The 52,603-nt window shown below is 50.1% G+C and overlaps 2 protein-coding genes and 1 pseudogene across 3 annotated transcripts; 2 read left to right on the forward strand and 1 right to left on the reverse strand.

Moving 5' to 3' along the window:
* Positions 1 to 206: 206 nt before the first annotated feature.
* On the reverse strand, positions 207 to 23,255 carry Gltp (glycolipid transfer protein). The gene is made up of 5 exons (XM_047562486.1): positions 22,995 to 23,255; positions 8,055 to 8,113; positions 6,750 to 6,883; positions 3,443 to 3,593; positions 207 to 1,368 (listed from the first exon to the last, which is right to left on the reverse strand). Exons 1-5 carry the CDS (start codon positions 23,095 to 23,097, stop codon positions 1,186 to 1,188), a joined length of 630 nt encoding a protein of 209 aa, XP_047418442.1. The 5' UTR covers positions 23,098 to 23,255; the 3' UTR covers positions 207 to 1,185.
* Positions 23,256 to 23,418: 163 nt separating this feature from the next.
* LOC124991520 (von Hippel-Lindau disease tumor suppressor-like) lies at positions 23,419 to 30,995 on the forward strand (annotated as a pseudogene).
* Positions 30,996 to 36,709: 5,714 nt separating this feature from the next.
* Positions 36,710 to 52,151, forward strand: Tchp (trichoplein keratin filament binding). Of its 2 annotated transcripts, XM_047562542.1 has the most exons (14): positions 36,710 to 36,865; positions 37,055 to 37,188; positions 37,609 to 37,802; positions 38,748 to 38,958; positions 39,488 to 39,544; positions 41,265 to 41,333; positions 41,917 to 42,090; positions 43,034 to 43,146; positions 43,314 to 43,380; positions 45,172 to 45,344; positions 46,907 to 46,988; positions 47,889 to 48,074; positions 48,607 to 48,750; positions 49,610 to 52,151. In XM_047562542.1, the coding sequence occupies exons 3-14, from the start codon at positions 37,609 to 37,611 to the stop codon at positions 49,640 to 49,642; spliced, it is 1,503 nt and encodes a 500-aa protein (XP_047418498.1). In that variant the 5' UTR covers positions 36,710 to 36,865; positions 37,055 to 37,188; the 3' UTR covers positions 49,643 to 52,151. The 2 variants fall into 2 exon arrangements, with proteins under 2 accessions (XP_047418498.1, XP_047418497.1); XM_047562541.1 differs by lacking the exon at positions 37,055 to 37,188.
* The last annotated feature ends 452 nt before the right edge of the window (positions 52,152 to 52,603 follow it).

Consider the following 52,603-nt stretch of genomic DNA (forward strand, 5'->3'; position numbering starts at 1 on the left):
TCAAAGCCAGCCTCAGAACTTAGCGAAGCCCCCTAAGCAACCTAGTGAGACCCTGTCTCTAAATAAAAATTAAAAGGCTGGGAATATGACTCAGTGGCTCAGTGGTTAAGTGCCCCTCGTTTCAATTCCTAGTACCAAAAAAAAAAAAAAAAAAAAAAAAAAAACCAAAAAACCCCCAAATAAACAACTGAAACAGCACACAGATGTGATTCCAAAATAGAGATTTATTTATTAAGGTTACTTAGTTTCTGCATACAAATCACCAATCGATCCTCATTGGGTTTTATCACTTGTTCTGGGGTTGCTTTGTTTGCCCCCACTTTAAAAAATAGAGCTCTTTTTAGCGCCAAGAAGGACAGTTAAGGCAGTGAGGCGTTTCCTTGTGTCTCAGCGGCTGGAGGCTCACGTCTCCCCCTCCAGAGATTCATGTGGTAGGTAGTTTCTTAGGTTGGAAAACCTGTCCCTGAAGAAATTATTATGCACAATAATGCAAATTCAGTCATCTGTGGTCAACTGTTTGTGCCCAATAGCTTGAAAAGAAACACCCCCTTGGTCATCAAAGTCTTGCTGGTTGGTTTCGGCTAATTTAAAAACAAAACAAAAAAACTGGCAGAGAGAAGAGAGTAGAGCAGGCTTCTGAGGACAGGGCTGTGCAAACCACACAACAACACGCACCCACTGGCTTTGTCAAAAAATGCAATAGGGCCCCTGCGTCTTTCCCTGTCACACTCTTCATGGTCCTTAAAACACCAAAGCTTGGTTCAGCGAAATCCTCCCAGGGCCACGTGCTTCTCCATAAAGGAGGCATCTACCTGCCCCGAGAGCTGTGCTCCTTGTGGGAGGAAAACCCAAACCCAAAACCCTAGGACTTGATTTATTAGCATCGTTAATTGACTTTTATCACGCTGAAATGAAGGTATCCAGTCTATGCTGCTGTGAAATTCAAAGGAGATTTGGAAGGAGGTTCATAACTTATTGCTCCATTAGAATAGACCCCCCTCAAAAAAAAAAAAAAAAAAAAAAAAAAAAAAAAGACTTTTAAAAGCAGGGCCGACCCCTGCAAACCCCTGCAAACCCCGGCTGGTCTGTGGGCAGCTCTGGGGACGCAGGCCTGGGCGGCCTGTGGCTCCATTCACAGTGATCCGGCTTGCTTGCTCATCCGCGGCTGCGGCTGGCGCGCCTCCCCTACACCTTGTAGTTGAGCTCCGCGTTCATCTTGGTGTACATCTCGTAGATGACGTCGATGGTGGCCGTGTAGTTGACCAGGAAGAGGCGGATCTTCTCCAGGCACTCCTCTTCCGTCACGTTCTGCCCCTTGGAGAGAGCTTTCAGGAAGTCGGACTTGTAGGGTGCTGCGTACAGGGCTGCCTTTAAACGAGCGACAGGGGAGCGTTAGTGCGGCCCAGACCCCAGGCCCGCGTGCTGGGGATCGGGCGGGGCTTCCCGAGGTCCATGCTGGGCAGGGTCTGTGCTGTCTGTGGTGTTGGGAGGGAAAGGAAGAGGGAGGTGTGTTTTCCCTTCTACCCCCATGAGGGACAGCAGAAGGGACACCAACTTGGGGGACAGACAGACAGACCTGGACGCAAACTCCAGCGTGTGCCGCCGACTAGCTGTGAGCCTTGAGCAAGTTACTTAGCCTCTCTGAGCCTCAGTTTCCTTGTCTGTAAAGTGGGGATAATAATGACAGCCACCTGAGTCACTTTTGTAAGGATCAGGGAGATCACGGGAAGTGCTCTGAGAGCGCCAGACGCGCAGCAGCGCTTGGCATGGGTGAGCTCGTGGGTTGCATGCTCTGGCAATGGTGAGCTGCTTCTTTGGGAAGCCCTCTTTTGAGTGAGCCCAGGCTGCTAATCCATGCTGTGGTCCCTCTTTTGCCCCAGGGGGTGACACTTGCCCAAATTTTAGGACTTAGAAAGTGAACTTGAAAAGTGCCGAGAAGCCAGGCGCAGAGGCACACGCCTGTGATCCCAGCAGCTGGGGAGGTTGAGGCAGGCGGATCCTGAGTTCAAGACCAGCCTCAGCGACTTAGCAAGACCCTGTCTCTAAAGAAAATATAAAAAAGGGCTGGGGACACAGCTGAGTGTAGAGCAGCCCTGGGTTCAAACCCCAGTACCAAAAAAAAAAAAAAAAAGTTTTTAAAAAATAACAAAAAAGTAAGAAGAGGATAGTAGGCTTAGGGCTTAGGGACGCAGAACCCAACCGCATCTTATTTAAGAGGCGGGGCCTGGCTGTGTTGCCCAGGCAGGCCTCCGACTCCTGGGCTCAAGTGACAGTCTCACTTCAGCCTCCTGATGGCTGGGATTTCATGTGTGAGCCACCACACCCAGCCCCTGTTTTTGTACCATGGGATGTGACTTGACTGGTCCGAGCACCACGGGCCTTATCTGTGACATGGGAAAAGAACAGTGCCCGCCTCCTGGGGCACCGGGACTGCAGCCCGCAGGGCTCCCTGGGCCACCTGCTCCCGAGGGGCGGTTGTAAGGCCTCTGTGGGGACAAGGGTCTGAAGGGAGGGTGAGGCTCTCAGCTGCCCCTGGAATCAGCCCCGTCCCAAGCCATGCTGGGTGGCCTGGCCAGAGGTGGCCACGTTTCCTGCCCTGTGACTGGCTCTTCCTGCACTGGCTCCTGACCTGAGCTCTCGACATGTGCCTCCTGGGGACAGGGCTGGCCACACCCTGTCTTCGTGGCAGTGAGGAAGAGCAGGCAGGCGAACCTCAGCAGGAACGCTAGCCATGGGGGGCACAAGTCCTCGCCAAGGGAGACACAGGGCCAGCAAGAGGCAGGTGGCCACAGCAGCCTGTAGGGACCCTGAGGCGTCTTGGCCTTGTGGGCCTAGGGACCTGCTGCCAACCAGGCTGGTGCTGTTTCCAGGAGGTCCTCAGTGTCAAGTGGGATGAAAGTCCACCACAGGACCTCAATCTTTCCTTGTCCTTAGGACTTCTCAGTCAGGTCACCTGTGACCAGGCTGACCTGCCCCTCCATCACAGACCTGCCCAGAGTCCCCAGTGCTACAGAGTGTGGCATGTAATTATTATCACCCTGCCTCCCCCACAGATTTCCCCAGGGGCAACGTCACCCCAACGCGGGCCACGAAGAGCCCCGTGGGCCAGCGTCCTTCCAGCAGATGCCTCCATGGGGACAGGCCCTTGCTCCCCCGTTTCCGGGGTGGGAATCCGGGCTGAGTCTGAGGGTTTGATGAGGCCGCCCTCCAGCAGGCCTCAGGGGGCTTTGCTCCCCAGGCAGGGCCCCTGGAAATGCCACCCACCATCTGCAGTAACACCCACCAAGGCCACGAGCAGGCTGACCAAGTGCACGGAAGGGCCCCAGGTGTAGCAGCCTCGCCCCACACAGGAGCCCTGCCTGCGTCCAAGGGGCGAGCGCAGCTCGGAGGACCGTGGCTAAGAAGGGGAAGGCGACCTGACGGGCCTGCAGGCAAGGCTCACCTGGAAGATCTTCTGCACAATCCAGCCATGGTACTTCTTGAGGGCCATCTCGTAGGCCTTGGTGGCGTTGACGCGGATGAGGTTGGGGTGGTTCTCGTCCCGCTCCCCGTCGCAGATGCTCTGGAGGAAGACCTGGATGAAGCGAAGGCCTCTGCGGCCCAGAGAGGGTGGCGCTTAGGACTCGTGTCCGCGGCCAGCACTCCCTGCCTGGTGGGGCTCCTGAACGGAGGCGCCTCCCCAGCGCCTCCTCTCCACCAGCCTGACCCTGCCTGGCCGGCTGACAGAGCCCTGGGCAGGGTCTGGGCCAGCCCCTCACTCCCATGTCCCGTGACCTCTCACAGCTGGCACAGGATGGGCAGCCGTCAGGGCCTGAGGGTGAAGCCACAGCGCTGGCCCTCAAGTGCTCACCGCCTGGGGACACGTCAGGCTCGCCAAGTCCAGCCCAAGCCTCTAGGTCCCTTCCGCCTTGACGCCCGGGTCCTTCTAAGCCTGCTACGCTGCAGGACGACCTGACAGGGAAGGCCGCGTGCTGCAGGACCACAACGGACCCTCCCCAAGGGTCGGACAGTGCTTCCAGCCAGGAGAAGGGAGGGACCCAGTCCTCTAGTGTCTGGCCTCCTGCCCCCCTGCACCCCCCTCCCCCCCCCCCCGTGAAGCAAGCAGGGCACCGTCAGCCCCGTCACAGACACTTGGGTTCCTCCAACAGGCTCCGAGCCAGGGCCCCCAGCCTGCCTCGCCTCCAGCTGGGCTCCTGCCTCCACTGCCCTTCACGGTGCCACTAAGGCCCCCAGATGGGCGGCTCTGCTGCCTCCCTACAGGTGGTGGGGTCAGCTCGAGGGGGGTTTTAATGGGGCAGGAGTGCTGGGTTTGGTACTGAAGAGACCCTAACCTCCTCACCCCTGAGGTAAGACAATCCTCAGACCAGAGCCCACCAGGGACCAGCCTGGAGGGCGGAGCTGAGGACGGGTCAGCTGTGGCCTGCACTGGACAGCAGCTGCTCTGAGCCCCAGACCCTCCCCTCTCAGCTCTCACGATCCCCCTCTCCTGGCAACCAGGATGATATCCGCGGCTCAGCTGGGAGACTCCGCGTGGCCCCTCCCCCGGGAAGCCTGCCCTGCCTCCGCTCTGACTTTCTGCTGCTCGGATCTGCCCACGGGCTGACCCCCAGACGGCGATGCTGCTTCCACCTGGCGGCTGCTCCTCACACCTTGACCTGCTGGCCACCACCAGGGCCCAGCATCTGCTCCCCAACCCCCGTCACCTGGTCTCACTCACGTCTGTGATCAGGACCTCTCCACCAGCCCGATGGACCCAGGGGCGTTCCTCTCCCCAGACCTGAGTCCCTAGCTGGCCGGGGCAGGCAGCTTGGCAGGGACGGTTCCTGACATGTGCTACAGGGTGTTGATTGCTGATCCCTGTCCCTGCCCAGCTTCACCCTCCCTGCTGCTCTGCTGAGGATGGCGTGGGGCTACAGGAGGCCAGCAGAGAGAATAGGGGCAGGCTCCCTCCCTCTCAGTCCAGGCCTCCAAAGAGGGCAGCCCAGGGACACCTGTGGGGCTGGGGACTGGCCTCTGACCTCATGCAGCTGCTGGTATTGCACAGGTACAGGAGAATTCTAGAGGTGATAGAGACCCAAGTGGGTTCAAAGCACAGTGTCCGCTGGCCCCGTCCAGAGGATGCACGCGCACAAATTAGATAGAAATCCTTCTCAAGATGTTGTTATTTCAACAGGTGTTGGCGAGGATGTGGGGAGAAAGGTACCCTCATACATTGCTGGTGGGGCTGCAAATTAGTGCAGCCACTCTGGAAAGCAGTGTGGAGACTCCTTAGAAAACTTGGAATGGAACCACCATTTGACCCAGCTATCCCACTCCTCGGCCTATACCCAAAGGACTTAAAATCAGCATATTACAGAGATGCAGCCACATCAATGTTCATAGCTGCTCAATTCACCATAGCCAGATTGTGGAACCAACCTAGATGTCCTTCAACTGATGAATGGATAAAGAAACTGTGGTATATACATACAATGGAATATTACTCAGCTATAAAGAATAATAAAATTATGGCATTTGCAGGCAAATGGATGAAATTGGAGAATATCATGTTAAGTGAGATAAGCCAATCTCAAAAATCCAAAAGGCGAATGATCTCACTGATAAGCGGATGATGACACATAATGGTGGGGTGGGAGGGGGGCAAGAATGGAGGAAGGAGGGACTGTATAGAGGGAAAAGAGGGGTGGGAGGGGTGGGGGGAGGAAAAAATAACAGAATGAATCAAACATCATTACCCTATATAAATGTATGACTACGCAAATGGTATGCTGTTACTCCATGTACAAACAGAAACAACATGTATCCCATTTGTTTACAATAAAAATAAATTAAAATAAAAAATGAATAAAATAAAGCTCTATCAACATCTAAAAAAAAAAAAGATGCTGTTATTTTGAGCTGAGTGCCACGGTGAACATCTGTAATCCCAGCAACTCGGGAGAATGAAGCAGGAGGATCTCAAGTTCCAGACCAGCCTGGACCACTTCTTTTTTTCAGTACTGGGACTGGAACCCAGGGACATTTATCCACTGAGTCACATCCCTGGTCCTTTTTTTATTTTTTATTTTGAGACAGGGTTTCATTAAGTTGCTTAGGACTTTGCTAAGTTGCTGAGGCTGGCTTTGAACTTGCGATTCTCTTGCCTCGGCCTCCTGAGTTGCTGGAATTACAGGTGCATACAATGGCGCCCAGCTAGCCTGGGCAACTTAACAAGCCCTGTCTTAAAATGAAAGGGCTGGGGGTATAGCTCAATGGTAGAGCACCCTGGGTTCAATCCCCAGGACATCCCCTGACACACATACACAGCTGTTATTTCTGTCAAGAAACTAATACATAAACCTACCTTGTGTATTATGTGACTGACCCTGAACAAGACAACTCTATGTGGTGCACAACCTGTACAACTGTGCTCAGAGGACCTGGGCATGTGATGTGGCCTCCAGAAGTCCCTGAAGCCTCCTCTACGACATGGGAAGAGAGAGCACACCTACCTCACAGCACATGAAACTCCACTGGGGTAGGAAGAGCTCGGCCCAGTGCCCAGGATGCAGCAGGCATTAGCTGTGCTGTTCTAGGGACTAGAGCAAGGAAGTGCCGCCACTGGACAAGCTCTGGCCCTTGAGAGGCTTTTTCTCAGTCATTAATAAGCATCGCACCAGAAAGGGGTCTAGCCTCCACGTGGGTGGTGGCAGGGCCTGCTTCCTCCTCCACAGTAGAGGCCAAGGCCCACCCCTGCCCCCGCCCATCACCTTTTCAGCCACATCAGTGCCAGCGTGGCCCCCACTTTGGGCCATTCTGCTCCATACATTTCCTTCTCCACCTCCAGGATGTTCTGCAGGGTCCGGAACTTGGCTGGGTTGGTGTCATACACGGCTTTGATTTTCTGAAATGGAACGCACGGGTTTTCCCCTTGGAAAGGCTGCCCCATGGACAGCGGCGCTGCATGCTGGGAGCACCTGCTGGGACCGGCATGACTCCAGCATCAACTCCCGAGCGCTCATGTTTCTTGAGTGCACCCTCGAGTTGGGGTGTGCAGCCTGCTTTCCAGGCTGAGTCTCATGTGGTCCAGTGGCAACCCTGAAGTGGCCACCAGTATCCCAATCTGCAGATGAGGACGTTGAGGCTCAGAGAGGGGCAGTGACATGCACGGCCACACAGCTATGCAGGTGGAGCAGGCCCCAGCCTGCCTGGCTCGAGTCCACACCCTCCAACCACCACTGACCCTGCAGACACCAGGGGCTTGAAGTTTCGCTCTGTGGATGAGCAGACACAGGCTCTTAGGATTCAAAGATGTCCAGGTACAAAAGCCTCTGGACTAGAGCCAGGTTAGCCTGGACGGTTAGCCAGGTTAGCCAGGTTAGCCTCCCGGCTCTGCCCCTCCCACTATTCTTTGCACCAGAGATTGCACGGAGGGGGCTTCACACGGAGCCACATCTCCAGGACTTTTAATGTTTTATTAGAGACAGGACCTCGCTAAGTTGCTGAGGCTGGCTTTGAACGATCCTCCTGCCTCAACCTCCCAAGCTGCTGGGATTACAGGCAAGTACCACTGCGCCCAGCTGTCACTTTCTTAAGTGACCTTGGGTGAGTCCTTCGGCTCCTCCGATCCTCAGCGTCCTCATATGTCAGAAGTCCTCAAAGGGCCGCTGGGATGAAGAAATGAGATCTTGTCGTGAGCCCCAAGCCTCTGCTGGGCCCTGAGTGGATCCTCGTGGGAGGGGGTCTATGGCTAGGGGATGGCATCAGATGACCAGGACCAGGGATGGAGAGAGCCAGGTCAATGCCACCTGTGGACTTTGGAATTTACTTCTTTGGTGGAGGTGGACATACCCTTAAGACCAAAGTCCTGGCCCAGCTGCAGCTAGGTGGCACTAGTGCAAAGGAGGACCAGGAGTTTGGGGCTCAGGTGGATGAGCTTGGGGCCGAGCCTGTTTTCCATGACGCCTCCCTGGCCCCGGGCTCCCTGGGGAGCTTGCAGCTGGGAGGGGGTGGTGACGGAGGCAGGTGTAGATCACTGTGTGTGCTAGAGCTGCAGCTCCAGGCCAAGTACGTACCGTGATGTTGCCACTTATGTCTGCCTTGATGGGTGTAAACACGGGGGACCCGAGGCAATCTGGGGGGAAATGAGAAGAGAGATTTAGTTCCCCAAAAGGGTGAAGTTCAGGACCACTATAGGCCGCAGAGGAGTGGAGATCCGAGGAGAGGTCACCTATGTTTAGGGGCAGGCAGAGTGGTTTACAGGACTTAGAGATGTTCTGTGGGAAAGGCAGTCTGGGGAGTACTGGGACCCGGGTAAACCAGGTTCTTACAGCAGGACTTGTCAGAGCCTTTAAACGCAGTGGAATAGTAAGAGACATGTCCTTCAGCCACACCACTCTCTGCCTCACTGTCCACTGGGACTTTCTGCAGTGATGACCCCATTCTCTACACTGTGCAATATGGTACCCCATGAACTTGGGCTTGACTCACAGCTCTGCACATATTAGGGGGCTGGGCACATCCCTCCAGCTTTCTGAGCCTCACATTTCCTGTCTAGCAAATGAGACAACAGAACCAAGGGACCAGGCTGACTTGAAACACGTGGCACAGGTTTTGTCCACCTCTGGAAGCGCATTTTTCCTTTCTTGGCAGAGCGTGGTCCAGCAGTGACCCCGTCAAGCTCGTGGAATGCAGACCTACAAACTGCCCAGCACGTGTGGCGTCGGGCTCCTTGTGAAGTGTGAGAAGGCTGCTGCCTCCTGTCCCCTTCCCCTCCGTTGCCCCGGCAGGCTGGTGCAGGGCCAGGGCCAGGCCACAGGCCACAGAACCTTAGAGTAGGGAGGCGACATGCAGGCTCGAGGTTCCTCACCACAAAGGTTCAACACGGACCTCACCCTCAGGCCTGAGGCGGGCAGCTGTGTGTCCCCTTCACCTGTCACCAGCCTGACACACAGCCCAGGGACAAAGACCCCGGAGCAGGTCAAGGTGGGTGCCAAACCCACAGGAGAGACGCCATGGGTAGGGCCCTCAATGCATGCACCAACTGATCACACGGGTGGGGCCTGGGGGGACTTCTGCAGGCCAATTCCAGCCAAGGTGACCCGGCACACCTGGCTGGCCATCTGGAACATTCTAATTGCAGCCGTGAAAGGAGGTGCATTGAGACGGCAGCATTAAATGCTTTAAATGAAACACTCTGTCCGAGGATGAGGGAGGGCCAGGGAGGGTCAGGGGTGCAGACGATGGCACCAGAACTGTCAGCCGGCCACACCTCAGCTAAGCAGGTCTCCTCACCTGTGTTTCTCAGTTTCCTAGTGTGTCAAATGGGGCAATTACAGTGCTTATTTCATAGGGTTATCTCAGGAAATTCAAACAGTGCATCAGAGCTGGGATGGCTGAAGCTCGGTGGTGGAGCTCAGGCCTAGATGTGCGAGGCCTGGGTTCCATCCTTAGTGCGTGTGTGCGTGAGAGCGCATCACAGACGCGGATATATAAACAACACATCAAACGCCCTCAGCAGAGTGCTCCCTGCATGGTGAATGCTGGATAAATGGGCTTTAACCATTTTCATGACTTCGTCTCATTATCAGAGTCAGGATCCTTAGTCCAGGGGCAAAGCGGCCCTCCAGGGACCATACTAGAGCCTTCAGTGGGGTGGCCTGGTCAGAAGCAGCGCACGGGCTGGGGGCGTGGCTTGTGGTTGAATGCTTGCCCAGCACGTGGGAAGCCCTAGTTCATCCCTAGCACTGCAAACAAAACCAAAGGACGGGGGCTGCTCCGGCGCTGGGCTGGGGTTCAGGCCAGCTGCCTGACCCAGGATACGCCTCCGGAATGGGCCTGTCCAGAGCATTCATGAAGTAACTGCTCCGTCCTACCTCCAACCCTGCCTGATGCACCCTGGGCACCCACCCTGGGCAGTCAAGCAATTCATTAGACCTAGAAGGGGTTCCCTCCCGGGATGGCTGAGAGAGCCAAGATCTTCATTCCTCTGCTGGGGACTCTTCTTGATAGTGTGGCTGGGCATCACCAATTCCAACTCTTATGCCTGTCATCCCAGCAGCTCGGGAGGCTGAGGCAGGATTGTGGGTTCAAAGTCAGCCTCAGTAACTTAGCAAGGCCTAAGCAACTCAGTGAGGTTCTAAACAACTCAGAGAGACCCTGTCTCAAAATAAAAAAATCACTTGTCCAAAGATTTACAGGGGACTGAAGAATGGCTGGGGGACTGCACAGATAGGTACAGTAGATTTATGGTGGAGCCTAAGGCTGGGGATGTAGCTCAGTGGCAGAGAACTTGTCTAGCATGCTCAAGGCCCTGGGTTCAATCTCCAGTACCACAAAAAAAAATAAGTAAAATTTAAAATTATGGTAGACTGTAGGTGGTAAATGTATGAATATTCACTATGAAATTCTTTCAACTATGCCAGATGCTTGAAATTTTTCATAGGAAATACTGGAAATGAATATCAGGTTTATGATTTTCTGCTCAAAGTCCCACTTCTTCCATTTTTCTTTGCAGGTCCTTTTGCCCTCCAGCGATCATAGTTATGTGTGCAATACTTTGTTGCCGGCTGCCTTGCCCGCCACACTGGAGCTCCTAGAGGGTGGGCACCAGGTTGCCTTGGTTGCCTGCTGTGCTTCACACCCAGCTCAGTAGGTGCCCCCACCAGGTGCGTGGATGACATCTGTGCAGTGAGTGGGTGAACAGACTGGGGCACGTGCAACCTATCAGGAGATTTCCTTGGGAGGGTCCGTAGACACCCACCCAACAGAGATGGTGAAGGACAGTGAAGGCTTGGGCCTCAGTTTCCTGCCTGTAACACGAGAACCTTGCAGGACGTCCCCTGCAGGGAAGCTCTGAGGGCGAGGCATCAGCACTGGCTGTAATGCTTACACTGCTAAGGCTGATCTACCGCCCTCTTCAAAGCGAGAAGACAGGAAAGCAGGGCTGGGGTCAGGTCACCGGCAATCAAGGGGGTGGTTTCTTGGCTAGTCTCAACGACTCAAGTCACTCCGTGTTCATTTCAGAGATGCAGAAAAAATGTTCTCGGCTTCCTGGTCTTTGAAAGTGGCTCTGGTGCTGTTCTGGTGGCCCTGCCCTGAAGGCATGGAGAAAGGCCTTTTGTTTGGGGTTCTCCTGACAGTGAGCTAGGAGAGTCACGCGGCCACTGTGGTCAGCAGGCGCCAGGACCCGACAGTAGCTGTTATTGTGCGGTGGCCGCGGTGCAGGACTGGAGCTGCTGCTGGACTGTGGGGGAAGGACGGGCTCACTGAAGGGCACTTCTGAGGCTGGGGACCTGCGGAGGCACGCACACAGAGGGGCCGGAGCTCCCTGCCCGTCTCCAACTCCGTGGTCTCCGCGCTGCGCATGTGTGTGCAGTCGCAGGCCGGGAGCATCTGTAGGTGGCCGTGGGTGATCAGAGAAGGGCCTGCTGCTCTAGAGCCAGCCAGTCATGGGCTGGAAACCTGCCTCTGGTGTGGCTTTGGCCAAGTGACTTGACCCTCTGGGCTCGGACCCTTCCCTTCCTATGGTCCAGAGGCGGCTGCCCACATGGCACCACGCCTACAGAAGCCAACGGACTTGCTCAGGGCCACACAAGGAGCGCCAGGAACTCCCACCCAATTATTGAGCCAAGGCTGCTTCTATTACACTAACCTTGCCTTTCCTTCTAGAATATTCCCATCTGCTTGTGTAAAACTCATGAAAAACAAGAGGACTTGTTTTTGATGACAGAACATCAGAGGATGGTTTTAACTCCCAAGCAGTGGTGGCCTTGCTGACAGCTTACACTTAGGCTTGCCTGCTCCGACAGGGCCCAGCACATTTCTAGCAGGCTCTCCAGCCTGACCTTTCCTACAGAATGCAGCCTGCTACAAAATGACCTTTCTTGTTTTACCAGTTTTGAAGTTACCCCAAACTTGTTTTAATCGTTGTTAGCAAACAGGCTCTTTGAAATGTCATCCAGAACCTGTCTGCCTGGAGGGAGGGAGGGGGCTTGGATGGTTTTCTAGTTCATCATCTTACCTGGGGGAGGGGGGAGCTAGCTTTGAAAAAGTCAGGTATGCCCCCACCGTCTTATCATGGAACCAGCTCAAATGGGCACGGATCCTAAATACAGTACGGCTGTGGCTATCTGCAACACCTGGCCAATGGCCCCTGCTTTTCGGGAGCGGTTCCCCCCTCCCAAGCATGCTACTTAACCCTGAAGGCATAAGGAAAAGACCAATAAACCTCATTATAAACTAAGAAACTTCCTCTATGAGGCAGGGGAAAAATCCTACCACTAATCAAAGCCAGACAATCAACTGGGGTGGGAGGTAGTTAGTGTCTGTGTAACAAACAGAACAGATAAGAGGCCATTATTCCTAGTAGGTAAGGAAAAAATATCAGCCCTATAGAACAATGAGCAATTCACAGAAGAAATGAAAAGATGCTTAATTTCAATAATAAAGAGAAAAAGAAAATGAAAATGGTAATATTTTTCATCTACCAAATAATTTTTTTTTTTTTTTTTTTTTTTTTTTTGAGACAGGGTCTTGCTTGTTGCTTAGAGCTTCACTACGTAACTGAGGCTGGCCTCAAACTTTCAATTTTTCTGCATCAACCTCCCAAGTTGCTGGAAAGACGGGCATGTGCCCCAGTGCCCAGCTCATCTACCAAATAACTTCATGAATGTACCAATCTTCTCTAGTTCAACCATGCTGGATGGAATTTGTCACAATATAACACAAATGTCCCTGCTTTCATACAACAAGATGTTTGCAATTTTCTCTTTTCTTTCTCTTTTTCAGTACTGGGAATTGTACCGAGGGGCACTTTACCACTGAGCTACATCCCCAGTTCTTTTAATTTTTTATTTTGAGACAGGCTCTCACTGAGTTGCTTAGGGCCGCCCAAGTTGCTGGGTTAGCCTTGAACTCGGGATCCTCCTGCCTCAGTTTCTGGAGTATCTGGGATTATAGGCCTGCACCATTGCGCTCAGCCCCTCTGGGATATTTTTAAAACTTCTCTTGATGGTTGGCGGCTACGTCTTCCTGCTTTGTCTGCAGTACTTCAATTCTGCTAAATACTTGAAAGACAAATAGCCAACTGTGTCGGAGTCACCTGCAAGATAGGAGACAGGCATGCAGGAATCCCAGGGAAGGGTTCGTGCATGATCTCCAGGACTACTGTGGCTGCACAGGGGCCATTTGGGACCCACCCTGTGCCTGGGTCTCTGCCACAGTTCAGATGGGTGACATTGCCAGAGAGCAGAAGTCCCCATAAGCTAGCAGTCACCATATGCCACCCAGAATCAGACTCATTTCCTCTTTTTCTAGCCTGCACACAGTTGGAAAGCACTGTCCCTGAGCTGACGAGACCGCAGTGCAGCGGGGGTGTAGCTCTCTGGTACAGCGTGCCTAGCACGCTGGAGGCCCTGGGTCCCTGCTCCAGCACTGCAAAAACAAACAAACAAAACAACACAACCACAGCACATATATAGAAATTTCCATCCAAGCTGCCCACCCTGTCTTCCTGTCTTATAACAGGTGATACCCTGCTGGGTAGGGCCCTGCCCTGGCCCACCCTCTTATTTGATCTCAGGAATAATCTTCATTCAAGAAACAGAGCACTGTTTTTCAGATGTACCGTGTGACTCAGGTGGGAACACGCCTAACTCCAACCCATAAATGCTTACTTCAAAAAAGGAGGAACAAGAGGCCTGTGTTGCAATCTAGCAGCCTGGTGTGGGGAGGTTCCATTTCATCCTCAATTTTTTTTTTTTTTTTTTCACAGCTGGATAATAAAGTTCAGTTGTTAAAGACACAGGGTAGATTAACTTTACAGGCTCTGGGTTACAACGATCATAATGGGAGGCTCTCAAATTACAGCTGATGGAGATGAATCATTTATTAATTTCAGGGTAGGGGTTGTCACAGCTCAGGTCACACTAAGGCCTATTTTGAAGGATAAGAACCCTGAAAATGTCCATGTTCCTAAAACTGGTTTGTGCTTGAACTTTACTGTTAAAAGGAAAAACCGTTAACAAAACACTTCACAATATTGCTTTAAAAAGTCACCCCGTGACATGCTAAACCTTTGTCCACATGGCCCTCTTTGGCAAAAAACAGCCAGGAACTGGGAATGCAACTGGGAAAATCAGTTTTTATTTGCTGTGTGGCTTGGGAGAAATTAGTTCACCTCTCTGAGCTACAGTTCCTTCATTTGTAAAATGAGGCTGACAATGACTTTACCTCACAGGGTTGTTGTGAGGTTTAAATGAGTTAGTGTAAATAAAGGGCTTAGCACAGTTTCTGGCACCTAGTAAGTACTCAATAAAAGGAAGGTATTATTATTTATGTTTATTATACATTATGTCATCAGCTTCTTCTTTCTCAATAGGTAAAGCTTTTCTTTAGGGAGGGAATCCAGAAAACAATGATTCCAATGATTAAGAAATCAAAGGAGATGTGGCCCAGTGTGAGAGAGCCGGCCTAGCATGTTTGAGGCCCTGGGTTCAGTCCCTAGGACTGCATTAGAAAGAAGGAAAGAAAGAAAGAAATCAAAGGAGAAAGGAAGGGAAGAAGGTGGGAGAGAGACAGATTGACTGATAAGGGTAAAATTCGCAGAGATCGCCCAGCCATACAATAATGACTTCAAGTGTATTCCAGACCATTAAAAAGGGATTTCAGACAAGAGCGAACGAAGTAAGGAACTTGGAGCAAGAGTAATGCCGAAAATGAATCACTTTGGAGTAGGGGAAGTCTGAGTCGCTGCCTAACTGCCTGGGCGGAAAGCAGAGGTTTTATAGGACCCTGGAGAGGGCCGATCCACAGTAATGACTTTGAAATGCTCAGATACAGTGAACACAGTAACACACACACACACACACACACACACACACACACACACACAAGAGCCTTGATACAAGTAACACTGTAAGAATGTAACAAAAGGACTTACCATTCACCCAGGCCATTTCTAAGCTGAAACAATGAAACCCAAGACTAGAAGCCATCATTTCCATTCTAATTAGCCCAGTGAAATAAGCACATTGTCATGCCCAGCGAAACTTCCTATCTTTTCCCTCCCCCACAAATGTGGTAGACAGGGGACAGGCCCTGCTCCTCCAAGAAGAAGACTTCCCCTAGCCTCCTGTGTCCTGATCCAGGGCTGGTCCCCCTGTCACAGGCTGGACCTGCTTCAAAGCCCCCAGGGCCACCTTCTAGCTTCAGAACCTCATCATATCCCTCTCTGAACTTGTTTGCTCTCATATTTCTTTTTTTTTTTTTTTTTTCTTTCTTCTTTCTTTCAAGTTGTAGATGGACACAATATATTTATTTTATTTATTTCTTTTTATGCAGTGCTGAGGATGGAACCCAGTGCCTCACACATGCTAGGCAAGCGCTCTACCACAGAGCCACAAGCATGCCTCATATTTCTAAAGGTCCTTAATCTTGGAAGCCACTTGAAATAGAGGTCACACTGTGATCAGGGGTCCCGCAGGAGATTTTACCAAGCGCTTTGTCAAGCATGCTTCCCATTCCTTTGACAACAGTTGGTCAACTATGCTCTGTCGGGCTCTGCCAGAACTGCTGCTAGGTCCTGGTAGGCCCTGACTTCTGTCCCGAAGGGAGTCACAGTGGAACACAGACCCTCTAAGCAGCCCTGCACGGCAAATGCCCTACAGGCAGAATGAAAGACAGATTTCCCTCCTGCTTCTCACTCTAGCAGCAGAGGCCAGACCTCAGGCCTTGACCTCAAGGCCAGACTTCCCGGAACACAGAAAGACCTCACCCCATCATCAAGGGGCAGGAGAAGTGTGCACCACTGGTCTGCGCTCAGCACAGGCCTTCCCGTGCTACAAAGGAGGATGCTGCAGCAATTCGCAGAAGGAAGCAGCCAGCAGCTGGCCCTGAGCCCTGGCAGGCAGTCACCAAGACTCAGAGGTGGCATCTTTTTGGCAGGTCCCTGTTGCTCAAGGGCTGTGTGGCAAAAGGTGCAGTTTCTAGGATGATCTGGCCTACCTGTGCAAAGACGGTGAGTCCAGGCCTTCGGCACCGACACCATCGGTGAGCCACCTCCACTGACCCTCCTGGGAGTCCCTGCATCCCTGTCTCACAGCTGGGGCTGTAGGCTCAGTCGGGGAAGGGCTTGGCCTGAATGCACAGTTTTAGTCCCACAGAAACCAAGGTCAGGCTGGCTCAGCTTGATGTGAACATCCATCAACTGTCCAGGGTTCTCAGGGCATGGATATCAAAGGAAAGTAGACTCAAAGTGACATTTCCCCTGAGCCTCAGAAACAGCCAATGCATAGGCTGTTAGGTGGACTGACAGGAAAACACCATGGGGTCAGCAGCAGCTCCCTCCCAGCTTGCTCAGAGTGGACTCAGGCCAGGTAAGACCATGAGTGGGCACCAGCAGCACCCAGTAGGTGTTCCTAAAGGTCCTGAAGCTTCACCAACTGCACACTTGAAAATGCACCTGCAGTCGAGGACAGGAAGCTGGAGGCAGTTCCTGAACTGTACAAACCATCACAGAAAGTGCCTACTTGGCTTGGTCTCGCCACAGGGGTCCCTCCCAGGTACAGAGTCCACATCCCTTTCCTCTCTAGAGCCCAGCTCTCAAAAGACACTCAACCACAATGAAAACTAACCTGCTGTACTGGGAAGGTGAATGCAGTTTCACCTGTCTTTCTTGGGACATTCTTTACAAAGACAAAACTCAATGTACATTTGCATTAGCATAAAAAATAACAAAACAAAGCATCTCAGGGATGTGGCAGTGAACCCAAGTTTCAGAAGTGCTTGTTGCAATAGAGGCAGCTTCTTACAGGTAAAGGAGTAATGGGGGGCTGCTTCCCAGCAGCTAGTCCATGCTCCAGTTATAGGAAAGCTGACCTGTTTGGGACTCCCTCCACAAAAGACTTCCACACCTCAGCCACTCTAGTTTGCATTCAAATAACGAGGAGTTGCACACTCAGTCAGGCAGGCTGTAGCTGAAGTTGCACTTCAGAGGAAACACACATATCTGCTCTGTGGCTCCCAGGCCACTTGCCATGTGGCAAGGTTACCAATGGTGTCAGCAGAGTCCCTGGATAGCAGGCTGGCTCTACTGGGTTCTTCTCCACTACTGGAGAGAAGCCAGGCCAGCAGGCAGGCCCTTGGCAAGGGCACTACATGAGGAGTTCAAAGGCCTGAGTTCAAGACTGGTTAGGCAGAAGCTCACTGGCTGTGTGGCGGTGGGCAAGTCGCCTTGACTCTCTGGCTTAAGAATTGGGTAGGGGGCTGGGGAGATAGCTCAGTCGGTAGAATGCTTGCCTTGCAAGCACAAGGCCCTGGGTTCGATCCCCAGCACCCAAAAAAAAGAGTTTGGGCAATAAAATAAGAAGATAATTTTATGCTTCTAGGTTGTTCCCTCCACCCCAATGGAGTGAGCACTGAATTAAAAATTATGGAATATCAATCTCTTTGGGTTCACTCTAGGACTATTTAATAAGTGCCAGATACCTGTACGACTGGATTCTATGGCCATCCATTTAAATATGCCAGGAGGCACGGATGAAGAAAAATCACCCCTAGAATTTGAACCTCAAGACTGAAAGGAATAAAACCAATAATCCAATTAATAAATAGGCAGATGAATTACACAGACATTTCTTAAAAGAAAAAGTACAAATGGCCAACAAATACATGAAAAAATGTTCAACATCCTTAGCAATCAGGGAAATGCAAACTACACTGAGATTTCATCTCACTCTGGTCAGAATGGCAGCCTTCAAGAAAACAAGCAATCATAAATGGTGGAGAGGGCTGGGGAGATAGCTCAGTCAGTAGAGTGCTTGCCTTGCATGCACAAGGCCCTGGGTTCGATCCCCAGCACCGCCAAAAAAAAAAAAAAAAAAAAAAAAAAAAATGGTGGAGAGTCTATGGGGGAAAGGAAGACTCATACATTATTGGTGGGACTGCAAATCAGCCCAATTGCTTTGGAAAGCACTACAGAGGTTCCTGAAAGGCTAGGAAAGGACCCCCATATGACCCAGCTATACCACTCTTTGGTATTTATCCAAAAGAACTAGAGTCAGCACACTATAGCAATATGTGCATTCCACCACTTATAGAGGTGAATATAACAGCCAAGTTATGGAACCAACCTAGTGTCTGTCAGCAAACAAATGGATGAAGAAAATGTGGTATATATACGCAATTGAGTTTATTCAGCCCTAAAGAATGAAATTCTGTCATTTGAGGTAAATGAATGGAACTAGAGACTATCTTGCTAAGTGAAATAAGCCAGACTCAGAAAGTCAAGGGACTTTCTAGAAGCTAGAGAGAAAGAAAGGAATAAAAAAAGGATCTCATGAAAATATAAGGGAAACCAAGAGAAAAGAGAAAGGAGATCAAGAGGGAAGGAGGATGTTCTGAAGAACAACATCTGCCGAATTATGCCATGTCCATTTATGAACACGCCATTAATGAATCCTGCTTATGAGTATAATTATAAACACTGACTTAAAATAATAATGATAGAAGGGAGACAGTAGAGCAAGGGGATCAGGAAGAGGGAGGAGGGGAGGAAAAGGGAAAGTATAGGGAGCGAGAGGGATCAGATTGCTGTGTGCATGTACAGACGTGGTTTCATGAGTCCCACCATCATGTATAATTATAATGCACCAATAAAAATAATATAAAAAATAAATGGCATTATACATTTGTAATGATACTTGGATATAAAAGAATTAAAAGAGGGGAGAACTGAGAGGGGTGGAAATCTTTGGCTCTTCCACCTCTGGTTTTTCCCCAGTGAGAGCAAATATGTGTCTTCTCACGCACCAACTCTAACTGATCTGGAGTGGTTGCTAAGGAAGATGCTGAGGCTGGGGGTGTAGCTTGGTGGTAGAGCACTTGTCCAGAATGAACACGGCTCTAGAGTTGATACCAACACTGCAAAAAAGAAAAAAGAAAAAAGAAAGAAGCCCAGGCTTCGTCTAGGCTCAAAGGGAAAAACAATATCATGATTGATTAATGTCTGCCATGAATACAGGTTATAAAAGGGGTTATATATTTCAATTCAGTCACATGTTTTAATTTAATCACGTATTTTAATTTGGAAAGAGAATGGAAAAGCAGATTCAGCAAAACTCTAGAAGAATGGGAATGGAACCAAAGGTATTCATTCAGCAATTGTGTTAGCTCGCCAAGTGCTAGGCATGGAAATAACTCAAAGTCACAGAATGTGATGGGTTCTGTGAGTCTGAGAGTGTCAGGAAAGGCTTTCCAGGTGAAATGACCACTAAGCTAATTCCTTAAGCATATGTGGAACCCAGTCAGGTAAAAGGCAAGTGGTGACTACGTGCGCCAGACAGAAGGACTGACATGGTGAGAGCTCTGGCGACAACAGCACAGTGCCATTGTGGGGCATTAGGCAGCCACTGAGGCTTCTGGGCAGGGAGTGACAAGACCAAATGGCATCTACGTCTCCCCGCCTCTGTCCTCCAAGTGTTAACGCTCTACAACGGCTGCATAATTGACCTAAAATATGAGAAAGCTTGCCTCACGGAAGTCAGTCTTGCAAACTGATCAGTTAGGTGAGATCCGATTACTGGGTCAAGATAGAAGATGGACAAATGGTTGGCCTCTATGAATGTAGTAAAACTTGTACAACTCAAGAGATTCAGGCCAGAGATACGGAGGAAGGACAAGCCCAAGATAACAATGCTCTAAACGAGAGAAGCAGAAGGTTGATCTGCAGCCCACACCCACTGAAGCAGAAAGAATTAGTACTCATCAAGTCCAGGCAATTGTGTCGTAAACTGTACCTGGCAAAGACTGAAGTAATGTGGCTGCTCTAACAGGTTAAAAGCCTTCACATTCTTGGACCCAGAAATTTCACTTCTACAAGTGAGAAACAGGGCTGGGGCTGCGGCTCAGTGGCAGAGCACTTGCCTAGTACATGTGAGGCACTGGGTTTGATCCTCAGCACCACATATAAATAAATAAATATGCATAAAGGGATTGTGTCCACTACATATATAAACGATGAGAAACACCCAAAAAATGTGGAAAAAGGAAAAAAAAAAACCCTTATTTCAGAAGGTTATGAGCGGATTAACAAATCAATAAATGACATCATTTGTTTGTGCTCAGTTTTCCTTCAATTAACAGATATTCCTAGCAGAATTTAATACTTTTCAAAATGGTTTTGGGCCCTCTGCCATTTACTTCTGTATCTAGAGCAATAGTTCTCAATCCAGGGGGGATTCTGGCTCCATCAAGATAGTTTTTGGTAGTCACAACTTCAGGCAGAGGTCTGGAAGGCTGCTCAACATCTCACAAGGAACTTGACACTCCCTCCACCACAAAGAATAATCTGGCCCCAAAGTCGGCAGTGACATCACGGAGACACCCCGACTGGGAGGAGACCAAATTGCAGTGTTTTTTCAGACTCCTGGCATCCACCGTTCCAGACCCGCTCCACTCAAGAGAGATATGGGCCACTCAAATCATTCACGTGGCCAGATGCTCCCTGGATCTAGACAAAGCCCTGCATTAGGGTTGACAGCAGATCTTTAAAAAAACAAAAAACAACAACAACAACAAAAAAAAACACTGAGCCCTGGATAAAAGCCACTAGGGAAGAACCCTCCTAAAACCTGTGTCTTAAACCCACAGGAGGAAGTTGCTTCCCAGAAGCAGCAACATGGTTCAAAGTGGATTAGCACTGTTTCTTCTTCAAGAGCACCAAAAATTATCCTGGGTGACAGTGAACAGCTCTGGGGGGCACAGTGCCTTGTGGTGGTTAACGCTTTGTGGGCAAACCCCACTGACGCTTTTGTCTAAATGATGCTTCTGTCCATAGCTGTGACACCCTGCAGCCAGAATCAGAGCAAAGACAACAGTCCTTTGAGACCAGGAAAAGGGAGGCAGAGATGCTCTTCTGTCCTGGCTCCAGCTGCCACCTGCACCATTCCTTCCAAACTAACCAGGTAATTGTATCCAAAAAAGGTGCCCAAAAAGCAGAACCCGCCCTGTGCAACCTTGTTGAAGAAAAGGGAGGAACAGGATGCTGAGCGACCTGGGTCTCTCACCTCACCATTGCTGACATTTAGGGCTGGATCATTCCTTGTGGTGGGAACTGTTCTGTGCACTGTAGGAGGTTTAACAGTGCCCCTCGAGCACCCCATAGCATCCAGTAACATCCCTGAGTTATGACAAACAAAAATGTTTCCAGACCTTGCCAGATGTTCCCTAAGGGGCAAAATCACCCTCCAAATCTGGCTTAAACAGATTCTGAATCCTCCAGGGTAAGCTAGCTCTGACCTGCAAATATTCAGAGAACCAAAGAGGAAACAAAAAAACACAACTGTCACAAAAATAAACAACTTCTCAATGCTAAAACCAGGTAGCTCCCAGGCCCCTGCCTGGAGATGCAGTGTTACCTCAAGCAGAGATACAGATAATAAGAACGTTTCGACCATTCAACAGTATTGACTGAGCACCTATTATGTACCAGGCAATGTCCTGGGCACCAGGGACACAGCAGTAGATGTAAAAGACCCTGCACTCAAGTTGCTTACCCAGGTCGGAGATGCAAATAAACCAGGCAAGTGCACTGGCTCCAGCACTGATTAATTACCTGCTATGGGAAGGAACCAAAATTACTTCCAGGAACTTAGCGATACGCGATCACTCCTCACACAGCGAACATGTATCTGGCAGTTATGGCCTCTGTGCTTTACACACACCCTTACTTACTCCTCATGGCTAACCTAGAAGATCAGCATCCTCATTTCACAGATGGGGACACTGAGGCTCGAGAGGTTAGGAGGAAACCTGGGATACAAACTGGCATAACCACAACCACCCCTGTGGGAAGTACCACCCACGATAAGCCCTGATCACCCACAGGGGAAGAGGCTGCCCTGGGTGCCAAATCTCTTCAGTCCAAATCAGTCCGAAGGTTTTGCCTGCTTGTGGATTTCAGATGGACTCTGCCCTGGAGGCTGGTATCTTCCTGTAAAGCTACCGAGTGAAGCAGCAGGGCAGGGCACTGGGAGACTTCCCATGGAAGAGAAGAAAGCAGAGGCTCAGGTTGCACCCTTTACTGGGAACGAAAGGCAGAAGCAGATGCTATTGGCTTCTAGTTCCCATTTTCCATCCAGGGCCTGTAACTGGGGGAAGGGAAGGAAGGAATGAGGGTCTGCGTCTGGCTTAGGGACCACTTTCTCAGTGTTCCCATGACCACCTTCATCATGATATAAGGAGGAGGTTCTTCCTCTTTTAGAGCCCAAAATGAGGAAGGGATTTGTACCAACCACCCTGAGTCTGACATTACCCCACAAGGCAGCAACCACTGTCCCAGCCCTGTCCTGAGTGGAGGAAAAACTTTAGGTGCTTTCCCCTAGAAAAAGGCCCGAGAGTTTTGAAACTCCATCTTCAAATCCCCTTCTCCCTGTCCTGCCCCACCCTTGGAGGTGGGGTGGAGGGTCTCTGGCATGGGGGGGATTCTGAGGAATTCCAACTTCACAGGTCCCAGGAGGGAGAGGCTGGAAGAGAAGGCTTATTCGTTTTAAAGGGAGGGCTTCAGAACCATTCTAAAAGTGAAGAAATATGGGGCGAGAGACGAAGGGCTTTGGGGCTGAAAGAGTAGGATGTTTGGGGGCAGATGGAGGAGGGGGCCTACATAACAGAGACGCCAGAGTAAGGGGTACTTGGGAACCACGGTCGGTTGAGGAGCGCGAGTGAAGGACTGGCATGCATTTGAGGGACAGGGAAGAATGTCGGCTGTCTGTGGGGATGGAGGGCTTGGGGGTGTGTGGGAAGAGATGGAGGCTGTGACATGTTAGGAGAGATGATCTGGGAGTAGTAGTCTGGGGGTGGGGGAAGAATCTGGGATGCTTGGAAGGAAAGGGATGGAGGAAGTAGGAAATAGGACTCGGGGTGTCTAGGGGAGGGGTGATTTGGGGATGCTCGGGGGAAGGATTCAGGTGCGTCTGGAACAGGGCTGCCGACCAGCTCCCACCTTCCCCCCAGCTCACCGAAGAAGGGCGGCAGGTGGGACACCGCCTCCAGGAAGGGCCCGGTCTCTATCTGCTTGTCCGCCGGCAGCGGCTTCAGCAGGTGCTCCGCCAGCAGCGCCATTTCGGGGTCGAGGCCCGCGGTGATGCCCCAGCCGGCGCCGCGGGCGTCCACGCCGCCCCCCGGGCCGCCGCCGTCAGCGCCGGGGCCGTCACTGCCGCCTGCCGCAGGCTCCGGGGACGCCAGCGTCGCCACTTCCGCCCGCGCCGCGCCCTCGTAGCCGAGCGCTCAGCGCCGCCCGCCGGCGGAGCGCCTAAGCGGCCGGGCGCGCCGCCCCGCCCCTCCCACCAACGCCCAATCCGCGCCCGCCGCCGCTCCCGCCCGTCCAATCAGCGCCCGCCTCCGAGGAACTCTGCGCCTCCATTGGCCGGGGGGCGAGGCGGCATGGAAGCGCGCGACTCGTGGGTCCTGGTCCGCCCAGGTGAGCCACGCCCAGGTGAGACCTTCCCAGGTGTGCCTCCCGCTAGGCCCCTCAATCCCCGCGCGCCTCGCTCGCAATCCACCCACTTTCCAGGTCACATTCCAACCCACAACCAGCGCCCCTCAGGACCTCCTGCTTCTGCCAAAATAGAGCCCGTTCTCCAAACAGTGGCTGGTGACCTTGTTGGATGCTGCTGGGGTTATATGGTTCTTTTTAGTTATAATCAGTGGATACCCTTGACTGCTGGATTTTTCACCTTCAATGACTTTATATCTGTTGGACGATGCTAAAGTCACAAGCCACCTCGGCCCCTTCCCAACAAATTCCCGTTCCCCCAAATCCGGAGTTCAGTCTGATCTCAAAAGTCTGATGTTACCTGTTGGACTCAGCCTAGTTTATAACTCAACTCGACCAGCACCTGACTAGGTGCTTTTTCCCCCGAAATTAACATTGATCATCCAACAGCCCAGGGTCTATGCTTCTTAGAACCCGGGTCAGAAATTATCTCAACCGCAATCCACTAAGATGTTCATGTCCTAAGACTCAATGCACATCTTATCCAAGAATCCAACACACAGTTGTTGGATGAATTTATTCATTCCAGAATAAATACCATTGCAGCCCCAACTATGTGTAAGATAGAGCAAAATCCCAGCTGGCATTCTAGTTGGGACATGATACAATTCAACATGCAAATAAATAAGACAATCTCAGACACCCATGAGTACAAGTGAAGAAAACAAAACAGAGTGGAATACCAATGACTAAAGGCTACAGGCTAGGATAGGATGTAGGGCCTTAAGGGCAGTAGCTCTGAAGAGGTGACATTTGAGCTGAAACTTGAAGGAGAAGTAGGAAGTAGCCAGGCCAAACACCAGGATGACAAAAGATCTTGGTGTGTACAATGGATCAGAGGAGTCAGGGGAAGGAAGAGGAGAGGAGTAAGCAAGAAATGAGTAAGTGATAGGAGCTGAGGTCAGGGAGGTGCATAGGGACTCGGGAGTGGTGAAGAGTTTGCATGTTATGGTAAGGGTCACAAGAAATCATTAGTGCCAGAAAAAATATCTGTCAAACCTTATTAAATATTTTTAATTTTTTCTTTCGGGGGTGGGGGGGGAGATGAGAGAAGAGATTGTTCCAAACCATGGGTATGACCCAGGTAGGCAAGACGAAACCATCATCATCTCTTGCACATAACTCAGGCCTCGACATGCCCCATCAAGTCAGATCTTCCATTGATAGAGCCCAAGTCACCAACTTTGGCTTGTTCCCACCCCACCCCAACTTCACCACATTGGGCATCCTGTGATACTATCTCCTCAAAGCCTCATCAGCCTGCCCAGCACCCCAACTCAGTGCCAGAACCCCACCCATCTTTCAGACGCCTCCATCAATTCCACAGGGACATTACAACCTACGTAGGGACCTCTGGCATCTAACAACATCCTGATTTCTCAACTTTTCCATCCAGCCAAGCCATTGAGAAATGATGGCCGATACAAGAAGCATCCTGACGTAGACCTTGGACCTGATGTAGTGAGATAGTTTCTTGCTCTGAGTTAGTGGTGTAGTTTGGAAGTTTAGCCATTTCCCTATTTATCCATCCAACACTTTTTTTTTTTTTTTTGGTGGGGGGTACCGGGAATTGAACTCAGGGGCACTCGACCACTGAGCCACATCCCCAGCCCTATTTTGTATTTCATTTAGAGACAGGGTCTCACTGAGTTGCTTAGTGCCTCGCTGTTGCTGAGGCTGGCTTTGAACTCTGGATCCTCCTGTCTCAGCCTCCCCAGCTGCTGGGATTACAGGCGTGTGCCACGGCACCCAGCTCCAACACTTGTTTTAAGTGCCTGCTCTGGAATGGAGTTTTGCCTTCCCATAACTTATTCCAGATATTGTGCTAGTACCAGGGACCATGCTGTTAACATAAATGGATGTTGCGGACTGGGTTGTGACACACTAAGGATAAGGGAACTTTGGAGAAGTGAAGGTCCCACAACCCATATAAAAGAAACTATTCATTCTACCAGTCATCATCTTGGGTTGTTAGCTTTTCAAATTCCTCAAGTCTGAAACCTAGATTTGTAGGTAAAAATCACATTGAGTTTTAAATGTTGGCAACAAAATCAAAAATTTTAAAAAACGCTAAGTAAGCCACATAAAACAATTATTTCCTTTTTCTTTTGCCACAATCTCAAGCTTGCAGGAAAGTTGTAAGTACCATATAAATAACTTTATCCCCTTGAACCAGGTTGTATACCAACACCACCATATGCATTTCCTTCAAACAAGGACACTCTCGCAGTGTTACAACTTGTCTATCAATGCGGGAAATTAACACTGATCTGTTAGTACCATCTAATCTTCAGGCCTTATTCAAAGTTTGCCATTTGTCCCTATAGTGTCCTTTATAGCATACAATCCAATTCAGGATCACATGTTACTGCAGTTGTCCCATCTCTTGAGTCCCCTTCAAATCTGGAACCTTCTTCAGTCTTTCCTAGACTCCAGTGACCTTGACACTTTTGAACAGGACAGGGCAATTAGTCTGTATAATGTCTTTTAGTTTGGATTTGTCTGATGTTTCCTCCTAATTAGATTCAGGTTGTGTATCTTAGGCGAGATGCAGACTGTGGATTCTGTGCCTCACAGAATAGCACAGGAGTGAGGGCGTGTCTTTCCTGCATCATAAAAGAAGACACATAATCTCAATATTGAAGATTTTATATTGGCCACTTGAATAAGGTGGTGTCTTCCATATTTCTCCACTCTAAAACTGTTCTCTTTCTTTTCTTTTTTTAAACTGGGGATTGAGCTCAGGGATGCTTTACCACTGGGCCACATCCCCAGTCCTTTTAATTTTTTCTTTTGAGATAGGGTCTCACTAAGTTTCCCAGGCTGGCCTCGAGCTTGTGATCCTCCTGCCTCAGCCTCCTCAGTCACTGGGATGATAGGTGTGTACCACTGTACCAGGCAAGCTACTCTCTTCCTTTGTGAAATCAGTAAGTATTTCATAGGGAGATACTGTGAGATTTGCTAAGTATTTTGTCCTTTATGAATCTTTACATTCATTTATTTATGTTGGTATAGACTTGTGATTCCATGACCATAATTCATTACTGATATGATTTATTTGAGTGCTCAAATTATACCAGGTTGGGCTGTGAAAATCCCTTCAGGCTGGCTTCTGAGTCCATTCAACATGTCCCCATAATTCTTTAAGTACTTCCTTATTCTCTGGCACAAGATATTCCAGCCTCGTGATTTTCCCCCATAAACCTGAAAGCAGTCATTGCTCCAACAAGGCCTGGCTCCTTTCAGTGGCATATGGCATTTAGAAACCAAGATTTACGTGTGCTTATTGGCGCTGGGATATTGCTGCTCCTGGTCCTTTCAGTGGGCAGAGTTACACACACACACACACACACACACACACACACACAACACACACACACACGCATGCGTGTGCACATGCACATTTATATCTCTGTTTATCTGTATTTGTCTCTGTGGTCATCCATCCACATCAAAAACCGTGGTTTTTCACTCTGATGATAGATCCGTTTCCAATCCAACTCCACAGGGTTAATTCTGGTTTTCTCCCTTTCCCTTGCTGTCGATCCCTCTCCAACAGTGAGAAACTCAGCGTTCTCATTGTTCTTCATATGCTCAATTATTGACCAACCCTGATGTGGAAAAATTTCCTATCATTGCTGCCGCCCCCCTCCCCAACAAGGATCCCTTTAAGCCCCAGTGAAGCCCGGATGCTGGGGTGGGCTCCTGCCGCCCAGCCCCCTGTTGCCCACCTGCTCTCATTCAGTCTCTGAACTCTCTTTGGATCAGCATGACTCCTTTCTCCACCCTCATTGCTGATGCTTACCTTTCTTGGACCCACATACTAGCTTTTGGTTTGAACGGCTTCTATTAAGGAGAGAAAGGGAAAATAGGAGTGGGGAGGAAAGAGCCACATACATTTTAGCAAGTTGGCTTTAGCCACAGCTATCAGTTCCTACCTGCGGCTTACTGGAATAGGATGGCCATTCACCCTCTGAAACAAAGAAAACAGAGGATTAAATTAAAAAGAAAAAAACACTATAAAGTGTTGTGGGGAAGGGACCACCAGACATCGAGGAGACCCTTCATCTTGCTGGATTATTTGGCCATGATACTTCTCCATGAGTTGCAAACTCTCTCTCAAGTTGATTGGCAGGACCAGCTGGACCCGTGAAACTCATTCCAGGAGTGAGTTATTCAACCTACAAAGTTGCGTCACTTTCCCAAGCCAGCTCCACCCAGCATTAATAGCCTCTTCCCAAACTGAATCATCAAATCCTGTCTCTCCCCAGCAGCATCTGGTGGGATGGATGCAGTAGGCCAAGTTCAAGTTCACAATCTATTTGACATTTCATCCTAAAAGCCGAGCCTCTCTGTGTGCAGTATACTAGTAATAACAACAGCAGACAACAGTTATAAATAGTTACTCTGTTTAAAGTCCAAAATGTCTATTTTCTAACCATGTGGTCTTGAGCAAGTCATTTCCTGTGTATTTCCTATGGCTGCTGTAACAAATGATTACCACTTAGTCAAAAACAACCAACATTTATTATCTCATAGTTCTTGAGGTCAAAAGTTCAAAATCAGTATCACTGGGACAAAATCAAGGTGTACTAGACCACCTTCTCTTATAAGAGTCTGGAGAAGAATTTATCTATTCCCTCTTCCGACGTCTAGTGGCTCTAGGTGTCCCTTGGCTAGCGGCTACCTCGCTCCCATCTCTACCTTCATCTTTCCTCAGTTCTCTTCTTGTGTACATCTGAAGTCTCCCTCTCTCCTCTGTCATAAGGACTCTTGTGATGGTGTGTTAAACCAGCTTTCTGTCATTATGACAAATAACAGAGATAATCGATTTATAAAGAGAAAAGTTTAGCCAGACCTGGTGGCACACACATGTATTCCCAGATACTTGGGAGGTGGAGGCAGGAGGCTCCTAAATTCAAGGCCAGGTGGGGTAATTTAGTGAGACCCTGTCTCAAAATGAAATTTAAAAAGGATTGTGAACATAGCATGAGGTTGGGGTAGATAGCTTGCCTAGTACATGCAAGGCCCCGGGTTCAATCCTCAGTACTGTAAAAAACAGAGAGAAAGAGAAAATGTTTTTTGGGCTTATAATCTTGGAGGTCCCATCTGTGATTACTTGGTCCTGTTGCTTTGGGCCCGTGGCGGTGCATCATGGTGGGAACGGAACCCCGACACTTGCATGGTCTTGCCACTTATTTCATGGCCAGAAAGTGAAAGAGAGAGGGAGAAAAGGGACCAGGGTCCCAAAATTCCTTTCAAGGGCTGGTCTCAGTGATTGGAGACCTCCTACTAGACCCCCACCTCCAAAAGGCTCCACCACCTCCCAATAGTGCTACAGGCTGGGGACCAAGCCTTTAGCACACGGGTCATGGGGGGTCATTCCAGATCAACTGTAGCAGATGGCAGTTAGGGCCACCCAGGTAATCCAGGACCATCTCCCTGTATCAAGATCCTTAACTGAATCACAACTTGCACCAAGGCCTCTTCTGCAAATAAAGTGACATTTAGAGGTTCCATCGATTCGGAGCTGATGCCTTCGGGAGCTATTCATCAGCCTGCAGCACTTCCTTGTCTGAGCCTCAGTTGTGTCACCTGTAAAATGCCGATGGTCTCAGGGTGAGGGACGCTTTCATGGGTAAATCGGGCAGTTGGCACACCGGCAGCCAGGCAGCCCTGGATGAATGGTGTGGTTATTATGAATCGATTTCTTGAGTTATTTCTACCCTGGACTGGCAATGGCGGGGGTAATTGATTCCAGTGATATCACCTCTCTGACTGCCAGGTTTTCAGCAGGATTAAATGTGCCAAATGGGCTTTGTTGAGCCAACTCCTCTGGGTGTGAAGAGCCACTGTGCCAAGCCGCCTGGCTGTTCTGCGGGCCCGTCTGCCGCCTCTCCCTAATTAACACCGAGGCGACACCAGCCAACGGGGCTTGCTGCCATCCTGGGAAGCAGTTCGACACACCATGGCCAAATATTTGAACATTTTTTTTTTTTCAGTTTCTAGATGAAAATAGTATTTTGGTCACTTAAAAGCACAGGGTAGGGGAGAAGGGGACACGCCACCTCCTCCTGGTACCTGCATGGGCGGTCCTAGGGATGATTACATTGCTTCATCCTGGTGGGCGGGCCAGGGTGAGGTGTCCGACCTGTAACCAGGTGTACCTCTCATGGGGAACTTCCTTCTACTGGCAAATGCCCTTGTGGCTCTTGTCTGACCTGTGTCCAGTTTATTCCTGCGCAGGTTATTCCGACTGTGTCCTGTTTGTATCTCCTAGGTAGTTGCTCTCTAGGACAGCCCTGCCTGGGAGGACAGGCAGGTTTGGTTGTGCCTTCCAGGTAAGACACAGAGGGGACAGTGCAACCAAACACATAAAAAAGTAGAAGCAGCTTTTGTTAGTTAAGGGTGCAGAGAGGAGTGGGCATCAGGACCCATAGGGCCAATGGGAAGGTGCGCCCCAGATCTCTGTGCTTAATCAGTGAGTCAGAGAAAGAACCGAAGGGGACCTGGGGATCACTACTTGTACTGGAGCCCAGGGGTGATACAGGGCTTCCTGAGGGCAGTTCTAATCGGTGGGTTTAGAGCAAGCAGACGTGCCTTCCAAGGTCACACCAGAGAGGTGGGGACTTTGGCATTATCTGTGCAGTCTGTGCCGGAGAAGGGGGTCTGAGGGGCTAGACAAGTAGATTGTATCCGGCTGTCCCTAGGAAACCGGGCACCAGGAGGTGGTGGTATCAAGCAAAGACTGGAGTTGGCCACCTGGAGGGACCGGCAGGAGGAGGAAAGCTGGAAACTGTGCCAAGAGTGACCAAGTGTGAGAGTCCCACTTAGATTCCCAGTGGAGGCCTAGCAACAAAACACCAATCCAAAAAGTGCGCAGGCCGGCCCGGGGACGCGCACGCACACTCCGCACCCGCGTGCACCGCCTGGATGCGTCCAGGCTGCGGAGGTGAAGCCCGGGGAGGAGGAGATGGAGGCAGGGCCGCTGGGGCCGGTGCCGCGCCCGGTGAACTCGCGCGAGCTCTCCCAGGTCTTCTGCAACCGCAACCCGCGCGTCGTGCCGCCTGGGTGGCTCAACTTCGATGGCGAGCCGCAGCCCTACCCGACGGTGCCACCGGGCGCGGGCCGCCGCATCCACAGCTCCGAGGTCACCTGCGCTTCTTCAGAGATGCGGGTGCATCCGATGGGCTGCTGGTTAACCAATCTGAACCGTTCGTGCTCTCTCTCAATGTGGACCATTTTTTTGCCAACGCCACTCTGCCAGTGTGTACCCTGAAAGAGCGATGCCCGCAGGTTGTCCGAAGCCTCGTCGAGCCCGAGAACTACAGGAGACTGGACACCCGTAGGTCCCTCCTTGAAGATCTGGAAGACCACCCGAATGTGCCGAAGGACCCGGGGCGGTGAACACAGGAGCGCATTGAAAAACCAATGATTGCAAGAGGAGGCTGAAGAATTTAATTGAAGTTAGCTTGCCTGCATCTCCGCTTTTGATCTCACTGGGGAGGCTTGATCTAGACACAGGACTGGTCCCTTCCTCTGGGTTTCAAAATATCTCATCCTGGGAGTGAAATAAGCTCCCATTGCCTAAAAGCTCAATGACTGACTTCACGAGGCGCCGTGATGCTTAGGGGTTCATGTCAGCAAGTGTCACTTAATACCGGCTCTTTCGAGAAGTACTCACCAGGAGAAAATACTTGCATTTTTGCTTTTGCTGAGGCTGGCTTGGAACCCGAGATCCTCCTGCCTTAGCCTCCCCAGCTACTGGGATTATGGGTGTGCGCCACTGCCCGCGGACCAATGCCCTTTAAATGTCACCTAATCTTAGTCCCCTCTTTCAACTTCCAACAAATAAATGGACTTTTGTTTTTTAGCATGTTGTAGTAGTTTTCATTCAGTGGCATACCTCTAAAATGTTTAATTTTGTGTTGAGATGTGGGTGAGGAAACAAACGTGAAGGGGGAGGTTCCCCGTGCAGCTGTGGGAGGAGCCAAGTGGGACCTAGTGGAGTGAAGAAGTCCCCCGTGCGCCAGTAGCTCAGTGTTGGTTGGTTGTATTCTTTTAAACCTGTTTTTGTGTCAAAATGAGATTCACATTCCCCTCGTGAAAACACACAGGTTGAATACTGTGCTTTTTTGTGTTGTCCAAGGAAGAGTGAAAACCTATAGCATGAGTGATATATGTTTTTCATTTGGAATCCTGTGAATGTACCAAATGTATTAATTTGTTCTTAAGAGGAAAAAAATAAGAATCCACAGCACTTCCCCCTGATGAAATGGTGTATGTCACTCAAGAATTACACTTTGAGAGGGTTCCGCAACATTGTGAAGGGAATTGATGTCACTGTATACTTAAAAGTGATTAAAGGTGAATTTTATGTGTGTGTGTGCCATTTTAAAAGAATTACACTTTGAGTATTACTGTTCTAGAAAAGTTTACCAATGTGAATGCTTCCTGGTGATTCAAAAATGATTTAAACAGGTTTGGGGCATGGTGGTGCACACCTGTAATTCTAGCCACTGAGGAGGCTGAGGCTGGAGGATTGCAATTTCAAGGCGAGCCTCAGCATCTTGGTGAGACTCTGTCTCAAGGTAAATAATATAAAGGGCTGGGGATGTGGCTCAGTGGTAAAATGACCCTGAGTTCAATCCCCCGTAATCCCTGCAAAAGATTGAGCAATAAGATCCTTTATTTTAGCATAAAAAAGGAATCCCAAGCTCTGGGCTGAGGGCCACTGGGGTGAGTTAACTCTGACATCACTTCAAGTACTGAATTCTTCCCTCTTTCTGCTCTGCAAAAAGCTACGCCAGATGGCTTCCTCCTGGTGAAATGGCAGCTGTAGCAGGACCATAGGTCTCCCGCAGATGTGACAACATCCAGCGCAAACATCTCCTCAGCAGATGTCCCCTCTGACATCCCTGAGTGGAAACGCACTCCAAGCCCACACCCATCCTGTCACTCGGAAGGGCGCATGGGTCTACGACAGCTGGCTCAGACAAATCAGGATTTACCCTTGAACCGTGTAGAGAAGGGCAGATGCCCCGCCCCAACTGGGGTGCAGCTAGGGCAGGGAGGTCGATGGAACTGCTATTAGCTAAGCAGCAGGGGTGAGCAAGTAACTCATGATTTCCAGGCTCCTTTCTTTAGCAGCCATTTATCATGCCAGCAGCTGTCATGACCACGTGCAGCTCCTGTGCCTGGCACTGCGCTAAGACAGCTGTTAACTAATGAGTATTGTTATCCCCATTTTGTAGATGAGGAAGGTGAAGTTCAGCGCTCGGAAACAATCTGGAGTTAATCAGACACTCCTTTCTTCCCATAAAGCTGACCTCAAAAAATAATGTGTACACCAAGAAATGTTAGATTATATCAGTCATTTTAATAATAAATATATTTCAGCAGATGGAGGCAGGTGGAGTTACCTGTAGGCTCCACAGAGAAGGTTCTGGAATGGAATTCCATGTCTAGCCTCTTCCTATGCAGACAGAAGCAAACCTGTTAGAACCAATTCTGAGGAGCTCATCCGACTTCCAGCTGAAGTGTCACCTGGGCAGTACTGGGCACGGACCTGAAGATCTCCAGGTCTTCCTGCACAGTTGCTTTCAGGGTGACGTCTCCACGTCGGGGAGCTGTGGGCTGGGAGCCTGTGACCTGTTCCCAGAGAGCCTTCTCTGCCCCTTGTCACTCTGGATGCCGTGGGGAGCATGTGAGCCAGCATTCAGGTGAGAAACACAATACATCGGAGAGACCCGAACCCAAAGGGAGCCACGAACCAGCTGGAATAGTGACCTCCAAAGCCATCTGCCTCCTGATCCCCAGAACGCAACGCCCATGTCGCCTTACATGACTGAAGGGACTTTGCAGATGTGACAAAGATTAAAAACCTTGAGATGCGGAGGGAAGCCGGAATGATCTCAGTGGGTACGGAAATCCTTGAAAGCGGAGAAGTGTTCCCAGCGGTGTTCAAAGGAGCCCTGCTACTGAAGAAGAGCCAGGGGACACGTTCCCTTCCTACCTTTGAAGATAAAGTGGCCACACCCTGAGCCACAGAGGAGTCAGGAAAGGCTGGGGCCTCTTTTCTCTTGGATCCTTCAGCAAAGAATGCAGCTCTGCCAACTCCTTGATCTCATGACCTTGAACTTGAGATCCTCCTGCCTCAGCTTCCTGGGCAGCTGGGATGACAGGCTGTGCCACCTCACCCAGCTTGCTGATCTTTTATTTCTAAAAACAAAACAAAACAAAAAACAAGAACTGCACAAGTAACAGTGACCATGTAGAACTAAACACCCAGAGAGAAATAAAAACAAAAATCACCCCTAGTCCTGCTTCTGTTGCTACCCACTCTTCAGCAAGTGCCCTCTTATACTTTTTCCGTAGGAGATCTACATTTATCATTATTTTGGTTATTATTATTATCATCAAAACACAAAGCCGAGGCTTTGAGAGGCAGCCCTAGGGCCAGTCTTTGAGCCCAGTTGCTTCTGCATCTTGGTCTTCAGGGAAGGCAGAGCCCGGCGGTGCCCCGGGGTGAAGAGATAAGCAGGTGGCAGATGTTGAAATGCTAACACCCAACATACAAGAACACGCCTTGGCAGTGCCACCTGCTAATTAAGTGAGGCCATTTGGCCTCCAGTGCTGTCACATTTCAGCTGATGGAGGGCCATTTCCATGTCATTACCTCCTTCCCCTCTTGTCCCTCCCCTGGTAGGGCAGTCAGAGTAGCCTCTGCCAGCCGTCTATGGGCCATAGTCATATTTAATATTGCTGACCTCCTTAGATGGTCCAGCTCCTTCACATCTGCAGGCCTCTTTTAAGAGGTTTCGAGTTTGAAGTTTAAGTTTGAAGTCTGAAGAGTCGCAAGTTGCAAGACACACAAACTCCCGGGGAAAACTGACTGAAGAGGGAGTCATGAGCTCCGCTGGTTGGGTGTTAATCTTGGCTTTCATGGTCCTTGCTGTGTGAACTGAAGAGAGTTGCTTCACCTCTCAGAGCCTCAGTGTCCTCATCTATAAAATGGGGCAGGAACTTCTGCCTCCCAAGTAGGAGGGAGGCTTAAACAAGGTAATATATCTAAAAGCATCCTGCACAGGGTAGGTAGTCAAGATATCCTAGTTCCTGTTCTTCTTTTGAATCATTTACTTACTTTTCCTTTTTTATTTTGGAGAAGGGGGGAAAGGAGCTCAAAGATGGGGATCTACTCATTTTTCCATTCTCGACACATACTTATTGAGTGCCTATTATGTACCACACATCGGAGATACAGAAGGGACATAGTAATGGAGAGGGCCCAAACTCTGGAAACAGAGGAGCTGGGTTCAAATCCTGACTCGGTGACCTTTCAGCTGTGGTTTCTCAGACAAGTGATGGCCCCTTGCTGAGGCTCAGTTGAGGCTAAAATGGGTACAATAGAATATCTCACAGTATGTGTGTGAGGAACAAAGGAAAAGGTACTTGTAAAGATATTCACAAGCTTCAGGCTGCAGCAATATAATCTTGAGGCTGTGGGGGTGGCCAGTGAGGATGTCCATCCAGCAGAAGAGGTCCAGGAGGCCATGACCTGGAGCCTTCAGGGTCAGTCTGCTTGCGACTGGCTGCCCTCTATCAGGCCAATCAAGCCCTAGGCCCTTGAGTTCCACTTAGGGGAGCTTACCCTACCTTGTCCTTTAAGAAATTGTACAGATGAGGAAACTGAGGTCCCAAGAGGGGAGGGGGTTGGCCCAAGAGACACAAAATCAGGACCTGAAGCCAGTTCTCCCCTGATCCCATTCGCCTATTTCTGAAGTTCCTGCCCTACTCCCCGGGGCCTGGCAACAGATGCATGTTGTGCTCCTTCCTGGGCAGATAACAGTGGGCATCTGCCTCCTCTGTGCATTGGGGATACAACATGTGAGAATGACCATGTGCTTGGCCAAGGGGCAGGGCGACCTTGGGGATTCTTGTGCACAGAGCAGGGCAGCTCCTGAGGAAATCTCTGCCAACTAGAGGGAGGCGTGACCGGGGCTTCTGTTTGTGTGCCCGTTAGTCTGATCCTGTGAGTGCTCCGCTTTAATCTTCACTTACTCTCCGCGGGGCTACCCAGAAAGCAGCACGATTGCTATTCTCATCCCAGAGACAGGGAAGCTGAGGATAGAGAGAATGAGGACTGTCCAAGACCATACGACTAGCAAGGTGTGAGTTGGAACCTGGGCATTCTGACTGTGAGGCCCTGATGTTAAATAGGGTGTTATACTTCCTCTAGGAAAAACAGAGAAGTGAATAAAGGAATGGAGGATGAGGGCAAGAAAAAAAAAAAAAAAAAGAAAAAAGAAAAGAAAAGTAGAAATTGAAAGAAAAAGGACAGTGAATATTTTTCTTCTTATTTTTTGGTGTTGGGGATTGAACTCAGGACCTTGAGCATGATAAGCCCGTGTTCTACCACTGAACTACATCCCCAATCCTACTTTCTTTTCTTTTTAATGGAATAGTTGCTACCTAAAATAACCCATGGGAGTTATAAAACATAGGAAGCATAAGAATAGAATGAAAACTCCCGAACCTACCACCAGTCTAAGGCTACAAGAGAAAGTTACCAATAACTTGTAACCTTTAGGCTGGCAGTTCTTCATTCCAGCTGCATATTGAATACACCTGGGGAACTCTGAACAACACCGACATCCTCAGAGAGCCTGATGGGATTTGCTTGGGCGTTTCGATTTTTAGACGCTCCCTGGACAGCCATATTTAAGGACCACTGTCAAACTTACTTTTTTTCAGTACTGGGGATTGAATCCAGGGCTATTCTACCACTGAGCTATACCCTCTACCCTTTTTTATTTTTTATTTTGAGACAGGGGAGTCTCTAAACTGTGGAGGCTGGCCTTGAACTTGTGTTCCTCCTGCCTCAGCCTCATTGGTCGCTGGGAGGTGTACTGACGTGCCCCACCACACCTAGCTTTGAGGACCGCTGCCATATTCTCCTCTGCTATCTTATCACCTTGATTTCTGCATGCTCCCCTTCACTTTCATCCCACCGAGGTATATAGTATGCTGGATTTTGTGAAATGAGACCGGCTTGGAGGACTAACGAGGTTTGCTGTTTATCTCCCGCCCACCACGAAGAGGCGCCAGAAGAAAAACCCAGTCTCCTTTTTCTTCGCGCGTCCAATACCGCGCGGAGGTGGCTTGGCCCTCTTGGCGTTCCGTTGTCCAGTCCGTTACCCAGGCAACGAGCCGGGAAACGGCCGGCATTGCTGCAGCGCGGGCTGGGAAGGAAGCCTCGGAACTGGCTGGGCCTCGTCGGGGCATGTGGGAGCTCGGGCCGGGTGACTCTTCGGAAACTTTGGGGCACAGGAAAACGTGAGTCGGGAGCCCGTCCCGGGGAGCCCGCTTTAGGGCCGGGGCCCGCGGGACCCTCCGCGGGCGGCCCCGTGCGGGCGGGAACCGGGGCGGGAATCCGGACGCGAGCCCCGGGTGCCTGGAGGCCGGTCCTCACTCTGCTGCTGGCGCGCTGGGTCTGACGCTTTGCTCTGGAACTCCTTTTGTTAGATATGGATGTTGGAGGCGCAGAGAGGGATGCGGCTTGTTAAGGGGAGCAGCCCGGCTTGGTGGCCTGGAATCTTAAGCTTTTGACTCCTGGTGCAAAGGTTTATCCGCAGGCGGCTTTACAGGACAAAGAAAAAGTATGTGAAACCTGCCCCGGTCTCGGGACAGGCCACACACGGGTAGCCTGCAGGCTACCTTTGGCCCATAAACGAAGATTATGTGCCCCTAACACCTGGAGGACGAACTTGGCGTGAATCTAGGCCTCCGCACAATTCGCCCCTTCCTGTCCAAGCTCTGCGTAGACCCTGCATGTGAGGGCAGCTCTTGGGTCAGGAGGAATGGTCACTAGAGACTACCCTTTGCTCTTAAGGCTCCAGCATTGGTGCCAGGCAACAGGATTCCTCCATGCATCTCAGTTTCTTCCTCCGTCCCACTTAGTACCCCAAAATACTCGCAGGTGCCACACCCAGGTCGGCTCTTCCTGGGCTCTACCAGAGGCGAGGCACGCTGGTCCCTGTGCAGCTGGCTCATTTTCTTGCCATTGCTGTTCCCCACAGATGGCGCTCCCCACGCTGCCCTCCTACTGGTGCAGCCGGAGGCTTCTGGGTCAGCAGGCAGCACGACAGCGACAAAGAGAGCAAGAAGCCCGGCTTCGGCAGCAGTGGGACCAGAACAGCCATTACTTCCAGATGTCTGACATCTGCTGCTCTAAACAGGCAGAATGGAGCTCCGAAGCCTCCTACCTGCGGAGGTAATTGTTCTGGTGACTGCAGTTGGATGGAGGTGGGGGTGGCACTTATTGGTCAGGGGATATAACCTGAAGGGCCAGGGGAGTATGGTTTGATGGCATGTTCTCTTGAGGTTTGCCAGATAGCATGGATTGATTACCCACGTGGTAATGTTTTTCAAGCTGGAAACTGGGGGAAAAAAAAGAAAAAAAAAAAAAGATTGGCAGTGAGGTAATACATTTACACTGAAAAAGATAAAATGATCTAGAAATGGATATGGTAGAATCTGGAATTGTCCTTGTAACCCACATCCCCAGTGAGAACCACAGTCAACAGTCTGATACATATCTTTCCATATTTTTTCCCCTTTTGTGTTTAAATACATACACAGACACACAGCTCATTTCTATAGAATACATGTAAAAACATGGAGGTTGAAAGCATAGGATTTAAGAGTCAGACCTCAGAAAGCCACTGTGTCATCTTTGCATGAGTGTGCTTCAGTTTCCTCATCAGCATTTTATTTAGTTATTTGGAGACTGGGTCTTACTAAGTTGCCCAGGCTGGCCTCAAATTTGAGATCCTCCTGCTTCAACTTTCCAAGTGGCTAGAATTACAGGTGTACTCCTCCATGCCTGGCTAGTTATCATTAAAGTAAGATCCAAACCAAACCTACTTCGTAGGACTCAAGTGATAAGTGTTATAAAACTACCCATGTGTATAATACTGGGAACATAGTAATTGATCAAAAAATTAGCTACTACTACTATCACATGGCCATGATGTTACTTTTTGCAAAAACAAAACTTTCTGATATGCATACTGTCCTGTGACTACTCTCTCCCCCTTGGCTGGGAACACCTTCCTGTGTCATGGCTGTGTGTGCCTCAGTCTCTCATCCCATGGTGGAGCAGAGCATGCCACCTGTGGCTGTAGCACAACTGATGTGGCATGGGCTCCTTACCCAGCATGCACGCCTACCAGCGAGAGAGGATGAAGGAGGAGAAGAGGAAGAGTCTGGAAGCTCGTCGGGAGAGACTCAGGCAGCTTATGCTGGAGGAACAGGACCTGCTGGCCAGGGAACTGCAGGAGCTGAGGCTGAGCATGAACTTGCGGGAACGAAGAATCCGGGAGCAGCATGGGAGTCTGAAATCTGCCCGAGAGGAGCAAAGGAAACTGGTAACTGTCATCGCCTTTAGGAGGCTGCGCGGTAGGAGCATTCCCACCTCTCAGTGTAGTGACATGGGGTCACTCCTGGGAGCTCTGGTCTGATGAGATGCCAGTTAGCTCCAGAGCCAGCCTGGAAGAGTGCTTCCCGGCCCTTGTGCAAGCCCCTTAAATGATGACAGCTGATGCCCTTTCCTTATTCCAGTTCTGTGGTTCCACAAAGGTCTGGGACGGGTGTATTTTATCTTCCAAAGCAGTTGTGGAGTGGTGAGCCGCAGTCTGTCTCTAGCCTGTGGTAGCATCAGATTCTGGCCCCCTTCATCACTGTCGTCAGTGTCCTTTGTCATTGCCATCCCCTCTGCTTAGGTGCCTGGCTCCCAGCGCTGTGGGTGCAAGTTGGGTGGATTTGAATGATGGGTGCCGTAACAACATACAAGTGGGAGGACATCTTGGTCGGAGCTGACTTTCACTATGTGTCATTTGAAATGTGAATGGATTTGAAAAGCAACATCAGGCTTCCCCTTTTGTGTTCTCTTAATAGATCGCTGAACAGCTTTTGTATGAACACTGGAAAAAGAACAACCCAAAACTTCGAGAGGTAATCCATTGATTTCCCTGAGTAGATAAAATCATGATTCCAGATTTTTCAATTTTTTTACCATGCATCTTTTGCTGGGTTGAAACAGGGAATCTCCAGCTACCTAAAAGGAGCACCAGGCAGAAAACCTGGTGCAGATAAGCAGTTCACTCCGTAATTTTTTTTTTTTTTTTGGGGTGCTGGGGATCGAACCCAGGGCCTTGTGCATGCAAGGCAAGCACTCTACCGACTGAGCTATCTCCCCAGCCCCACTCCGTAGTTTCAACACGTGTTTATTAAGCACTGCTGGGTGGTCTGCTGCTTGGGGTGTGGTCCTTGCTCTTAAGGAGCTTGCCAACCAGTGGGGGAACCAGTGGGCAGCTTGTTCAGTGCAGGCTGCAGGGAACTGGGCAGGTGGGTGTGGAGTGCCCCAATTCAGGAGTTGAGGTGGCATCCTAGAGGAATTAGTAGGGGGAGGGTTCTAACTTGACAGTAGAGATGTGAGGCAAGGACCTTCCAGTAAAGGTGATGGCTGGACTCTGGCCTGAGTTATGAGAACAGGGAGTCCAGGGAGCTGCAGGAGGCTGGGACATCACATGAGGAGGGGGAGCCCCAAGAGATGAGGCTGGCAAGGCAGACAGAGCCAGGACTTGGAAGGCATTGTGTACCTTCCCCTGGAGGCCCTGGGGGACAGCCAGCCTGCTTTACCAAGGCCAGTAACCTGGAGGCGGGCCAGAGGAGGTTGTGTCAGTGAAGGGGTCGTGGCAGCAGCCCAGCTGGGAGATGCTGCAGGCCTGAACTGGGATGGCATGAGACAGGTGGATCCATCTGCAGGACCGGATCTCAGGGAGAAAGGTGGTGTCTTGGCTTGGTGGCGTCATTCAGCTGAGACTGACTGAAGGAAGTTAATCCCAGTGATAAACAATATCATTCATTTACTTCAACTTAACATTTGGTCCTGTTTCCTTATTTGTAGTTACACTTAGCAGTTGTCAGTTGCGAAGTGATGGAGCATCTAAGTGCTTTTGAGTATTGTGTGGTCAGCATTAACCTGTGAGAGGACTTCTGTCCTGGCCATGTCAGCTTGGGTGGGTGATCAGAGTCATTTACTTGGAAAAGTTATTGGCAACATTCAAGTTAATCACAAATGTTCACAATGTTGGTGGGGAGGAAAATTTAAATATTTTAAATAATTTCCAAACAAAAGCTTTTGGCCAGTGTCACAATTCCTTTTCTAATCCAGAAGATTCTGTAAGCCCATATCTCCTACTGATAACCCTAGACTTGCTGGAACTGCTTGTTACAGCGCATGTTTTCACCGCTACTTCTTTGCAGAGGAGGTTTTGGGGAGCCAAGCTCACGGTTGGCTCCTAAGGTCTGTCCCTGTCCAGCTGTCTCTCAGGAAAATTTAGACCAACCAGTGGTGGCTTTTGAAATTGTGTTTCCACTTCAGCGTTCGCTGGCTTGCTTCCTTCTCTGCCCTACTGACAGAAGTTTCTGTTATTTGTTCCAATGCTGGAGTTTGGTTAGAAGCACCTGGTCCTTTGGGTTTCTACGTGACTAGCATTCAGCCTTTTTCACAGTCACCTTGCACCCTCTACTGAGCCACTCCAGGCCTCATAGACGGAAGTCATAATCATGTTCCAGTGGGTGTCATTGAAGGTAGCAAAAATGTTCCCAGCTGTGGTATGTGTCACGTGAGCCAATGAGGAAATTAATATTGTCCCCTTCTTGTCTTCAGATTGAGTTGGAACTTCACAAGAAGCATGTGATAAACTCTTGGGAAACGCAGAAAGAAGAAAAAAAACAGGTATGTATGTGACTCTGGAAATAGTCACTTATGTGGCGATTGAGACTGTCTTCATATCTCTGGATTTCTTTCCTATTTTTGATGTATTTTTGTTTTTTTTGGCGGGGGTTACTGGGAATTTTACCCAGGGGCATTTAACCAGTGAGCCACATCCCCAGCCCTTTTTCATATTTTATTTAGAAATAGGGCCTCACTAAGTTGCTGAGGCTGGCTTTGAACTTACGATCCTCCTGCCTCAGCCTCCCTAGCCCCTGGGATTACAGGCGTGGGCCACCACACCCAGCTATCTTCCATGTTGTTGACTCCAGTCAGGGTGCAGTCTCCCTCTCAGTTCACATCACAGTTACAACTGAATGTCTGCTCTTACACATCCTAGGATCTTAGGTGGTCATTTGGGACATGGTAAGGCCACGTGATCAGGGCCAGTGGGTGGTAGGTGGCACATGTGTCTTTAAAGACATTTTTTATTGCTGTTGCTGGAGTTTGTTTTGATAAAATTTGCATGATACAGCCCCAAGGGGCTGGGTCTTTGCTGACTGCAGGTCACAAATGTTGACTCTCAGGTTCACATGGCTTCTTACAGCAAGAAGCCACCAAAGAGCAAGAGAAGAGACGATACGAAAATGAATACGAAACAGCTCGAAGGGAAGCGATGGAACGGCTGAGAGCCGAGGAGGAGCGAAGGCGTCTGGAGGACAAGCTGCAGGCCGAGGCGCTGCTGCAGCAGATGGAGGAGCTGAAGCTGAAGGAGATGGAGGTGAGTCCGCCTCCTGCCACCAGGGCCTCTGCACTGCTGGTGAGCCTACAGTGGGCCTGTGAACCGGCCTCGCCAGATGAGGGGTGGCGATTCCAGGCAGCGCCCCACAGGCGGGTTCTCCCTCCTGTGTACTCCCATCCGTGGTTCTCCACGCTGAGGTCGCCTGCCTAGATTCTAGAACATTAACCTTCCAGAGATAATGCCTGTCCTCTTGGGGGCGTGTAGCAATCTGAGATTCTCAGAATGTGGATTCTGCATTGTACTTTGCAGATGAGAGTTTGTTGGATGATCTAGCACCCAGCTTTCCACTGGTAGGCTTTGGCTTTCAGGGATTTGTGGTCCAGGAGGCTGACTTTTTTTTTTTTTTTCCCCCCCTGGTCCTGGGGAATCGAACTCAGGGCCTTATGCTTGTGAAGCAAGCACTCTACCAGCTGAGCTATCTCCCCAGCCCAGGAGGCTGGCTTTTGAAGATACTGTGCTGAGATTCCCTGCGAGGGCTGGATCTTCCCATTCAGATGCAGGGAGGCCCCACCTCCTTTGACCTCCTGTCCTCTTCGTTTTCCCTGCCTGAATGTTTTAATAACTAGATTCCTAGTGCCCACCATGAATTCTGGATGCCAGAGCAGAGCCTGAGCAAGGTCCTCGCTCCTGGCCTCCCATGGCTGCTGTGTCAGGTGGGAAGACAGCTGTTAAGGTACAGAGAGTGTGAACCAGCACAGGAAGTTCAAGGGGCCAGGAAAGACCCTCACAGGAAGTGACTCACTCAGTTGGGATGGAACCAACGAACAAGTTAAACTGAGAAAAGGGCTGAGCCTCCGAGGAGGAGGGATGGGGAGCAGCAGGGTGGCCACCATGCTCATGTAGTCCCTGCCAGAAATGGAGATGAGGACTTGGGGAAGACCTGCCTGCCATGACCTCCCTGGGTTTACCCTTAACACTGCAGGCAACCAAACTGAAGAAGGAGCAGGAGAATCTTTTGAAGCAGCGGTGGGAGCTGGAGAGACTGGAGGAAGAGAGGAAGCAGATGGCGGCCTTCCGGCGGAAGGCAGAGCTGGGGTGTGTGTGGGGAACTCCCACTCTGTCCAGGGGGCAGATTGCATGGGGGTCCCTGGAACCCATCCTCTCCACCCACTAGAGGCTGTTGCCTGGAGTGAGCAGTTGTCTCTTCTCCATTTAATTCTTTGCAAGGTCCTAAGGGCAGCCCGTGGTTTGCTCCATTTCAGGCGTTTTTTGAGACATCAGTATAATGCACAGCTCAACAGACGCACCCAGCAGATCAAAGAGGAACTGGTGAGTCTGAATGGGCGTCTTGGCATTTTTTCCATCTTCTTTTGAAAAACATCTTCCACTGCTCAGTAGACACTTGCATTCTCATAAGAATTTAAAAAAAAAAAGGGGGCTGGGAAATGGGGAGATACTGGTCAAGGGTGTGTACTTCCAGTTTAGTTTTTTTTCCTTTCTGCAGTACTGGGGATTGAACCCAGCGGTGCTCTATCATTGAGCTATAGCCCTAGTCCTTTGTTTATTTTTTTTGGAGACAGGGTCTTGCCCAGACTGGTTTCAGATGTGATCCTCTTGCCTCAGCCTCCCGAGTCTCCTGAGATTAGGTGCGTGTGCCAGCATGCCTGACTCCACTTATAAAATAAGTCTGGGGATCTAATGTACAGTTTGGGAATTAGAGCTAATAATACTGTGGTATGTATTTGAAATGTGAGGGCCAGTGAGTAGCTCGGAGGTAGGGCACATGTTGACATGCATGAAGCCCTACATTCAGTTCCTAGGACCACTAGAAAAAAAAATTGCTAAGAAAGTAGCCTTCTCACCAGAGGAAAAGGTAATTGTGAGGTTAGGTGTGTTAATAAGCTTATTGTAGTAATTATTTAACAACATACATATGTATCAAAACATAAATTGTATTTCAAGGACTGTGCTTGGTGGCACACACCTGTAATCCCAGCTACTCAGGAGGCTGAGGCAGGAGGATCACAAGTTTGAGACCAGCCTCAACAACTTAGTGAGGCCCTATCTCAAAATGGAAAATTAAAAAGGGTTGGGATGTGGCTCAGTGGTAAAGTGTGCCTGGTCAATTCTCAATACCAAAAATAAAAATATAAATAAATAAATAATTATATTTCAATAAAACGTACTTAAAACAACAGCATCAAAAAATTCAAGCAGCGTAAAGACTCCTCCTTGCTCTTCCCCTCCCTTGAGACGTCTGCTTTGGAGCATATTTGTCTAGATATATTTACGTGCACACACCTATAAAGAGGTGGGTGTTTTTCCTTTGGCTCTTTTGCAGCAATTGAAGCTGCAGCCTTTAGCATTTTCCATAGTACTTACCATCACTAGGTTTAGATTGAGCTTGGCTTCTTTTTTGAGCTGCTCAGTGTTGCTACCCCCTCAGGAGCCAGGCGTAAACCCTTGCTGGACCCGCCTGCCCACTCTGGCCGATGGTTGGACGTAGGCCCCTGTGGCCCTGGCGCTCTCCTCCCGTTCGCATCTCCCGCGCTGCTTCCCTTTGCTGGGTCTGGTCCTTCCTGGCTCTTCCCTCCCACATAACGTTGCGGGAGTGATGCGGCCACACTTCTTGGTGTTCCTGTCACTGTCGTCTAATTTTAAAAGTAGAATTGCTGCCAAACTGTTCTTTAAAAAGCTGTGACGTCATACGTCCGAGGCTTGTGGTGGCCCAGGGTGGTGGGGAGGGTCTCTCCCTTAGGCAGCTGTCCCACTTCTGAGAACATGAACTGCAGTGGCAGATGCACAAAGAATGGGCGCAGGGCTCTGCAGCTCTGAGGTAAGAGCAGATCCAGGAAGGACCCGCGGGCCCTGGGAGGATGACCTATTGTGCACAGCTGCTCAGGGAGCCACGCAGGGTCTGAGCCATCCCTGCCTGAGCATCCCTGACCTCTTCTGGAAACAGCCCACCGTTGTCCCTCCTCCATCTTGAGAATGTGGAGGTCCCGGCTGCTCATGGCAGCCTGTGCGAAGGGGCGGGCGGGCGGCTGCCCTGTAGGGCAGAGCTCACGTGACTGCACAGGGCTCTGGCCAGCCGCCCATTGGCTGCACCCTGCTTCCTAGGAGGCAGACAAGCGGATCCTGCAGTCACTCCTGGAGGAGGAGGACACAGCCCAGCGCATGCACCTGACCAGGCGGGAGCAGGCTCTGGCGGACGTCGCCTGGATGAAGCAGGTCATCGAGGAGCAGCTGCAGCTGGAGAGGACACGGGAGGCAGAGCTGCAGGCGCTGTTGAGGTGAGAGGTGGTACCTGCCAGGGCTTGATGCTCCTGCTCTCTGCTCTGGTATCTTGAAATGTCCCTTAGGTCACCAAAGGGGCCACCTTTGATTGCTTGTTTTTAATTTTTTTTAGTTATACATGGACACAATGCCTTTCTTTATCTATTTTATGTGGTGCTGAGGATCCAATCCAAGGCCTCACAAGTGCTAGGCAAGCGCTACCACTGAGCTACAGCCCAGCCCCGCCACCTCTGCGCCGTGCGTGTGACTGGGAATGAACCCTGGTGCCGTACTGCCGGGCTGCACTCCTGGCCCTTTTCACTTTTTATTTTGCGATGCACTTGTTAAGTTGCCCAGGCTGGCCTCCAACTTGTGATCCTCCCGCCTCTGCCTCCTGAATTGCTGGGATTTCAGGGGTGTGTGTGCCATTGTGCGCCTGCCTCCACCTTCTTCACTGAAACATTTGCCCGTGTTAACTTGGCCATGCTCAGGGAGCGTGTCTGCTAAGGGACTTGACGTGTGGACGTGTTTTTCCTTGAGCTTTTCAAGGTGGAAATTACTATGATTTAGAGCAATGATGTGTTCATTTTAAATCTTAGCAACTTGAAAGGAAATTTTTACAAATTATGGAAATGTGGAATGCTTCTTGGGTCTATCAAAATGGGCCTGTGGCTTGTGTGTGTGTGTGTATGTATAATGCATCATATGTGCTACATGTCATGCATTATGCATGAGTCATTTATGTAGATGTATGTACATATATACATGTGAATACACCTGTACACACACACATCTGTCTTGAGATGAGGTCTTGCTGTGTTGCCTAGATTAGTTTCAAACTACTGGGCTCAAGCAGTCCTCCTTTCTCAGCCTCCCAATAGCTGGGACTATCGGTGTACACTTACATACCTGGCTTTGAAGCCTAAAAATTAAGCTAGTAAATTGAAATATTTAATAATATGCAATCTACATTGAGCACTTCCTGGGTGCCAGACGCTGTGCTAGGTGCTTTATAGTCCTCCTGTTCCTGGATCCTAACATCTGGCTAAGTTGTAGGTGTATGGGACACAGAGACTAGAGGAGGTCATTTGCCTGCCCCAGGATGAGCCAGCTGAACCCCAGGTGGAGTGTCCAGGGCTTGGGCAAAGTGGTGCTGTCCCCCTCTGTGTCCTGACGATTTGTTCATCTATTCAGTGGCTGCAGTGCAGGTCGGCACTAGTGCTTTCTGTAAGGACGTGCGGTATAGAAAGGAAACTTAAAGCCAGGCGCACTGGAGCACAGCTGAATTCCCAGCTACTGGGGAGGTTGAGGCAGGAGGATCACAAAGTCAAGCAACTTGTGAGGCCCTATCTCAGAAAGGATTGGGGATATAGCTCAGTGATAAATAAAGAAAAATAAAAGATCCTCTAAGATACGCATTCTAATAGTACTTCCTGTGAGTCTGTCCTCGCTTGTAGTCTTTCAGGAGCTTGCGAGGATGAGTTCACTTGAAAGTTGGCCCCGCAGGCGAGGTGTGCTTTGTGGCCCTGTCTGTCCTCTCCTTCACCCCTGCATCTGTCGTCCGCTTGTGTTTGCCCAGGGAGGAGGCCAAAGAGATGTGGGAAAAGAGGGAAGCAGAGTGGGCCCGAGAGCGGAGCGCGCGGGACAGACTGATGAACGAGGTAATCCCAGGCGTGAGGGGCTCGGCCGGCCACCGGTCCTGGCAGATGTCTGGAGTAGGCGTCATGTAATGCTCCTGCCACATGTTCTGGGAACAGTCTCTGGTTATTTTAAGTGGGCTTTAAAAATCATTGTAAAAGTAATACAAGCTTATTAGAAATCGAGGAGGACAGAAAAGCGTGAGTGAAAAGTCTGGGCAGAGCCCCACCTCCGCAGCCACAGCGGCCTGACTACTCTACGCTTCTGTTTCTGTGCACGGCGTCTTTCAGACAGACTTCTTTTTTTTTTTTTTTTTAAATACTGTGCAATTTGATTTCCAGCTTTTTCTTTTTTGTACTGGGGTTTGAACTCAGGGGCACTTGACCCCTGAGCCACATCCCCAGCCCTATTTTGCCTTTTATTTAGAGACAGGGTCTCACCGAGTTGCTGAGCACCTCACTTTTGCTGAGGCTGGCTTTGAACTCGTGATCCTCCTGCCTCAGCCTCCCGAGCTGCTGGAATTACAGGCGTGCACCACCGCGCTGGCTGATGTCCAGCATGTTGATACACTAGCCCATCTTGGTAAACACCATGTTCACGGCGTCACCATGAGTTTCCATAGTTGGCTTTTCCATCCCCTCTTGTGGGCGTTCTGGCTGCAGGAAGGGCTCCACTGACTCCTTCGAACGTCTTTGGCACCAAGCTGCCCCTCCATAATGTGCAGCCTGCATAGGGTGTTGGGAGAGAGTGGGAAATGCCCCCTGTACCCGGCAAGCACGGCCAGGATCAGTCGGGCTGAATTGTGGCTGGGCTTCCTCCAGCTGTGTACAGGCCTGAGTCTGAGGATCAGCCTGTGCAGCCTGTGCAGGGCTTGTAGGACAGGTGTGTAGATCCGAATCCTCCTCTTCCTCTCCTGAGGCTAGGTTCTGACGGGGAGGCAACAGCAGATACAAGAAAAGATTGAACAGAACAGACGGGCACAAGAGGAATCCCTGAGACACAGGGAGCAGCTCATTCAGAATCTCGAGGAGGCAAGGGAGTCGGCTCGCCGTGCCAAGGAGGAGAGTGAAGAACTGAAGTCAGCCAGGAAGCAGGAGTTGGCAGCCCAGGTGGGGCTGAGTTTGAGGGCGTGGCAGCCTCTGCGAGGGGGACAGGAGCCTGGAGGCAGCAGGCCCTGCTTGGGTTCTGGCATCCCTGGGATAGAATTTAGAAACTCTGGACTCAGTCCCTTGCCTGCTCACTGAGAGCGAGTGCCATGTTCAGTTCCAGCAGGAGCCTGGCGGTCTGTGGTTCAGACTCCACTCCAGGTCCTCATCTCTAGTGGGTGCCAGGTGACCTCCCTGTTTCTTTATGCCGTGTGCATCTGGAAGCAGCTGGTTTAATGGCTACAGGTCTCTGCTCAGCATTGATGTGTGACACAGAACGTTCTCCCGAACACGTGGCCACATGCAGCGCTTTTCACCAGGTCCATGGCACCACACGATGGCTCTTTCCAGCCCCCTAAATCCCGTTGCCTTTTAATGGCATTTGCCATCACTGTCCCTTGGCTCTGATCTGCAGTGGGTGGACCACAGGCCTCTCCCACTCAGGCAGGGGAGACCCATGGACCTTTCCTCCAGTGACTTTGTTCTTGGTGCCCAGGTGGCAGAGCGCCAGCTGCAGGCGTGGGAAGCGGACCAGCAGGCAGAGGAGGAAGAGGAGGGGGCCAGGCAGGCAGAGCAGCTCTCGGACGCTCTGTTGCAGCAGGAGGCGAAGATGATGGCTGAGCAGGGCTACCGGCCCAAGGTAGGAGCTCCGGGTGGTGGGCCCCGAGCCCTGGGCTTGTCCCTACTCTGCTTTGTCCCTGGGTCTTCCTGTCTCTCCTCGTTTGTCTCTTGACTGGCTGGCTGGCAGACTGGTGGTCTGTTTCAGTCCTTGGTTGGGCCTCCAGCAGTCCTCTAGGTGATTTTGCTTTGACCCCTGTTGCTACAGCCCAACAGGATCTTAACTGGGAGCCATGTGCCTGTCCACCCTGTTCGGGGACAAAACACAGTCTAAAGAGCTGTGGCCACAGCTGGTGAGAGGTGGCAGTGTGGCCAAGTTGCACTTGCTCAGTGGAGCCAGGTGACCAGGAGCCGCTTGCTGGCCTCTTCCCTCTGGCTGATCCTCTCCCCTCCCTCCCATGCATCTTTCTTTCCCGTCTCTTGCGGTACTGAGTGACTCCTGTGGAGGGCACCCCGGGAAGCACCTGCTTTGTGGGAGCTGACTAAGGGAGGGCACTGCCCACCTTTACGAGGGCCACCCAGGCCCCTGGTGCTCTAAGGTGCACCGCCCTGGACCCATGCTGCAAAGAAAGAGGGCTGTCTGCTTCATGGGCAAACTGGAACTGAGTGTGGCAGAGTTGGAGCAGGCCCTAGGTTAGCGCCCTGCTCTGCAGAGGGCTCGGAGGTGCAGGAAGGAGCGTGGGTCAGTGAGGACCAGGGTTCCACAGAGCCCAGGAACGGGAACACGTTGCTTAGGGTAAGTTAAAAAGGGCCCTCTTTAAGGGTTAGGGCCAGGCTTTTTCAGCTGTAAATAAAAACCAGCTCTTGATTAAAATGAAGCTAATGCCTGTTTTCCAGTGACTGCCGATCTGATCAGTCTCATGCCGGTTTTCTTTCCTCAGCCTTACGGACATCCCAGAATTGCTTGGGACTAACTTCGCTGGTACCGTAAGCATGGAGAAGAGTGGTGCTGAGTTCATTGATCCGCAGCTGCCAGACAGTGTCACCGTGTTTGGCTCTGCTCAGTGGCAGTTCAGCTCTGCATGTTCAGGTGCATGATCAAGGGCAGCTGGAAGGACCTGGCAGCTCACAGGGCGTGGGTGTGCAGAACCTGGTGAGAGGCTCTCTCCTGCCTTTCTCTTCCAAGAGGTCTCTTACAGCTCATGTTTACAGTACTCTTGTAACATATTCATAAATAGTTTAAGATTCCAGATCAATACTAAGAGACACAAGTTGTATTTCATGACAGGCAATGTGGTTTCTTGTCTCACCCTTGTCAACCTCCAGTGAAGCCTACCCAGAGACAGGGAAGGCTCTCTTTCTTTGCAGTGCTGGGGATGGAACCCAGGGCACTGCACGTGCTAGGCACGCACTCCGCCACTGGCTACATCTCCAACCTCATATTTTAATTTCGTAAATGGTTGTTTTGAGAAAACAAACTTGCAGGGCTTGGTGCAGTTTATAAGGTTTATTAATTTAGTGTCCCAAAGGCTCACTTCTTTTATATTTGGGAAGAAAAGAACTATGAATAATTAGGACCTTTCAACAGTCTGATGGTCTCTGAATGCTTTCTGGAAAGGTGGTGAGAAATGAGTCTTTCCTGCTTCAGGAAGTGTTTAGTTAGAGTTTCCGCAGAAAATCTGTACACTGTACACAGGGCAGTGATTACAACAGGAATGTCGCTGAGCCTCAAAAAGGACCCCAAAAGGTCACCTGACTGACTAGTCTTTTAAAGGCAGGACCGTGACCCTCAGGGCTGCTGGGGTCTTGGGAAGGTTTTAGTTTCTTGCAGCCTTCTGGGATTTTTGTGCCCAGAGGAAGGGGCTGAACCTGAAGAAACCAATCAGACAGGGAACCATGGATCAGCCCCACGTGTCCCCTCTGTCCTATCAATGTGACATCGTTGCAGATTTGCCTCTGTAAACAGCTGCAGTTCCTTGCAGTAATAACCGTATTTTTATGACTGGTATTTATCCACACTCTTCTTCTGAGGTTTCAGTTTTCATGGCATTTATTCAAGTTGCCGTATCTCAGTAAATTATAGCTACTTATAGGGTATTTTTCTATGGTTATCAAAAACCAGAGTTTATTAAAATATTTTTGAGGGCCTGAGTCGTAGCTCAGTGGTAGAGCACCTGCCTAGCACATGTGAGGCATTCGGTTTGATTCTCAGCACCGCATATTAATTAATTAACTAATTAATTAAAGGTCCATTGACAACTAAAAAAAAATTTAAATGTTTTCGAGTCTCAGGGCTGCATTACCTTTTTCTTCCATTATGTTGTAAAAACAATTTGAGCTGCAGACCGCATCCTGAACCTGTTTCGTTTTCTAGTCTTGGAGTTCTCCAGACTAGAATGTGCACGCACTGCACCACTTGCGTCTTGCTTGCTCATCTTTGTTCCCCGTCCAGATGCTCATTAATCATGAAACGAAGCACTACTTTGACAGCATCCCTTCCAAGCTTTGTGACTGTTGCTCTTATTTATTGCTACAGTGGGGGTTGCTAGTGATGGCTTTTTACAGATTTAACCCACATCTCCTACAGGTTTGGATATTTTCTGTGACTGATCGTTTTATAGGTCATGTTCATTTTTCTTGTCAGAGTGGTGTGTTCTCCCCTTATTTCCTTGGGAACAACAGAAAATTATGAGCAATCATATGCTGAGTTCCAGTACAGAACTGATAAGGACAGGATACCTGGCAAATAGGTGTTCAGATATTTGCTGAATAAATCTTTATTTTTGAAGCCTGGAAGTAATCTTCCTCATTAGCATTAAAATTCTGGCACACTGGTTCTTCCTAATATATTTAAATATTTCCTCACTAAAGGACTAAAATACTTATTTTGTAAATTGGACTTCCCACTGTCATCTCCTGTGCTCTTATGGCACACGTGTTTTGGTTGTGATTATAGCTATCTGTAGTCAGGTGCCACCTGGTGACAGGGATTCAGTTTCACTGCTGGCCAACAGTACTCACCCATACTAAGATGGTAGAGTGTGCTACACGCCTCGGCTCCTGTGTTGCCTGGAGTATGCACATCATTATGTGATGCAAGACTGTATATTGGTTTTATTGTTTCAAAGTACCTTTTTCTACTTAAAATCAATGATATTCTAGGACTGAGGATGTAGCTCAATGGTGGAGTGCTTACCTCTCATATCGGAGGCCTTGGCTTTGATCCCTAACACTGCTAAGTAAAGAAAGAAAGAAATAAAGACTTTTAGGTTATTTTTCAGATTCTGCTGAAGGTTGATTCCTTTTATACAGGTGGTGCTGAGGCCATTAGTGATATGAAACAGTTCTTGCAGCACTTTTCAAACAGTGACCTTTTTCTCTGCTCCTCATTCAGCACATTCTCTCTGGAAATGGTTGAGTGCTAGGTCTGGGCAGGTTACAAAGCTGAGCAAGAACGCTGACAGACGCTGGAAAGGGACACGGGGAGGAGCAGACATCGCTGGCAGGCAGAGAGCCAGCTGCAACTCATGGGGCCGAGGAGATCATTTGTGCAATAAGTATACCCAGTACCATCAAATTCTCAATGGATATAGTGAATTTTTACCACCTGGGTTATTAGGTAGTTGTCAGTGAAAACTGTATTTAGAAAATATAGAGCATCATTTTATTTTTTTTTTTAAGCGAGTGCTAGGGTTGAGCCTAGGGCCTCACACATGCTAAGCAAGTGCCCCACTACTGAGCTGCACTCAGCCTAGGGCATCATCTCGAAGACCATTGTAATGCCTGTAAAACCAGGGCATCGGCACTTCCCAGTGATCTTGACTGATTCAGCCATGAAGCCACAGGAGGTCTGACATTGCAGTGTCTTCATTTTAGAGAGGAATTCACTTTATGACCTGATGTTTTCATCACCCCCGAAAAGTGTACCTACTTCA

The sequence above is a fragment of the Sciurus carolinensis genome, chromosome 8 (assembly GCF_902686445.1).
Source record: "Sciurus carolinensis chromosome 8, mSciCar1.2, whole genome shotgun sequence".
NCBI lineage: Eukaryota > Metazoa > Chordata > Mammalia > Rodentia > Sciuridae > Sciurus > Sciurus carolinensis.

Excerpts from the sequence above, each read along its gene's own strand:
- Tchp (XM_047562542.1), top strand. The coding sequence starts at position 37,609 with ATGGCGCTCCCCACGCTGCCCTCCTACTGGTGCAGCCGGAGGCTTCTG. Across the intron at positions 37,803-38,747 it reads GAAGCCTCCTACCTGCGGAG|CATGCACGCCTACCAGCGAG; the intron begins GTAATTGTTCTG and ends CTCCTTACCCAG. Across the intron at positions 48,751-49,609 it reads AGCAGGGCTACCGGCCCAAG|CCTTACGGACATCCCAGAAT; the intron begins GTAGGAGCTCCG and ends TTCTTTCCTCAG.
- Gltp (XM_047562486.1), bottom strand. The coding sequence starts at position 23,097 with ATGGCGCTGCTGGCGGAGCACCTGCTGAAGCCGCTGCCGGCGGACAAG. Across the intron at positions 6,884-8,054 it reads ACATAAGTGGCAACATCACG|AAAATCAAAGCCGTGTATGA; the intron begins GTACGTACTTGG and ends GTTCCATTTCAG. Across the intron at positions 1,369-3,442 it reads TTGTGCAGAAGATCTTCCAG|GCAGCCCTGTACGCAGCACC; the intron begins GTGAGCCTTGCC and ends GCTCGTTTAAAG.